Source organism: Microtus oregoni, unplaced genomic scaffold (genome assembly GCF_018167655.1).
Source record: "Microtus oregoni isolate MIOR12 unplaced genomic scaffold, Mior012 000029F_ref0000214, whole genome shotgun sequence".
Classification (NCBI taxonomy): domain Eukaryota; kingdom Metazoa; phylum Chordata; class Mammalia; order Rodentia; family Cricetidae; genus Microtus; species Microtus oregoni.
Genome location: NW_024543088.1, coordinates 29,196,308 through 29,268,396, shown reverse-complemented (window position 1 = coordinate 29,268,396; position 72,089 = coordinate 29,196,308). Strand labels below are relative to the sequence as shown.

General features: G+C 37.6%; 1 protein-coding gene across 1 annotated transcript; it reads left to right on the top strand.

Moving 5' to 3' along the window:
• Nucleotides 1–30,603: 30,603 nt before the first annotated feature.
• Nucleotides 30,604–63,189, top strand: Gmnc (geminin coiled-coil domain containing). Its single transcript, XM_041677921.1, has 5 exons — nucleotides 30,604–30,708; nucleotides 57,829–58,003; nucleotides 59,656–59,744; nucleotides 60,617–60,733; nucleotides 62,481–63,189. Exons 1-5 carry the CDS (start codon nucleotides 30,604–30,606, stop codon nucleotides 63,096–63,098), a joined length of 1,104 nt encoding a protein of 367 aa, XP_041533855.1. The 3' UTR covers nucleotides 63,099–63,189.
• Nucleotides 63,190–72,089: the final 8,900 nt, after the last annotated feature.

The window sequence follows — 72,089 nt, the reverse complement described above, 5'->3', positions numbered from 1 at the left end:
TTGTGAAATGCCATGTGGTTGCTGGGAATTGAACTCAGGACCTCCAGAAAAGCAGTCATTGCTCTTAACCTCTGAGCCATCTCTTTACTTCCAAATAAATCGAGTTTTATATATTACAAATATGAAAACAATTTAAGGATGGACTTTTGATGAACATTGGCACTATATGTGTATTTCGTATAAACCTCAGTGAAGCCAGATACTCCATGGCTTCATGATCTAAAAGTGTCTTCATGTTGTTATTAGGCACGGAGTTGACCTCAGTTTGTGGGCCCATATTTCGATATGGCACAAAAGCCATTAGCCCGGTCCGAGCTGACCACGTAGCTCTGCAGACAAGCTGTCTCTGCCCTTAACAAAAGGCCAGGATGCCTGCTCCTAGCTTCTTTTGTTAAGATGTGGATTACCTGAGAAGAGATGTTTGACTGAAGCTGATGACTTAAGAGTTCAGATATTTGGTGCTTCCTTTCTTTTGTAATTTGGAAGAATGTCTTATAGAGATGCTAATTCAGGGCCTACCTGACTGCTAGATGTGGATGTGACTTGTGCCCAGGCACCTGGTTGCCTAGGTGATGGCGTAATTGGTTTTCCCCCTCCCCGCTCAATTTGGTGTGGGTATATAAAATGTTTGGAGAATAAACGGCGAGCTGGCCATTTTCCCTGATGACAGTGTAAGCTGTGTCAGTTCTTTTCCTCGCGACTCCGTTCCAGCCGGTTTGAGGAATTAGGGAGTTTATGTTGGACCCTCATGGGCCACGACATCAGTTCAAACTCATCAAAACACTGATATTATTTTCCTTGCCATAGATTAGTTTTGCCTTCCAATATCTTAACATTATTGGAGTCATTGTGAAAGGATTCTTTTTACCTGGCTATTTTCTTTAGCATGTTTTGACAGCCATCTTTGTAATTCCATACATCACCACTTCACAATGTTTAACCATTTTTGTTATTAATTAGATTTATTCTTTTGTAATTTCAAATATGCATATAATACATTATGATTACTCCCACCTTCGGTATTCTTTTATCTCCCTCTCACCCCATCAACCTCTTTCTCTACAGGTCTTCTTCCTACAGTCATATCTTTTTTGTTTTGTGTCTGACTGATGCTAATCAGTGTATATACATGGCCAAGGGTATGGAATTATCTATGACAGTCTGGTGATTTTATCAATGGGTATGTTACTAAAGACAAATACTCCTCCTACTCCAGCATCACCACTAGAAAATAGGTTCCTAGAGGGACTGGTGGGGGTACCTAAGACCCTCCTTCATTCAAGACTGACTGGTCAAAGGTGCAGTCTAATACAGGCCCAGTGTAGGAAACCACAGTTGCTGTGAGTCCATGATTTTAATAGCTGTGTGGTGCCTCAAAGTTATAATTTCCCATCCCTTTTCTCTGTAGGACCCAGCCATGACAAGCTCAATAGAGGCCTGGGTTTCAATAGTTTTCCCTAAGGCAATACCTGGTTGCAGGAAAGACCATAAACTGAGACTATGCAGGCACCATCCAGGAACAGATCATCAAAAAAAAAAAAAAAAAAAAAAAGTAAATAAATAATCCTAACGTTCCAACCGTTATAGATAGGATCATCTGCCAGCACACATTCACCAAGATACCCCTAGACAAATGTCAGCCAATCAGGGGTACTGATTGGAAATCCCTCATCCCATAACTTTATTACTATAAAAACCCAGCTCTAACTGAGTTCGGAGCACTCCTATCATTCCAATAGAATGGGGTTATTTAAATTGTTGTCATATCTGTTGAGGTTTGCTTTGTTACTATGTGGTAAATTTTTGAGAAGGTTCTAAGAGGTGCTTAGAAGAAGGTATATTTTTTATGTTTGAATGGAATAAAGACATTACTAAGAAAGAGAATTACAAACCAATCTCACTCATGAACATTGATGCAAAACTACTCAATAAAACACAGGCAAATTGAATCCAAGAACACATCAGAAAAATCATTCACCATGATAAAGTCAGCTTCAGCCCAGAGATGCAGAGATGGTTCAATGTAATCCACCATAAAAAAAATACTGAAAAATGAAAACCACATAATCATCTCATTAGATTCTGAAAACCCTTCTATAATATACAACATAAAGGTCTTGGGGAGATCAAAAGGAACATACCTAAACATAATAAAGGCAATATACAGCAAGCCAACAGCCAACATCAAAGTAAATGGAGAGAAACTCATAGTGATCCCACTGAAATCAGGAATGAGACAAGGCTGTTCACTTAGTCAATATCTATTGAATATAGTACTTGAGGTTCTAGCTAGAGCAATAAGACAACAAAAGGTGATCAAGTGGATACAAATCAGAAAATTAGAAGTCAAACTCTCACTATTTGCTGATGATATGATAGTTTACATAAGCGACCCCAAAAGTTCTACCAAGGAACCTCTGCAACTCATAAACACTTTCAGTAATGTAGTGGGATAAAAGATTAACTAAAAAAAAATCAGTAGCCTTCCTGTACACAGATGATAAATGGGCAGAGAAAGAAATCAGAAAAACATCACCCTTCAAAATAGCCAAAAACAACATAAAATATCTCAGAGTAGTAACATGAAGGGGGCCTGCTTGTTGAGCGTTTCTGTCCTGCCCAGTTCTCAAAGCTGTTTAGCCCCAAAGAAAATCACACAGAGATCTCTATAAGTTATAAAGCTGATTGGTCCATTAGGAAAGGCTACTTATTAGCTCTTGTAGCTTATCTTAACTCATGATTCTGATCTATGTTAGCCATGTGGCTCAGTACCCTTTTCAGTGGGTCAGATCACATCCTGCTGCATTGGCGGTCTGGGTAGGAGTGGGAGGAATCAACTTCTTCCTTCCCAGAATTCTCCTGTTCTCCTTGCGTCATTTCTACTTCCTGTTTGGCTTTCCCACCTATATTTCCGGCCTGGCCAATTAGCATTTATTTAAAACATAACTGGATATCAACTTGTAGAAGAATGAAAGTAGATCCATATCTATCACCATGCATAAAACTCAACAAATGGATCAAAGTCCTCAAAGTAAAACCAACCATACTGAACCTCATAGAAGAGAAAGTAGGAAGTACACTTGAATGTATTGGCACAGAGATCACTTTCTTAATGTAACCTTAGTAGCACAGACACTGAGAGAAACAATTAACAAAGGGAACCTCCTGAAACTGCAAAGCTTCAATAAAGCAAAGGACATGGTCAACAAGACAAAAATTGCAGCCTACAGAATGAAAAAAAAAAATCTTTACTCACCCCACATCAGACATATGGCTGATCGCCAAAGTAAAAAAAAGAACACAAGAAATTGATCATCAAAAGAACAAATAATCCAATAAAAATGGGGTATAAACCTAAAGAGAGAACTCTCAACAGAGGAATCTAACATGGCTGAAAGACACTTAAGGAAATGCTCAACATCCTTAGACATCAGAGAAATAGAAATCAAAACAACACTGAGATTCCATCTTACACCTGTAAGAATGGCCAAGATCAAAAGCAATGATGACAAATTTATTCTGGACAGAATGTAGGATAAAGGGAACACTCCTCCATTGCTGCTGGGAATGCAAACTCGTACAGCTCCTTTGAATATCAGTATGTCAATGTCTCCGAAAATTAGGAAGCAACCTTCCTCAAGACCTTTTTGGGTAGATACCCAAAGGATACACAATCATACCACAAAGACATGTGCTCAACTATGTTCATAGCAGCATTGTTTGTCATAGCCAGAACCTGGAAACAACCCAAATGCTTCTTGACCAAAAAATGGATAAGGAAAATATGGTACATTTAACCAATGGAGTACAAAAGAGAAGAAAAAAATGACATCTTGAAATTGTAGGCAAATGGATGGATCTATAAAACATCATATTGAGTGAGGTAACCCATACCCAGAAAGACAAATATCATATGTACTCACTCATAAGAAGCTTTTAGGCATAAAGCAGAGAAAACCAGTCTAGAATCCACAACCCCAGAACCTAGACAAGAATTAGGGTCCTAAGAGAGACATATAGTCCTATCTACATGGGAAGTAGAAAAGACAAGATCTCCCAAGTCAATGAAGAGCTTGGGGACCATGGGAGAGGGGAGAAGGGGAGAAGAGAGAAAGGGAGGGGAGCAGAAAAAAAATGTATAGCTCAATATAATAAATATAAAAAATTTAGAAAAGAGAGAATGGAGTGGGGTTGAGGAGAGTATATATAATATACTGAACATGCTTTAATTATTTATATTAAAGTGACCTAAGTAACTTCATAATTAAACACTAAAATGTTTTTTAAAGTTGAATAAATAACCATTTGAAAAGTATAAATATTGAAATAATACCTTTCACATTCTACTTTTTGACCTTCGTTGTTTCTCTATTTACTCTGTATTCAAATATTCTTCCCAGATAGAATAGATTAGAGCAGAAGATTCAGGAACCTAATGAAACATTTATGGTGAAAGGAACTCATAAAATAGATTAGACAAGGGATGCTCAGTTACTAAAATCACAAAGGCATCTCTGATATTATATAAATGTTAAAAAATAATATGCTGAGGAAGAATCAACCCTTCGATGGAGTTGCCTACAATTTGGCCATAGAGGTTCAAGTTACAGAAATACATGTTCACTGTAAATCATTTACACATGTTACCATATCTACATCCTCTCTTTTTCTTTTCAGAGTAGATTCAATAATTTACCCTTTTATTCTATCATATATATAGGATAAAACAAGAACTTGAATCAAATTTCCTTTGTTTGTATTTGTTCCTGATCAGTATCTATAACAATTTGTAACCAACACACTAAACAAAGACAAACATCCATAATTTGTTTTTTGGGGGGAATGTGGTTTCTAGGCTTCTTTCTGCTGATTGGGGGAATTTATAATCTTAAGAGTACCCAAAGAAAATTTAGGATTATGACCAAGTCCTGATGGGAGTATTCTTTGGGGCTTGATCATCTCAGTCAGCAGCATTGAAGCTGTTCTGGATTCAGAACTCAGAAGAAACTGCAATAGAAGAGCTCTAAAACATTAGATCATCATGGCCAACCTCTCCTATCAGAGATTCTTCAGGGGGATATTTCTTAATCATATCTTATTTTTTTAACACTGAATGAATCCACAGCCTCTCACTTCCTTTAGAAACAAAAGCAAAACCTCTTCTCCAAACTAACGTATCTTTTGGCTTAAATTTTCAACATATATAGGTTGGTTGGATTAGAGCAGCAGCATTTATAATCAAATGTCTTTTAGCAGCTGTTGCTCCTTCCTCAGGAGTCAAACAATTCAAAGAAACACAATAGCAATATAATATCCAGATTCTCTGTGTATTTTCCATCTTTACATAGAAGCTAAGTCAGGAAAGATGAGAGCTGGAAGCAATAGTTTTTCTCCCAAACCCAGGTAGCTAGGTTTGGGTCTAGCTGTAGTCAGTGCCAGTGGCTAAAAAGCCTCAGGGAAATGGGCCTCATAGAGAGAGAGAGAGAGAGAGAGAGAGAGAGAGAGAGAGAGAGAGACTCAACAAATATCAGATAGTTATAATTATGAGTACTCAAGTTTGGGCCTTATAATTTATTTCATTGGTCTACATGTATATTTTGTGTTGGTACATACGATAGTACTTTTATTACAATAGTTCTAAAATATATATTGAAGTCTTGAATAGCAAACCTGCAAGTATTATTCTTTTTGTTCAGTATTGCTTTGGCTATCCAGTGTCTTTTCTCATTCCATGTGAATTATAGAATATATTTTCTTTTTCTGTATATATATTTTTTGGATTACACTGAATCTGTAGATTACTTATAGTAGGATGATCTTTTTCTATAGTATTATGTCTATGAATCTATGATCATGATATGTTTTTCTGTTTCCTCATATCTTTCCAAAGCTCTTTCTTCAAAGATTTGAAATTTTCATTGGAGAGGTTTTACACTTCCTCTGAAAGACCCCAGCTTAGCTGCTGTAACGCCCTTTTGCAAGGCTTTAAAACAAACAAGTAAAGTTCAGGGTAAGGCCAGTACTCCTAGGCTGCCAAACAGGATATCTGGGGTCAGATATCTGGCCTAGGAAGGGAACGAAGAGTTCTGGGGAAGACAGCACATGCCCTAGATAGAGCCTAGTCAGCTGTTATCAGACGTTTGTGTCCCCAGCCAAGAGCCAGGGGGTTTGTCCTCAAGTAAACCCCTCTCCGCATTTGAAAGGACCAATGGGATCCCTGTAACCATGCATCTGCTTCTGTATGCCTGCTTCTGCCTCCCGTTTCCACATAAAAGAACCCCTGCCTAGCCTGAGGGCCTGGAAGTCTCCTGAATAGACTCTGCTGCCCTCAGGTACCTGTGTACTCTCAATAAAGAAACCTCTTCCCCTTTGCAGCCAGTGGTCTGTCTCGGACTGTTCCTTGGGTCTAGGGGTCTCCTCCTGAGGGAAGGTCCTTCCCAGGGGGTCTTTCACCTCAATTAAGTTTACTCCAGGATATTATAGTGTTTAATGCTATTGTAGATGAAAATGTGCCTATGATCTCGTTCTCAATGTGTTTGTTGCTGATACATAAAAAGGCTACTGATTTCTATAGGTTTATTTGTACCTTACTACCTTGCAGGAATTGTTGTTTCTATAAGTTTTCTTATTGTATATTATGTATAATATCATATTTACAGATATAGGTAAGCTGACTTCTTCATTTACAATTTATTTTCCTTTAAGTTTCTTCTTTTGCCTTAGTGCTCCAACCATTGTTTCTAGCACTATATTGAAATGTGAGCACAGTGGGTTGTCCTGTCTCCTTCTTAATTTTAATGGAATTGCTTCAAGATTTTTTTTTCATTTGGGGTAATGTTTGCTGTGGCTTTGTCATAAATTATTATTATGCTAAGGTATGTTCCCTTCAGTCCTACTCTCTCTAAGAACTTTTACTATGAAAATATGTTTGCGTTGGTCAAAGGCTTTTTTTGCACACATTGAGATGACTGTGTAATTTTTATTTTTACCTATTTACATAATCTATTATGTCTATTGACTTATATATGTCGAACCAACTTTGCAGTTCCTGAGGAAACCCAGCTTGATTGTTCTTGTTTGAATTCTTGATATGTGTTCTTATTCAGTTTGATTCCTATTATTTTTAGATTGTTTTACCTGTGTTCATCGTAGTCTGTAGGGTTTTTCCTTTTTGTGCTCTCTCTCTCGTATGTTTGTATGCATGTGTGTGTATGTAAGTTTGCCTGGTTTTGGTAGGAGGGTAATAGCGGTATCATAGAATGAGTTCTGGATGATTCTTCTGTTTTTCTTTTTCAAAATAATTTATTTGACTTTATTTTATATGCATTGGTGTTTTACTTGCATGTATGTCTGTGTGAGGGTGTCAGGTACCTGGAACTAGAGTTAGAGACAGCTATGAACTGCTATGTGGGTGTGGGAATTGAACCCAGTTCCTCAGGTCAGTACTCTTAACTATATAGTCATAACTCCAGCCTTCTTGTTTGTTTCTGGAAGTGTGCAGTGATTTGAATAGGAATGTATAGACTCATGTGTTTGAATGCTTGCTTCATAGGGAATGGCACTTTCAGGAGGCCTTGTTGGAGTAGGTGTGGCCTTGTTAGAGGAAGTATGTCAATGTGAAGGTGGGCATTAAGGTCTTATATGCTCAAGGTATGCCTAGTTGGGCAGTCTCCTGCTGTCTGTGAATCAAGATGTAGAACTTTTAGCTACCTTTCCATGTGCATTCTTCCACATTTTATGTCATGATGATAATGGACTGAATCTCTAAAATTGTAAGCCAGTCCTAATTAAATGTTTCTTTTATAAGAGTTGTCATGGTTATGGTGTCTCTTCACAGCAATAAAACCCCAGCAGTAAAACATCACAGCAGCCACCAAAGAAATTCAAAAACTGTAAGTAAGTATTTTAAAATCCCATGCTCCACTAAATTAGAAAATTTAAAATAAATGGGTGGGTTTCTAGTTTCATCTAAACCTCCAAATTTGAATCAAGAATTGATAATATCTTGTACAGACTCATAACAAATAAAGAGAAAAGTCAGGGTAAAATGTCTTCTGATCAAAAGAAAAAAAAAATCACACTCCCAGAAGGATTCACAGCAGAATTTTGCTTTCAACCAATGGAAGAACAGTTCCCAAACTCCTACAAGGCTTGTGTCTCTCTAACACACAAACCAGTAATCACACCTCAAGGAAAGGAAACTACAGGCTAGTCTTTCTCATAAATATAGATACAAAAATCTTCAATAAAGTCCTTGCAGGCTGAATCCTGGCATTTATGAAAAAGATCACCCATCCTGGCCAAGTTGGCTCTGTCTTAGAGACTCAGTAACTTTAGAACTTCTGTCAGTAAGCGTAATAAATTGCATGAATGGACTGAAACCATTGTTGCTTTTAAATTTTAATGATAACCATGCTCTTTGTCTATTTATGTTGAGGCTCTGGCTCTTGGTTAGGTTTAGAAACTCCTGTAGCGCGCAAGGATAATGAGTTTCTTACCAGTCTGGGGCTATGGTCTTCCTACCTACCACATTCTTATAATTTTTCTTCAGTTGTTTTTTGCAACACTCAAAGATTTATAATTATTCGTATTGTGAAAGAACAAGGGAAATGCATACAGCCATAAACTGTAGATTATTTTTAGATGTGTAGAATAAATCAGTATTGAATCAAATAAATTTTAGCCACAGTCACTGTCTGTAAAATTGTCCATTATCACGTCTATTTGTACTAACCATACATGTGTTTTAATGATCTAAGCAAATGCAATAACTTGGGTGTGACCACAAAGATCTTGATCCACATTGTTCCCATTGAGCCCTCCAACAATTAAAGGTTCTTATTTTTATAAATAATACCAAATTCTAGCAGACAGGGGTATACAAAGCCAATTAAGATGTGCTCCATTACATTTTAATTGCAAATCTGCTAGTAATGACCAGAACTAACTGCAGAATACAGTCTCACAAACAAAAGGATAGCTAAATCTGATTACATATTAGTTTTTAAAAATTCCATATACCTGGGAAGAAATATTCTTTTAGAGATGCACATGCCACATATATATGCAAATAAGTATTTGTAATTGGAAATACACCACACCACACATAATCTGTGTGAAACAAATAAATTTATAGTGTTTGACATTAATGGTAATTCTACAAAGTGTTAACAGCTAGCTTAAATAAACTATGAAAAAATAATTTAAAATAGTTTTATAGGTCATAATTTGATGTAAAAGTCATTAAAGGTAATAAGCTATCTTTGTAATATTTCAAATCATGTGTTTATATTTTATAGTCCTCCAATCTTGGGGATTCTTAATCAAAAAGTAATCAGTGTTTGATGAAGCCAACATAACTATTAAGTAATTTAATCATTTATACCATTTCTAACCTTAACACGCACAACAAAAAGCTAAAATATTTATTATTTTAGTTTATAGAAAATTATATTATCAACAGATTGAGCAAGTCATACTTCTAGCCAAGGAAAGAAAATAGGTACAACATACTATGGTTGCTATTAAGTCTCAAGGCAGTTATTTTATTTCAATTATTCTATTCATAAGAACAAACTACAAGGTTATTATTAGGACAGAAGTCAAAGTGGGCTGAATATTCAGTTCAAGCTAAACACATGAGATGTTACCATTTTCATGAATGAAATAATCCATTTGGAGATTCAGAATAAAGAATCCCTATAGAACTTTTTTTTTATTTTGAAGATTGCTATCTAATACCAGTATTTTGAATCTTCTCAGTGATGTCATTTGGTTATGCTCTGCTACAGAATGAAGAAAAAAAGACTTTCTCAGAGTCACATTGCTTCAAATTATAAGAACCATATACGATGTTTCCAGGTCAGCACAGTTTCTTAGAACTTTTATTTCTTATAAAGAAGCAATCTGGGGAGATGGCTCAGCCATTAAAGGCTAGGCTCCCAATCAAAAGAAATAGAGACGCTTTAATACACATGGCAAACTATATCAAACTTTTTCTTTAATTCTGGAAGCATTTTGAGACGTGTTTAAGAATAAGTATGTTTAGAAATGATCATGAGTGGTAGAAACATGTGTTTGGCTCTCGAATACAGGCAAAGGGCTGTGGCTGACAACACAGGAGAAGCAAATACAATAATCCCCCCTCTTCACACAAACAGCTGCTGACAGGCAGATGGAAGGGGCAGTTGTGTGGGGTGCAGGTGATTACTTCCCGGCCTGCACGCCATCAGGTTGTTTTTCTCTCCACCAGAAAACTCTCCATTCACTTTCCTAAGAGCCAAAAGCAAAAGGAGAGGAATTTGTGAAGTTGCTTAGCCCATATGGCTGGTAGTGAGTTAATCTGTGTCTGAGCAGCAGGTAGCACCAGCCAGTCTGTCTGTTGGGGCTGTTAGTAACCCAGGGGCAGATCACAGAACAGCAGGGAAGGGGATCAACTCAGCCTGCAAATGCAGTCAGGAATGTGGCAGGAAATTATTTCTGAAAACACACTTTGCAGCATAAGGGCGGCCATCAGATGCTACATGATAATTTATCTACACCCCACCCTGGCAATTACCCAGAGCTATCCAGGAAGGTGTGAATTTAAGTTATAGTTATAGATGCATTGTGCGTGTGATTTTTTCATTCCACATGGCAGCTTGAATTAAGATAATTACTTCATGTGTGCCTTAAAATAAGATATATAGGCAGAAATATTTTTAAATTATGGAAAGAGGAGAAATTGAGCTAGGTGAGTTATTCAACTAAAGGGTGTGAGACTACTCAAAAGAACTGCAAAAGCAATTGAATTGATATGTAGCTAAGAGAAAGATGGATCTAGAAAGCAGTTCCTTAAATAAAATAGCAAACTAGAGAGAAAAATTAAAATGTAGTTTAAGATTAGTTGAAATAATTAAGAGAAGGCTGAGTTATGGGATCAGTTAAATATGAGACATTAAAGAATCAAGTCGGTCAATCAATCAATCTATCTGTTGATCTATCTATCTATCTATCTATCTATCTATCATTTACCTACCATTTATCTCTATCTCTTATTTCTCTATCACCTATATTTCTTTTCTTCTATTTATCATCTGTCAATATATAATCCATGTATCATCTATCATCTATCTATATCTATCATCTATCGATCTATGATCTATCTCTCTCTATGTATCATATATACCATCTATTACCTATCATCTCTCTATCTATCATCGATGAATTATCTACCTGTCTGTCTGTCTATCTGTCTGTCTGTCTGTCTACCTACCTACCTACCTAGCTAGCCACCTACCTATCTATCTACCTATCATCTCTTCCCTGTGTATCATAATGTGAGGGCTAATGTTAAGATTTGGCATTTTCTCATGTTTATAGGGATTAAAGCTAAGGTACTTACAAAAATGAACTAGACCAAGAAATGTGCTTACATGTAGTCTTTTTGTTACTTAACCATGAAAGTAAAGCAACTAATTTTCCTAGACTTACTCATATTAAAACAGTCAGAACATTGCTTTAATACTTTAATAATGAAGAGAAAGTTCAACGAGTAAAAAGAAAGTTGATTTAAGGGGATCACTCCCATTTTCAAAATCATACGCTTTAGATGATTTAAAATATTTTGTACAAAGTGCAACTTATTTGCACCAACATCCCTGTTCTCTGGATAATTACAATAAATAGAGCCAACCTGGGAACACTTACCTCAAGGCACATATGAGGAATGTTATTTTATAGAAAAAGAGTTGAGTGCTTAATATGTTCAATGTAATTCCCCCCTTCCAATTTAAAAGATAGAGAGATTCATAATCCAGATGGTACCAATGTGCTAGCTGCTAACTAGTTTGTAGATGAAGAAGACTATCTTCTGACATTCACTAGCAGAGTGCTAACAGTAGAAGCAAATGCTTGTAGGAAATGCCAACTGTTACCTATAAATTAACACACAACTCAGAAGCTATAGAGATAACATAAAGTTTATCAGAAAGAACTTTAGGATACACTCTGTAGTGAAGAACTAATCCAGAATGGCCAAGTCTGTGCCCAAGAGTGCAAGTAAGTCTGCCTTTCTATTCCTGAGGTCTGTGGCTTTGGGTCTCAGCATACATGGGTCATTTTCTGGGAGATAATTCCAATCACATTTCTGATTGTTGATTAAGGAAGACATTTTAAGCGAAATGAAGATATTGAGAAACAAAGAAATAGGTTTTCCAGGCAGATGACAAATTCCTGGATGTGACTGGAGGAACAATATAGAAGAATGAGAGTAGATCTTATTTATATTACTTCTGTAATTAATATGGAATTTTATTCAAAATGTGGTAACTCTACTAAAAATTTTATGACTAAACGGGCGATAAGCTCAGAGAAATTAAAATTTGTACTCACACTGAGGAGTTTGAAGGAAAAGAAAAGGACAATAGTAATCAAACTCCAGTTGGTTTTGTTCCTTAACCATGAAAGTAAATGAGACAATTTTGCCACAGATGATAAAAAATGTGATATTAAAGTGACAGCATTCAATTCTACTCATTTATGGCATCAATTTGGAGGACATCAATGTTCATTATCTCTAAGTTCCATCTTTTGACATTTATTTTTAATTACGTGTATATGTATGTATCTGTGTATGAGTTTATGAATATGTAAATACAGGTTTCTGAGGGATCCAGAAGAGGGTATAGGATCCCTTGAAGCTGGAGTCACAGATAGTTATGAAATTCCTGCTATGGGCTCTGGGAACCAAATTTGAGTCTTATGCAAAAGTCGCAAGTGCTCCTACCTGCTTAGCCATCTTTCTAGCTCTCTAAATTACATCTTTAAGCTAATATCTAGTTATTTAGAACTTTTCTTATGTGAGGAAACATACTTAAAGACACTCGGCATTGTGCATCATGATACATAAGATGCACGATATGGTGCATTATTCTGTTCAGGTGTTTTCAGTTAGTAAATTCATATTAGCTCAACTTTGGAAGACAGTTGATAGAGAATCAGAGAGGAAAAGCAGATTTTTAATCTTCTTAGATTTTGAAATCATGGGTGAGTAAATATGTATTACACTAAAGAGAGAGTTCCAATAAGCTATTACTCTATTTAGTCCTTGCTTTGGAAATACAGTTGGTCTCATTCCCTTCTACTCCCTGTGATGACTTCACTTTGAAAAGATGGTCTCAGCAATTTTATTCACATAGATCTAGGCTTTCTGGTTATATATTATGCTCCCTAGCATACTAAATATATCTGTTGGCTGACTCAATAAAGAGCATACCAATAATCTACTTACACCACTTGGCCTGTATAGCCAACTCACTTATAGGATAGCCACAGGGTTTACACTCATTTTGATGCTTTTCCTTTCCATTTCAAGACATACATTCAACTTCTTTCGATTTTTCTACCCAAACACATTTCTCTCAGCTCATTGTGAATACCAGAATCATCCCAGCTCTTGCCAGCAGTCCCTCTCTGTGTGAGGTCAACTCAGCCCATCACACACATTGTACGTTTCCCACAACATGTTTCATTGCACCTCCACGACTTTTGATCTTTCAAAATCTGTTGAAGTCTATCATTCACTAATGCCCCTTATCTCTCATATTGGGAATCTAAACATAAAACATAATTTTGTTGAAATCCAAACATATGAATATATCCTAGGAATGAGTATAAGTACATCTGTAGTTTAACATTTCATTGTATTAATTTTCAAATAAAATCCCCAAACAATAACTACTAAGTAATAACTACTAACATGCTATCTAGAAGCAAGATGCTAGGTGCAAGAAATAAACCATCACAATTTTAAAGTGTTTTTGCTTTCAATACTGAATGACGCATGAAAGAGCAACTCACATGCACCCTGGAAACATGAGCAAATGAAACAACCTCCTACACTCCAGTGAGGAAATCTAAATGGGAAACTGACTGCAGCTTTTTGCAACTGTGGCCATCTCATTTGACCACACAGTGAGAAAGCATGAATCAACACAGGGAACTCGGGCTGGTATGTAAAATGAAAGAAAAAAAAATAATGTTTTTCCTTTTTGTATTGATTTTTATTGAGCTCTGCTCCTCTCCCTGCTTATCCTCTCCCCTTTAACCCTCCCCCAAAGTCCCCATGTCCCCAATTTATGCAGGAGATCTTTAATTTTTCTACTTCCTATGTAGATTAGATCTATGTATGTCTCTCTTAGGGTCCCCATTGTTGTCTAGGTTCTCTGGCATTGTGGTTTGTAGGCTGGTTTACTTTGCTTTATGTTTACAAACTACCTGTGAGTGAGTATGTGTGATAATTGTCTTTCTGGGTCTGGGTTGCAAAGAAGCAAAAAAAAATATCAAATGGAAAAAAGAAAAGATATTTAACAAATGGTGCTGGCATAACTGGATGTCAACATGTAGTAGAAGAATGAAAATAGACCCATATCTATCACCATGCACAAAACTCAAGTTCAAACGGATCAAAGACCTCAACATAAAGCCAGCCACACTGAACCTTATAGAAGAGAAAGTGGGAAGTACACTTGAAAACATTGGCACAGAAGACAACTTCCTAACTATAACTCCAGCAGGACAGACACTGAGAGAAACAATTAATAAATGCGACCTCCTGAAACTGAAAAGCTTCTGTAAAGCAAAAGACATGGTCAGCAAGACAAAAACAACAGCCTACAGAATGAAAAAAGATTTTCACTAAACCCATATCATACAGAGGTCTGATCTCCAAAATATACAAAGAACTCAAAAAATTGGTCATCAAAAGAACAAACAATCCAATAAAAAATGGAGTACAGACATAAACAGTGAACTCTCAACAGAGGAATCTAGAATGGCTGAAAGATACTTAAGGAAATGTTCAACATCCTTAGTCATCAGAGAAATGCAAATCAAAACAACTATGATATTCCATCATACACCTGTAAGAATGACCAAAATCAAAAACACTGATGACAACTTATGCTGGAGAGGTTGTGGGGAAAAGGAAAACTTCTGCATTGCTGGTGGGAACGCAAGCTGGTACAGCCCCTTTGGATGTCAGTGTGGCAATTTCTCAGAAAATTAAGAAACAACCTTCCTCAAGACCCAGTAATACCACTTTTGGGTATATATCCAAAGGATTCTCAATCGTGTCACAAGGACATATGTTCAACTATGTTCATGGCAGCATTATTTGTCATAGCCAGAACCTGGAAACAACCTAAATGCCCCTCAACCGAAGAATGCATAAGGAGAATGCGACACATTTACACAATGGAGTACGTACACGTGAGCAGAAAAAAATAACAACAGTTTGAATTTTGCAGGCAAATGGATGGAGCTAGAAAACATCATTGTGAGAAAAAATACTTTTAAATTAAAAAGGCAAAAAAGTATGAATAAATCACATGAAACTGTAAGATATATTTCCACTGCATTAGCCATCTCTGCATATATGTGTCTTATCACACTTGCTATATAACTTAAAGACGCAATGTACTTTATGTACCTTTCAAGCCATAGTTGAAAACCAATATAATCTATCAAAACTAACTATTCTTAAATGTTTCCACTTATGATTTAAAGTGACTCCCAGATTTCCTAGTCTCCCACTATGTGGCTAAGTTCACTTCAATGGGTGAACTATTGTAGGTTATTTGGGAAATTTTATTTAAGGAATTAAATAAATTTCATTAAAGTAGTACAGAGAAAGAGAGAGAGAGAGAAAGAGAGAGAGGAGACAAAGACAGAGACAATGAGAGACAGATAAATTATTTCTTTATTTATTCATCTGTTGATGGACATATGGTTGCAGTTTCTTCCATGAAGTAGAAGTAAGTGAGTTTATATTTCCTTCTAAGATCCCAATATCAAATCAATGATCAGTTCCATCAAAGATCACCAGGGTGGATCAGTTAGTTTATCAGAATTACTTACAGAGCAATGGGTGAGGGCTTATGGGAGGAGTATAAGTAACCGTAAAGTAACTCCAAATGGATGGTTTGCACCCAGCAACGATGACAGGCTCCTTATTGCTGTTCAAAGGGAGTTCTCTTCCCTCCATTCTTCTCTGTTTATGCAATCAAACCTCTTCCAGAAACCCCAAAGTCACATGCAAGGCAGAATTGTATTTAACTGATTAGGAGAAGTATATGGACACTAAGCGTGGGTCCCCTGGCCCTCCCCATACTTTGCTTCCAAGAAGGAGTATCAACAGTCATTAAGTTCAGCTGTGGTGATCTTTAACTCAGCAGTTTGACTGTCAGTCCTGTACAACAGACATGCAGGCTGATTCCATAACATGGCTGTGATGAAGAGCAGTGGAGTAAACATGTATGTGCAGTATTTCAGCAGTTTGGGAGCGTAGATTCCTTTAGGTCTATTCAGTTTTAATGAAGGCAAAATGACAAAAAAACAAGTATCAGGGAACTAATTACCAATCAGGTCAGGAGTATCAACAGTCATTAAGTTCAGCTGTGGTGATCTTTAACTCAGCAGTTTGACTGTCAGTCCTGTACAACAGACATGCAGGCTGATTCCATAACATGGCTGTGATGAAGAGCAGTGGAGTAAACATGTATGTGCAGTATTTCAGCAGTTTGGGAGCGTAGATTCCTTTAGGTCTATTCAGTTTTAATGAAGGCAAAATGACAAAAAAACAAGTATCAGGGAACTAATTACCAATCAGGTCTTAGTAAGAATTCATGTGTGAATAGGTCCCTGGGTGGAGCCACTAATGGCTTCAGCCTGTCAGGAAATTCATCCCTGTGGGAAAACACAGTCCCAGTATATGAAGAAGCCATTAGATCACTTTTCTTTGTAATTAAAAAAATCCACCATTGTTTCTGGCTATTGTAATATCTCTGTAATTATTTTTTTTTCAGTATTACTCCCAAGGATCTACTTAGTCTGCTAAGATGTTAACTTGTAAAATATAAATAGAAGATCTGATAGTTGTTATTCCAAGGTCCTCCTTGCTCCTCCCACATCCTGCCCTTTTATATTATGTACTTCGCAAATGTATTTGTGTTTCTGATAGTTAAAGTTAAGAGAATTTGTTATGACAAGATGGTTCAGTGGGCAAAGGTGCTTGCTCCTCAGCCTGACTACCAGCATGCTATCCCTGGGACCCACATGGTAGAAGGATACACCCAAGTCCTACAGTTTTTCTCGACTCTACATACACAGCACCCAACACACACACACACACACACACACACACACACACACACACACACACACACACGCTTACTTTAAAAAATTATAAAAGAAAAACAACTAGGGGCAAATGAAAAGAAGACACTATACTATCATTATTTTGAACATGGTTTGCTGGCTGCATCATTAAACAAAGTAAATTTTAAAGTTAAAATATATTTCCAGAGATGAAGGCCATCATTCTCTATTTAAAATCATCTCAAACAGCTTAGAATTTTGTTGATAACAGAGCAAAAAAGATATCAGACAATTGTCTCCATACAATAAAGTTTAAATAATAATAAAATTGTAGCATGTAACCACTTAAGACTTTGGGAGAATTATAAGATGTATTCAAATATGTATATTGGACATTAGAGAGAGAGCTCAGCAGTTAAAAGCATGTAGTGCTCTCTCAGAGGACTTGATCAGTTCCTGGCACCCTCATCAGACAACACTGCAACTCAAATTCTGGGTTAGCCAAGACCTCAACAGGCACCTGGGAGCACATGCACATGGATAAATTCTCTCTCTCTCTCTCTCTCTCTCTCTTTCTCTCTCTCTCTCTCTCTCTCTCTCACACACACACACACAATTAAAGTTTAATTTAAAAGTTCAAAGGCCACGAATTACTAATTTATTAGCAGAGTTTGATTGCTTCTGTAGAAAATACCAAGATGTCCATAATTAAGATGAGAAATGGACCAATCCTGTAAATCATTATATAAAAATCAATTGCACTGGATGTCAATCTGTAGAAGAATGAAAATAGATCCATATCTATCACCATGCACAAAACTCAAGTCCGAATGGATTAAAGACCTCAATATCAGTCCGAACACACTGAACCTGATAGAAGAGAAAGTGGGAAGTACTCTACAGCACATGGGCACAGGAGACCACTTCCTATGTATAACCCCAGCAGCACAGACATTAAGGGCATCATTGAATTAATGGGACCTCCTGAGACTGAGAAGCTTCTGTAAAGCAAAGGACACTGTCACTAAAACAAAAAGGCAACCCACTGACTGGGAGAAGATCTTCACCAACCCCGAAACTGACAAAGGTCTGATCTCCAAAAAACATAAAGAACTCAAGAAACTAGACTGTAAAAGGCTAATCAACCCAACTATAAATTGGGACACTGAGCTGAACAGAGAATTCTCAACAGAAGAAGTTCAAATGGCCAAAAGACACTTAAGGTCATGCTCAACTTCCTTAGCAATCAGGGAAATGCAAATCAAGACAACTTTAAGATACCATCTTATACCTGTCAGAATGGCTAAAATAAAAAAAAAACACCAATGATAGCCTTTGCTGGAGAGGTTGTGGAGAAAGGGGTACACTCATCCATTGCTGGCGGGAATGCAAACTTGTGCAACCACTTTGGAAAGCAGTGTGGAGGTTTCTCAGGAAATTCGGGATCAACCTACCCCTGGACCCAGCAATAACACTATTGGGAATATACCCAAGAGAGGCCCTATCATACAACAAAAGTATATGCTCAACTATGTTCATAGCAGCATTGTTTGTAATAGTCAGAACCTGGAAACAACCTAGATGCCCTTTAATGGAAGAATGGATGAAGAAAGTATGGAATATATACACATTAGAGTACTACTCAGCAGTGAAAAACAAGGACTTCTTGAATTTTGCATACAAATGGATGGAAATAGAAAACACTATCCTGAGTGAGGTAAGCCAGACCCAAAAAGAGGAACATGGGATGTACACACTCATAAATAAAGGACATTGAGCCTATAATTAGTGATCCTAGAGAAGCTAAATAAGGAGAACCCAAAGAAAACATATAGGCATCCTCCTGAATATTAACCTTCATCAGGCGATGAAAGGAGACAGAGACAGGGACCCACATTGGAGCACCGGACAGAAATCTCAAGGTCCAAATCAGGAGCAGAAGAAGAAAGAGCACGAGCAAGGAACTCAGGACCGCGAGGGGTGCACCCACACACTGAGACAATGGGGATGTTCTATCGGAAACTCACCAAGGCCAGCTGGCCTGGGTCTGAAAAAGCCTGGGATAAAACTGGACTCGCTGAACATAGCAGACAATGAAGACTACTGAGAACTCAAGAACAATGACAATGGGTTTTTGATCCTACTGCACGTACTGGCTTTGTGGGAGCCTAGGCAGTTTGGATGCTCACCTTACTTAGACCTGGATGGAGGTGGGTGGTCCTTGGACTTCCCACAGGGCAGGGAACCCTGATTGCTCTTTGGGCTGACGAGGGAGGGGGACATAATTCGGGGAGAGGGAGGGAAATGGTAGGCGGTGGCGGGGAAGAGACAGAAATCTTAAATAAATAAATAAATAAATAAATAAATAAATAAATAAATAGAAATCAATTACACTTTCAATATTAGCAGCATAGTACTTCATTTTAAATAATGCTGCTCACATTAACTAAACAATGTAGGAACCAAGAAGGTTCTTGAGGAAAATGAAATAGTTAAGTTTCCTGAAGAAGAAATAGGCAAGCTAAATGGAATTTTATTGATTACAATAATGAATGTTGCAGTTTAAAGCTTTTCAATAGCATTTTTCAAGACCCATGTTGGTCTTACAAATACAAAAGTTCTTACGAATTCTTTAGATAATGTTAAATATGGGTGATCAAGTGAGATTTATTCCAGTGATTCAAGGTTAATTGAACAATCAATGCAACTTATTCCTTTACTAGGAAACTTACTATTAACAAATGTTCATCTCAACATTTTACAAAAGATGTTTTAATCCAACATCTATCATTATTAATAAAAGTAAAATATTTGGTGTTCAATAGATAAGATTCTCTCAAACCAAATGAAACAATTCGTGAAAAACTTATAATGAGCATGTCCCTTGAGAAAAAATTAAATAATTTTAACATAAAAATGAGGAACTGGGAATAGCGACTGCTCATACTATAACACAGCTTATAGAAACACCTTACCAAATACGAGAAAGACCTACTCACTGAAACGAAAAATGTGTTCCTGCGTCATTAAAGGAGATGTGTAAATAAAGAAAGACCTAACATTATGGACTGGAGACTCACTTTTTTTTTTTAAAGACACAAGTATTACTCACAGACATTGCTCTGTGATCTGCAATTTATGTGGGAATGAAAAGAATCAGGCCATCCAGAGTAACTTCACTATCAAAAGTAAAGACAAAGAGGTGAACCTTCTAACCCAGAACAATACTCATCAAAACAATAAACAATCAAAAAAACATTATATTGAACATCATTCACAGATGGCAAGAAAACATTCGGAAGCTGCAAGCTGCTTATGTAACAAGACTCTGGGTCAGGAAAATGGCTTAGGGGTGAAAGTGTTTGTTATGTAAGCCTGGCAACCCACAATTCATCCTCAGAACCCACCACAGAAGGACACAGCAGACACTTGAACATCATCTGTTAATCTGTACACATGTGCTGTAGTGAGCATACCTGAGACTGCACACACACACACACACACACACACACACACACACACACACACATGTATGCATGCACACATGCGAATACATTCTAATAAAAAAAATTAAAGGAACAAATATATGATTAAAACTGGACTTGTCAAGTCTGGAGCAAATGATTAAGGGTAAAGTTTGCTGCCCTTGCAGAAGAGCTAAGTTTGGTTCCTAATGTGAGTGTTGTTTAGATCATAACTTCCTCTAACTCCAGTGCCAGGGGATCTCTTCTGGCTTCCTTAGGTGCTTTACTCATATATACAAACACACACCCACACACGCACACACGCACACACACAGAGACATAGAAACTTTCCAAACCTTTTAAGAATGGACAATAATTTGAGTAGACACTCCATCATGAGGCTGGGAGATATGTTATATTATCATTAGTCATTCAGAAAACAAAAATAAAAACCACGATGGATTGATTATCATCTCATATTTATAAGAATACCTAAAATTATAAACATTGACTGTATTAATTGGTGGCAAAGGTATACATAGAACTTTAAAATATTTCTAGTGAGAACATGAAATGCTATAATAATTTTGTAAAATGGTGTGATAATTTCTTAAAGCACTGAAATGTATTTACCTTGTTATAAATTCCATTTGTATCATATTTTCTTACACAAAAATAAATATGTAACCACATTATAGACATTTATATATTATACATTTATAGTGTTAGTGGGTTACTACTTTTGAATGATAAAAGTTTGATACAGAAATAATGAAGAAAAGAAGCCAACAAAGAATACATAAAATATTTCATTAATAAAATATTCTAGAAGCCGGGCGGTGGTGGCGCACGCCTTTAATCCCAGCACTCGGGAGGCAGAGGCAGGCGGATCTCTGTGAGTTCGAGGCCAGCCTGGTCTACAAGAGCTAGTTCCAGGACAGGAACCAAATGCCAAATGCTACGGAGAAACCCTGTCTCAAAAAATCAAAAAAAGAAAAAAAAAAAGAAAAGAAAAAGAAAAATATTCTAGAAAATCCAAACTTATTATGACAAAATAGTTTCTTATTAAAACATGTGCATGGGGGCAGAGGTTGTATGGTTATAAAGGAACATGAGAAAGACATTGTGGAGACAGGTACAATTATTCTTTTAAGTACACGGTGAACCACTGAACCATCTCTCCAGCCTCTTAGAATACATTTTTCTTCATGTAATGTGTGACTACAATGCTGGGAATAAAGTCAAAGTACAGATAGATAGGAAAACAGCATAAGCTAGCAGGCTTAGTGTTAAAACTTTATAAATTGATAAGATGAATGACCATGTAGAAGAATTTACTGTTGTAATTATGAACTGATATTTGATGAAAGCCTGGAACACATAAAACCCTGGAAAGTCTTTCTGTGTTACAGTCTTGAGATAGATTTGAGTAAGAAACTAAAGAGAAGCTTTATTTTTCAGATTAAAGGTTGCTGTTTTGCTACTTTGAAATTATCCAATGACTCTCTCTAACATACACGAAGTCAAATGAGGCACCTTTTCATACTGGCTACATTGAGCACTAGGGGCATATTCGTTTTTCTATGCAAATATTTGAACATTTTCACATAAGATTTCATGTAGAAAAGCAGGTGTATGTATATTTGGAAGAAACAAGAAAAACTTCCTAAATCTATATCCAATGTGCTTTGAATAATTGCAGTTTATTCTATTTCTAATAACTTGACTACGCAGACTGGTAATTGATGCACTTAAAAACTCATAAACTCAGATTTCCTCTATGAATAGCAGAATACAGAGGAAACCATCAGTCCCCAAATGCTGCTCTCTCTTTATCCCAACAGGTGGGCCAGGAGCTTTTCTATCCTCATAGTTATTGCTGGACTGGTCTCCCCCTTCCCCTAAGCCATCGCCTCCCCTGAGCCAGGGTTCTTTATGAGGAGATGACTCATTAAGCTTTCTTCCCAGTGGGGAGCTGACACGCGATTAATGAGGTGACACTATTCTGTGGCTCTCTCACTAGCGCAATAAGGCACTGTTTACAAACACAGGCTGTTGTGCCTGTTAGGGAGGGCATGCTAAAATCTCCCTGCTGGGCCAGTTTGTTCAAACGCATAGACTTCTTAAAACAATGTCTTTGTGCCTCACACACCAGATATACTGCTTTCAGCAGGGACAAGTCACCCTACTGACAACACCCTGTCGTCTGTCGGGAGAGGGACCAATGGGCTGGCTCAGCTTTGGGATTATAAATAACGTGAGCTGCAGGATGCCATCACTGAGTTTATTTACCATAGATGGCATCGTTGAACATGGTTTACCCTAGATGGACAATTTTAGATTTGTAAGACATTTTTTCAGGTTGAAATGTGTGGTTGAATCTCGAGCTGTTATATTTCCGCCTCTAAGGTTTCATATGCCCCTTCTCAAATTGTCAGACTCTTAGCTAACTGTTTCCTCAGTGATATCTTCCTTAAAGTTTGCAGAAAAGGGTCTGGCTACATAGTGCTCTGTTTGGAGTTTTATGATTGCCTCTACTACTTCATTGCATTAGACTCTGTTAATTCTTCTCCTACACTGAAAATATGGTTAATCATTTGCACATTTCATGTTGCTTATGCTTCCATCTCTGTGAGCAGAGGCTTCCAATGGTTGTGTTCACTTGGAACATGCTACTATTTCATCTGACATTTAAGGAATCTGCTGTTTACTAACAGCATACACCTTTATATACTGCTTCGGTTTCCTGTGTTTCTCTTCAGTAGGTTAGTTATCCAGATAAATGAGGTCAGAGCCCAAGAGAAGACAGCTGGAGACTATAGCAGCAACTTTCCAATGAGGTTTAATAAGAAAGCAGCACACCACACGTTCTCTAGGCTGCAGAGAATAGCTGATCAGGGACTGCCTGTGTGTTGTGTCTGACATTAGTATGGCTGTATTGAGAGTCAGAATGGGACAATAGAGGTCAAGAGCTAGAAGAAAGCTAGGCAAGGTTAAATATAAATTTTTCTTAAATTGTTTGGAGCGTATGATGAGAAAAAAATAGAAAAATATTAAATAGATTTAAATGGGGATAAATAATGAGATTAAATATACATAACAAAAAGATTGATGGTCATCTGGAATCCAGATTGGAAGTAGATCTTAAAAGATGCCGGAGGAGCAGTTTGAAATCTATGGCAGCATCTGAGTGACAGATCATGACAGTCTGAGTAAGGTTAGCAATGGAATGTGACAGTTATAAAGGCAAAATGATTTGATGGATTTTTATAAGTGTCTAGAATATTATATTATATGTAGAATTATTTCTATACACACATACACCCTCACATCATGATAAGTGCTGTAACACAGCATGAAAGTGAAACAAGATGTCAAGAATTCTGACTTTCTCACCTGCTGAATGCGTAGACACTAAGAACTGACGAGATTAGGTCTATGTTCAGAGAATGGGGAAAAAACACACTTTTAGTGATAGAGTGTGGTTATATGATTCTTGAGTATATTTGTCTTTTCTCAGATCAAGGACTTCGAAAACATCTATGTGAGGATGCATTGAGGCTGCAGACTTTTGTGTGAGGTACTCAGAGAAAAAATACTGCACAGAATATTTATATTCATTTGCCTACACCTGTTTAATGAATCCATAGAGATTGAGGGATTTATGCGTGTTATAATAATTATTAAAGAAGAGATTACGGATTTGAGAGACAAAAAGGGATGATGAGGAGAGGGTGGAATAGAATCTATTTAAAAACAGAATCCATGTATAAAATTCTAAAATTATTTAAAAATTAAATTAAGAAAAGAAAATGCGGGTTCTGAGAGGTGATTAAGCAAAAACAGCTGACATCCCCTTCTGTCCTCTAGGTGGTAAGCACAGGCTACTGTACATACCCACATACACACACACACACACACACACACACACATCTCACACATGCATGTGTATGTACACATACATACACACAAATGCATACACAAAACCACTCATACACACACACACTCACACACAAAAGTACACTCACACAATCACTCATGCACACATACAATCACTTATATGCATATACACACACATGTGCATGCACACACTCATACACAGGATTAAATAAAAGAAAGCATTGAAGCTTGACTTGGTGTGTTCATGACTTATCGAGCATTCAGGAGGCCCTGACTTCAATTCTTAGTACTGTCAACTCCAAAACAAACAAGAAAAAGAATATAAGGAAAGCCCTAACCTTGTTTCTTTCACACATATTATGGTATGTTCTCCACATATTATGTTACCATTATGAAAAATCCTTAGATATATGCAGCAGGGCTGGGACACTTTTGTAGGGTAATTTTCAGAAAGATCTGAAAAGCATGCCTTGGCTCTCAGGCTCCTCACCGTGTATCCAGTATGAAGAAGTGCCTGAAAAATGCAAAGAAGTGCCCTGTGTCCCCAAGTCCAGATGCCCAGGCGGAAATCTGGTGTTATCACTCACCATCTACAAATATCTACCTGTGTATTTCTTAGTTTTACTTGGTGTTAATCTGTCAAATGGGGAGAAGAGCATTTCAGTCACAGGTTTGCTCTTAGAATTGAGATGAATAAAACTAAGAATTTAGCTCAGTGGTAAACGGTTTGCCTCAAATACGCCATGTCTTGCATGAGGTCCTTTGTAACACACACACATACACACACACACTCATGCATGCACACAGAGGTATTTATTGACAGGAGTCACCTACTTTACTTCTTAGCTCACAGCATGTACTTTAGTATATAAGATCATTTTAATTTGAATTTCTAGCTATTTCATTGCCTAAGGAATTTTTATTGTAATTTTTAAAATCAGTTATGTTGTTCTCTCGGGTGCCAGGGAAGGCAATGGAGTTAAAGGACCGATAATTTGAGTGTTGAGTGTGTGTGTGTGTGTGCATGTTCATATAAGTGCACACAGACACACACACGTGTTTCTCTCCTTCATTATTTACCTTACTCTAGTCTACTCTGCTGAGAAAAATCTAGAGGATCTCTGCCATGGTCAAAGGGCTGCTACACAACAGATAAACAACAGATATTCTTATCTGAGCTTATTTCAACCTAGTGGAAGGAGCTCCATCCTGTCGATCTTCTGATTGTTCTTAACTACTACCCTGTCTGGTATCCATGGGATATTGAATTTCCTCTGCATCAGTGAAGTCTACTATCTGTGTTTATATATGTGCCTAACACGGGAGAGGGCCTCGTAATGGCTATGCCTTTGACTTGACTCATTGCCTTGACTCAATGTCTTCTTTATTCAAGTAAACTCCTTCTATTGTCTGAAATGGTTTTATTAAAACACCTCTACTTCCTGCAGAATTCCAAGGAATCTCCCTGACTGCACACTTTATTTACTATTATCATCTCAAAGTCTGTGAAAATATAAGTCTAAGAAAGTCAAAGCTCCAGCACTCGGGAGGCAGAGGCAGGCGGATCTCTGTGAGTTCAAGACCAGCCTGGTCTATAGAGCTAGTTCCAGGACAGGCTCCAAAGCCACAGAGAAACCCTGTCTTGAAAAAACAAACAAACAAACAAAAAAAAAAAACAAAAAAAAGTCAAAGCTTTCTAAATATCTTAACCTTTTTCCTCTTTGTACTGGGAAGATGTTTCTTAGTTGTGTCTGGTGATAAAGGCCTATTATTTCTGTCACTTGGTAAACTGGGGCAGAAAAATTACAAGTTCAATGCTGAAGCAGCAGGGAATGGGAACTAATATAGAGACATAATACCAGACAATGTGCAGAAAGTGAGAGACCCTGTAACACTCAATCCTAAATGGAATGTCTCCATCAAATCCTTCCCTTCAGGGCTCAGTGAACTCTACAGAAGAGGGGAGTAAAAGATTGTAAGAGCTAGTGGGGAATGGGAGACTCCAAGGAAACAGTGTCTTCCAGACACAATAAGACCAAAGCATACATGAACTCACAGAGACTGAGGCAGTGTGCACATGTCCCAGATGGGGGCCCAGCTCTGAAAGGGGAAGTAGACACAAGCCCCCATCCTTAGCCAAGAAGCTGTCTCCAACTGATACCACTTGCAAATGAAAAATTAATATTTTGAATGGAGTCTCAGAGAGTAAACAAATTACATTGAAGGTATGTCCAGCCATTGGTGGCCAGCACAAAATGAACTCATGTCTTTTGCGTATATATTATTGTTTCTAGTTTTGTGGTTTTATAGATTTCTGTATATGAAAAATGTGTGTATGTGTGTGTGTGTGTGTCTATGTCTATGTGTTTCTTGTGCTTTTTCTTTGGCTCTTTTTTTCTGTTTGTTTGGTTTGTTATTTTCTGATTTCTTTTTATTTTATTTTAAATGTCTGTGTTCTAATGAGAAAGAGTAGCAAGCAAGCAAGAAAAAAGGAAGGAAGGAAGGAAGGAAGGGAAAGAAAGAAAGAAAGAAAGGAAAGAAAGAAAGAAAGAAAGAAGAAAAGAAAGAAAGGCTGTGGATTTTTATGTGTGGACTTGGGTTAGGGGAAGGGGAATGATAGAATATATTATATGAAAAAATTCTATTTTTAATTTTAATTTAATTTTATTTATTTATTAAAGATTTCTGTCTCTTCCCCGCCACCGCCTACCATTTCCCTCCCCAAACCCCAATCAGGTCCCCCTCCCTCGTCAGCCCAAAGAGCAATCAGGGTTCCCTGCCCTGTGGGAAGTCCAAGGATCACCCACCTCCATCCAGGTCTAGTAAGGTGAGCATCCAAACTGCCTAGGCTCCCACAAAGCCAGTACATGCAGTAGGATCAAAAACCCATTGCCATTGTTCTTGAGTTCTCAGTAGTCCTAATTGTCTGCTATGTTCAGCTAGTCTGGTTTTATCCCAGGCTTTTCCAGACCCAGGCCAGCTGGCCTTGGTGAGTTCCCGATAGAACATCCCCATTGTCTCAGTGTGTGGGTGCACCCCTCGTGGTCCTGAGTTCCTTGCTCATGCTCTCTCTCATTCTGCTCCTGATTTGGACCTTGAGATTTCTGTCCGGTACTCCAATGTGGGTCTCTGTCTCTGTCTCCTTTCATCACCTGATGAAGGTTAATATTCAGGAGGATGCCTATATGTTTTTCTTTGGGGTCTCCTTCTTATTTAAAAGAAAGAAAGAAATATGGCTGAGGAAACAGAAATGAAAAGCCAGTAATCATAAGTTCTGACATTCAATGTGGAAAGAGGTAAAACTTTTTAGACAGTTGTAATTATTGCATATCAAGGTAAAGATACAGTTAAAACAATGACTTCGTCCTTTAAATGATTAAAATATTGGGTGTATGCTCTCTATTTTTTTTTTTTTGCCAAAATAAAGGGAGGAAAACCTTACCTGTGTTCAAAGACTCTTCTAAGCTCCCTATTGTCTGGGTTTTGCCTCTACACCTATAACACACTGGGATAGCCCTTGCTCATAAATCAAATGAGCTCTCTGTTGCTCAATGTGATAACAATGTGAATATTTATCTTAGTTGATTTATTCAAGACCATTAGTTTGATAATGTTCATTGCTTCCCTCCTCATCCCTGATACTTTAAAACCATGTAAAACTATGTGGTAATCTTTTCCTTGACTCAGTCCCAAGTTTTTGACGTTGGTATTTTCTTTGATAGGCACACATGCATCTCTTGCTAACCCATCCCTTTATAGCCACTCTTATTACCTTGTTTCCTCAAAAGTCAGTCTTTTTAGGCTTCTTATTCTTTCATTACACTGCCTGTACCTAAAGTGTCTGCACCTTTCTTGTTTTTATAATCCTCCGAAGTTTTAAAGTCTATTTAACTTTGCTCATACGTACATGTGATTAGGACATATCACTTGGAATTGTACAACCATCAGAGGCCACATGGAAGGGAGAAATTTTATAAGCCAATGCCCTAGATGAAAAGCTACAAGACGTCAGTGTTCTTACTCTTCAGTCAGGATAATCATTGAATCTGGAGTCAAGTTTGTCAGGTCCAGCAGTTTTTCTGTCCGTGCTTCCCATGGTATGGGGATTCCAGGCCCTAGGTTGAGCCACATCTACCTTTTTACATGAGAGGTTTTTCCTTTGTCCTTGTTTTCGTTTGTTTATTTCTCTTCAGACTCTCGTGTTTCCTCAGCAACAGTTCTTTTCTGCTGAGCCATCCACCACAGACCCTGCCAATATCCTAGTATCTAATGAAGCATTCTCAGTATGTAGTCTTCTCAAGTCTTAGTGGTACAAAGCACAGCCGCAGTTTTGCTGATATTCTGCACTTCCATCTTACTGAGTGCTTTGATAGCTAGATACTCTATGTACAAGATCAGAAAATCCAGGCATGGACAATGGTAGACACAAGAATGTCTGTCTATTGCTTGAGTCTTCCATAACTGAATTATTTTTATTATATTGATTATATTCCTCAATTTCCTGAACAAGAGCCTCTTATTGCCAAGATTGTTCATTTTAATTCAATTTTGTGAGGATACATTGGAATTTTATCGTGGATATTACCTCTGTATGATGGAAACACAAATGTAGAGGCATGTGGATTTTGAAGTGGTCCTCCTTTAAAAATTTTGTTTTTCATGTACAAGACTTCAGATACAGAATTAATAATTGAGATGCAAAAATCTACCCGATACAGTTTCCATCATACTTTGAAATTCAAGATGCTTGCACAAGATTGGGAGTCTGTATATTTCATTATAACATCCTTGAAGAACTCAGTGAGGCCAATCATGTTTTTATTCTATGGAGACTGGAATTAAGACTTTGAATAGCTAAGCATCATGGCCAAGGTCCTATAGTTAATTAGTATCAGAGTAGTTTAGGAATTAGACTCATTCAATCTTTTAACCTGAAGCCCTTGTCCTTAGAGTATTCTCTACCCCTTAACTAAGTGATACAATTTGCATGAAGTCATGTACAAGGGCACTTATAGTTAGAGTCAAAGTTCACTTTGAGTTGTCAAATAGACGCAGGAGAAGAAATAATAATTGCTTTTTAGCTAAGCGGAGAATAATGGACCAGAGTTTTAAAGAACATATAGGTTTCAGGCAGAGAGAGAAAAAACAAAGCAATGAATTTGCAGAAGGACAAGAGTGTACAGTGTCATGAAGCTTTGAAAAGACAGAACATTGTAAGGTTTATGGGGGATGGAAATAAAAGTGGTGGCACTGAAGATAAATCAGAGTGATGTCAGAAAGATCATGAACACTTCACAGATTGTCATGTCCACCCTCGACCAGCAAGGAAAAACGCAACACCCGGAGCTCTTCTTGCAGCAGTTTTCAGGACTTTATTCACAGCAATCTAGCTCCTTCTCCTGCTCTTTCTCTCTCTGGGCCAGCCCTCTCCCAGCCCTTAAGTAGGCATGGGCTGCCAACCCCGAACTGCCAGATGGGCACTGCCCATAGATTCACGCATATGCAGGCAGCTGATAATCATTGCGTGATCATAGCATAGGTCAGGCCTTAGCCATCTCAGGAGTTGATTATACATCTCCATCAGGTGTGACACCATGCAGCTCGCTACACAAATCAGAAACACTAAAAGTCAAGCAAAGTCTTACTCATTACAAGCGTACCCTACTCTATCAGAGGAACAGAGTTTTGTTCCCAGCACTGGCATCCAACTGTACAGCAAGTTCACAGCCATTGTAGCTCCAAGTCCAGGGAGATCTGAGGACTCTGGCCTCCTAGAGCATTTGAACCACGTATACACATCCAGTCTCTCTCTTTCTCTCTCTCTCTCTCTCTCTCTCTCTCTCTCTCTCTCTCTCTCTCACACACACACACACACACACACACACAATTTATAAAACAAGAGTAATAAAACCATCCAAAGTTCACATACAAATTCACTACTGGGTTTTTATTTCATTTTTCCATTCTATAAATTGCAAACACTCATTTTTTTTTAATTGGATAACCCACAAACAATGTACTAAGACTTCTCTCAATCCTGTATACACCTCTGCTTTCCTGGAGGTAATATGCACATGCAGACTGCACTTGCTGCTCTTACTACATGCTTGCCTGCAGCCCATTCCCCAAGGCGTCTCTTGTCCCTCTGCTGAGGATCACATCAATAAAGGGTGACATCTGTGCAGCCGATCACGGCGAGCCATTTCAGGTAGGCCATGTGTTGTACCTTGACCTAACATCTCATTTCTGTTCGCACCACTGTGGCCAATTAAAGGAAGGCCTTTTAAGCAGCCAGTTGACTGGTCTGGTCGTGTGCCGGCTATCACCACAAGAGCTTAAGGGCCACAAATCTCTGTTATTACCAAGCTGTTGCTGCCAGAAGCACGCTGGCTCCTGACAAAAAGGATAGATTAGGATCAATCAAATCTCCCCCAGGCTTATCAGTGGGACTTTCAACCACACCTTCTACCTCCAAGTTTCCCCCTTCTCCTGCCTCCAAACACCTCCACAGCAGCACGCTAACAAGGTGTCTGCCAAACCATATGTTCATAATTAGCCAACTTCTTGCCTGTCGCTAGAAGCACCAGTCAGCAACAGCCGTCAAGGGTGTTGGGCATCCAATAGGACACACCAAAGCAGCTCAACCCCTCAGCTCAGCAGTGGAAGAGGCATACTCAATTCCAGCTGTGGCATTGTTAAGTGAATTAACTTTATCCTCAATTTAAAAAGCCAGCATGAAATCAAAGGAGACCTTAGAAAAGAAAAAAAAATAGGGAAAATGAGAAAAAGAATATGCTCGTAGGTTAACTCAAGAGTCCAGTGTGCTGAATGAAACTCAACTGGTTGGCCCATTTAGCCAATCACTGCTAAGCAGGTTTCTGGCATCGTGGCTGCTCCTGGCATAATTCTTCCTTTTATTTCCCAGTTCTGTGGTTAAGGTCTCTTGTTACACACAGAGGGGACTGATGATATAATTGCACGTGAGCCAGTGGAACACATTTTCAGGTAGTCGTGAGGTTTCCAGAGAGTAAAGAGAAGTTAAATGTCAGGAACAGCGGTGTATGATTCTGGCTAAGAAATCTCATCCCAAGGTAAGAGATGTCACATTATAAAATTAAATGTACATATTTGCAGGTTTGAGTTTTCTCTGTGGGAAATAGTCCTTGAGCAATGTTTGGGGAAAAAGTTATGAGGAAATGAGAACTTTCTGAAATTGTTTTAGTTATCTCAGACCTACACAAGAAATGCCTAATACTTTGAGTCAGTATACGTTACTTTAAATGTGCTTGTTCTATGTAAATGAGGAGCACTGCTGACTGCTTTGAACAAATTTACACCCACACAGGCTGCACTTTGCTCGTTAGCACGGCTTTGCTGGAATGAATCACACTAATTCCAGCAGCATAGAATGATGCTCAATTTTACTTCCAGAACTTAGTGATGCTGTTTGTTTTAAACCTTAGCAAGGTGTGGGTAATAAATGGGTAAATCACAATTTAGACAAGAATGTATTTCTTTGGGGCTGGAGAGATGGCTCAGAGGTTAAGAGCATTGCCTGCTCTTCCAAAGGTCCTGAGTTCAATTCCCAGCAACCACATGGTGGCTCACAACCATCTGTAATGGGGTCTTCTGGCCTGCAGGCATACACACTGACAGAATATTGTATACATAATAAATAAATAAATAAATAAAAAAAAAAAAAAAAAAAAAAAAGAATGTATTTCTTTTAAGTGTTTAAAGATACAGATGTCAATTTAAATGTTAAGTTACTTTATTTTAATTAGTATAATGCCTATATTACTAAAGTTACATAGAAAAGTATTATATAAGCAAATATGCAAATTCTTCATTTATATGTCTAAAATAAACGTGTCATAAAATTATGAATCATGATTGAATTTGTGTAGAAAATTCACATTTTCATTGATAACATTTGTGGGACCAAAAAAGTGGATATAAATACAAAAGTAAACAGAAAATACAAAAGTTAAAAGATAAAATTAAAGAATCCATAAAAGAATAAATATAAATAGAAAATTAACTAAATAATGCTAATTTTAAAACTTATGATTTTGTTGCTATTATTGTAAATTCTCTCATGAAACAATCTGAGAATTTTGGACTATGTGAAGATTAGGGCAGAGCAGCTCAAAGGTTGAATATTCACCAAACATAGGCCACTGCTCCCCCAAATTAAGCCTCAGTTGTGATCCAGTTTCATTATCAATTACATAATCTCTGCTATTATATTAAATAACCACTGAAGGTGGCAAGGGACTTGGACCCCTGAGTAACAGACACTGTCATAATGACATGTGACCTAAAGTGACTTAGGAAACAACTGATAGGACGTCAAGACCAGGGATTCAGAGGATATAAGTCAGTGGGCAATTGCAGAAACCACAGATCAGTACAAGTTACAGGCTGTTTTCTTAATGACCCTTTATGATAATGTTAGACAAGCTGTACCCAGCGTCTTCACTTACCCCCAGGGGAGAAAACCAGTTAACAATCAGAACCAAGGGGTTGCTTTTAAACACCAGTTGCCTTCTTTAAAATATATGTTTTTATTACTTGTCATTAAGCAAGCAATAACTCATTTTAAATAAGAATGAAAGTACCCATATATTCATAAACTTGCCTTTTCAGTTTAGCCTCTTCAAAAACTCTGCTTTGGTGTGATTTAATAAATGAAAGCCATGCTGACACAAACTATAATCTCATTTCCATAGGCAGAGGCTCATTTACAAGGTCGTTGTGGGAGGTCTTTACTTTCACTTTCAGTGTGATTAACGTACAATGAGATTTCATGTTATATCTGGACCATAAAGAGGTGCAATTAAATATGAGATGCTGTTGACTAGTCACTAGCAACTAATTTGGGGAGTTCTTAAAATCTTGTAGCATTTTTGCTGTAAGAGAAAGTGACTCTCTGAGGAAGGCGATCGAGCGAGCTAAGAAAGGAGCAGGACGCTCGACAAAAACTGAGCAGTGATGAGCTGCGCAGACTGGGAAAACAAGAGGCTATGGAAGATGCCATGTTCCAGGTTAGTGATGGGCACTGGGCCAAGGTGGTTCTGGTGAGACTGGTTAGAGGGAGGGAAAGGCAAGAAATGCTAAGGATTGACTCCAAAGGTTCTTTCTGGCAGCCCGGGGGAGAGAAGAGTTAATAATGCCAAGCCAGCATGTGCTAATAAAACATGAGTGTCAGGAAAAAAAAAGTGTGAATACAAGTCTATTAGAAGTCAGTTGTTTTGACATGGAGCATGCTGAGTGTGCTGTCTGTCTAATTGGAGCGGAGGAGTGAGAATGCACACCAAAGCAGAATAGCCGATGGGACCAGATGCCTGGTGACCAGGTGGGGCAGATGACCACCGGGAGCCCTCAGTGCAGAGCAGGGAGCACTCAAGGCAATGGCTCTGGGCACTGATGTTTAGCTTCCGGTTGTGTTGGGGACGGTGGCTGGAGAAAGGAAGTGAAGCCTAAAGGCAGGGATATTGCAGGTCATGTAGCAGTTCTGCGCGTCAATCCTTCACAGTAAGATTAGGAAACTTAGAGACCAAGCATGAAGGAAAACACTGGAAGCCAAAGAGTAGCCATACCCACTAAATCCTTCTCTAAACCGTGGATGCTAATAATGCAGTGATGTCACACAGACAAAGGCAGCCTTTTCTTGTGCTTTCAGAACTTTGATAGGGAAGCTTGAACTACGGATCTTCTTAATGACTCTCAATCAGTTTTCGCTGAACGCTACATTAGCTTCATAAAATGCTTTATACCTTAAGTGTTCTCTCTCTACTATTGATGCCAAAATAAGATTGGTCAACCCTGAATGTAACCAAACACTTGTTAGTGAAAACACATGAGGAAAACAGATTATTATTTTCAATTGATTTTTCATATTTTGAGATATGCATGCCAATGTGTGAGTTTGAACACTGCATAGAGTGCCCATGGAGGCCAAAAGAACTTCATATCCCCTGACAATGGAGTCATAGGCAACTCTGAGGCGCCAGGCATCAGTTCTCGGAATTGAATTTTAGTGCTATCTATACAAGGGCAAGAAGTCCTCCTAAGAGCTGAGCCACCTCTCCAGCTCTGTAATTAACATTTTAAACATCCGTATTTCTAAAACATTAATAAGAAAATGACCAAAATGATTTGCATTAATAAATTCACGGTGCCTTCTGATTTTTATTAAAATAACTCATTTTATAGCTCTCTCTGTATCTTAGACATTTTATATTATTTCTTCTCATTGCCAGGTAAATTACATATATGCCTAGTGGATAGGGTTATTAAAAACTAATTAAAGACATTTTCTGATGAGCTCAATACTTTTTCAGTTCTTTATTACAATTATTCTCATTATTTCACTTTTTTTCTTTAATTCCTACTTTGAACATTTTTCTGCTCGTTTTGTAGATTAGACAGTAAGTTCAATTTTTTGTTTCTCCAGGTTTGTGGGGATTTTGCTTGTTTGTTTGCTTGGCAGTAAGAGGATGATTGCATGCTAGGCAAGTGCTATGCCACTGAGCAACAGCCACAGCTCATTTCTTTATTTTTTAAATTTATAAGGCACTTTATATGTTTATTTCTAACCAATTTTGGTGAAAAAACTCACTGCTTTATATAGTTTTAAATATTTTATAATATCAATTGTCACTTTTCTTTTTCAATGAATTTATTATTTAATCAGTTTAAACATGGAGAGTAAATATTTTAGTTCATAATTTTAATTTCTAAATTTGTTTAAAAGTCCAGTAATTACAAATTTAATTTAATACAGATTAAATGTGAGTCATTGAATCCAGTAATGTTTTAACATGTTTATTCTAATAGCCAAACAAGATGTTATAGCACCTTATGCCAACGATCAGGTGACCATGGAAACTGGAGGGTAGGGAGTAGGATAGCAATGCTGTACTCTAGCTATTAACAGTTGATGGCTTCTGGTGAGGGTGTAATGGGAAAGGACTCCTTTATCTTTAAGGGCCTGGCTGCTGGGAGTTTGACCATGAGCCAATGAGTCTATGGACAACACAAATTGAAGTTGGTGTACTCTTTTCCTTTGGGGGGAGCACAAAGGTAGGAGGGTAGACATGGGAGGAATGTGATTGGAGTGCATTATATAAAATTCCCAAATAATCAATATAAATACCACATAGGGGAAAAAAAGATGTCTTTTCTGATGGACTGTGGCAGGTGAAGATGAGAGAGGTGTGTAACCTCTAGAGTTGACTCTGGCACAGCATGGATGATAGCCTCATTTGCTGAATGGAAGATTGAAATGATCTTGGAGTATGTATCTATTTTGGATACAGTGTGCCTGTGCTTCCTGCAGTGTGTCCAGAAGGAGTCAAGGCTGCATTAAGACAGTGACTCTCTTTTGAGATCAAAAAGACAAACTAACCACATGCATTTAGAATTTATCAAGGTACAGAAAGACAGTGGAATCTTGGCAAGGTATAAGAGGAGGACTAGGATTAATCTAGAACAATTCCAACCATCAGTTTGGGGAAAGGAGGTTGACAACAGGAATCTCTGAAGTTTGAAAGAATAAGAAAAAAAAGAGAGAGAAGTGCAGCATTGTGACAAGAGAACAGAGTATTTGGTCAGATTGACCAACTGACCAAAATGACATTAACAATGAAGTGGAATGGTTGAACAACCTGTCGATAGTATATTACATATATCAAATTCTAAGTCCATGGAGTCCCCATTAGAATTATGACTAACAATTTCCATTGATAAGACTGAGATGCATAGGGTTCTTTTCTTTTCTTTTTTTTAATTCTGTTTCTTTTTTTTTCTTTTGCTCCCAAGTACTTCTTTTTGGGGAAAGCACACTAGCCACGCAGCCATCAGGGCCCAGCCTAATGGTGTGGATCACCTTCACCTTCATTGTCTTTGCTTCTTCTGTGCTGCACTAGAAGAATCACTGAAATAGCATATGACCTAGTTGAACAAATGGCCTTGACACTTGCCCTATAAGTCTAGCAGTTCAATATACAGTAGACTTTAATCCTCTTAGACAGTTCTTTGACTGGTCTGTGCCTCCATTATGTGTTTTCAGAGAATCCCTATATTAAAAAGACACCCAACTTCACACACACACACACACACACACACACACACACACACACATGCGCGCGCACACACACACACACACACACACACGTTGCTTGTTTGCATATTCTTTTATGTATATATTGCATGAACAGATAAATTCAAAGAAAAATTGATTTTTTATTTATTTATGAAATCTAGAGATATTGTTGGTCAAGGGTCCCTAAAGTGACCATGTTATAAGTTAAGTTGGACAATACTGGATTACATGGTTGTTCTAGCTTACGATTTTTTAAAGATTTCCATACTAAATTGCATAGTAGGTATATTATCTATGTGTTCCCTTCCTACTCCATACCCATCCTGTCCAGATTTTTAAAATGTTTTTCCTTCATGATAGAGATACTTACATATCTGTCTTTATTACAACACTATTTGAAACAGTCAAGTTAAGAACCAGGGAAGCTGTTCATCAATGAGCAAACAGATGAACATAAATATGGATTTCAAGCCATCAGCATAGTAAAGTTTCAACACCTAACTATGTACTAAATCTTACTCTCATATTTGCACATATTCTACATTTGTTTTCTAAACAGACTTTTCATTAACAAATTTAAAGGTGGAAGGTAGAATGTTCTAGAATTGATCACTATTTAGAACAAATTGATTTAGTGGGCTCTCCCTTTTAGTGTTTTGTTTGTTTGTTTGCTGGTTTCATGTCAGGGTCTTGTTTAGATAAGGCTGACCTTACCCTTACATTGTAGCTGAGGCTGTCGTTGAATTTACAATACCCTCTTCCTTATTTCTCCAGTACTGGGATCCCACGTGTGTGCCTAGCTTTAAAGCAAATTAACTGAACGCCACACTGCAAGGTCACACATAATAAAAATGGTACTACTACAGTGGTTGCAACATTCCCTTTATTTATATGCTCTTTACAGTGGAAAATGGAGCTGCATTTCTTTATCAGGAAGTTTATCTCTGTTAATGGACTTGCCCTTTGCTTCAGTCTGGGGGATATTAGAACTGTCTCCAGGACCCCCTCTAGTGTCTGAAGGATGCAACAGCTCAAGAAGGTCAGATTTGTGAGAGAATTTTGAAAAGGAAAGTTTCAGAGTTCCTAGATCAAAAAGAGCAGAGAGAATTCCACTCCGAGACTTGTTCTCTCAACAAGTGGAAAAATCAGCCCTCTGGAGAGAACTTCAGTGACTTACCCTGTATGGTAGGTCGGGGTAGGTCAAGTCATACAACTTAGGTCTCTCTATTCCTCATTTAGAACATACTTCATTGTACTTGTCTTGGATTTGGGGCAAGCAAAGTCAGAGTAGAATAAAAACACGGGGCTTGAAAGATATGTGCTGGGTTTAAAGGGAAGGGCTATGGCCATGTGTGTGTGGAAGAACAAAGAAGTTTAGGGAAAAGGGCCCAGGAGCAGGATTTAACAAGGACACAGAAACAGACTGATAAGGGGGAAGAGTTCATCTGTGATACTTAAACTTCTGATAATAGTAACCAACAGTCTAACTATGATCATTGTGAACTACGGACTTTTCATCCTTAAGATAAAAATCAGTGATGAAAGTTATCCAGTAATCTCCTATTTATTAAAATCTGGTTCTTTGGGCTGGAGAGATGGCTCAGAGGTTAAGAGCATTGCCTGCTCTTCCAAAGGTCCTGAGTTCAATTCCCAGCAACCACATGGTGGCTCACAACCATCTATAATGGGGTCTGTTGCCTTCTTTTGGTCTGCAGGCATACACACAGAATATTGTATACATAATAAATAAATATTAAAAAAAATCTGGTTCTTTACTAGGGTCTTGTCTATGCTACCTGTATCAACACCCATCATTCACATATCACACTGTTCATATCTTATAGCGAGACAATAAACCTTGGTTTCCCATCCTGGCCTTGCCTGCTATCAAGGACTAGCAATGGTGACATGTGCAGTATGAATTCCCATTTGTCTTAATAATAAAAACTCAGAGTCAGATATACGGGTTAATGCTGAATAATAAGAAAAGTGGAGCAGCCAAACACTAGTTCTTATCTCTACAAAACACTCAGACCAAAGAGGTGACCTTGTCCCTATGAATCCTGAGACTGAATGCCCTGAGCTCCTGTCTTTTCCCACCTTATATTCTTCTTTCCACCCAGCCATGTCCCTTCCTATTTCCACCTCCCTAGTGCTGGGATTACAGGAATGTGCCACCATTGCCTGGCAGCTATAGTTAACTGGTATGACTAGCTCTGCACTCTGATCTTCAGGCAAGTTTTTTTTTGTTAAAGAGCAAACAGAATATCACCACTGATAACCAGAAAACAAGTCACTACAAAATGCCCTTATGCAGAGTGTGTAGCTCCCAGGCTTCCTTCCTTTTTACAGAATGCACAAAGCGCACATCTACTCTAGAAAAGATTCATGATTCTGTCTCCATTCAAAGAGAAGAATTAGAGCTGACCTCATTAGTCATTTTTTTCAGTAACTGAACTTTACTGGGTACTATTCCTGAGAACTGGTTTGTGAAAAGTACTCAGCTCCCTTTTTCATGAATATTAAATATTATAATATAAAGCAAAGTGGCCCTAGTCTGATGGGAAGCACAAAAGAATAGGAAAAAGAGAAGTAGGACATTCTTAAGACCCTTTAAGTCTCAATCACTTTTACATCATAACATTGGTGAAATACTGTACTGAAGGGCTCTAACCCTAACCCAAACCCTAAACCTAACCCTAACCTTAATATAACTAGCAAAAACCACATCTTTAGGGATGACATGTATCTCAGTCCTGAGCTAGTTTTTACCCATAAGACCAGTGGGGGTGAGGGAAATAGGGAGGATATGTTTTGCATGAGATCTCAGAAGGCAAAAGGTGTTAGATAAGATGATTTCACATGAAATAAAATATGTGAATCAAATTGAGAAAGTACTGGGAAAGCTTGGGAATTACAAACAAGTAGTTGAGGATTCCTAACTCTCTTAGACACAGTACAGGGAGTTCCTGGGATGAAAAAGAACCCTTTTCAATAGAGAATTGTTTAGTTGATAGTTGAGCAGCATATGAGATGGCAACTGGTAGAGTCATGGAGATTAATTTCTATGAAGTCATTTTTGAAAATAAAAAGATGTAAAATTTTAATTTTACTTCTTGTTTTCAATGTTCAAGATTTTCAAAAATGAAAGTAATAAGAAATGTGCAATTTGCTGTTATTTATATGTTCATATTCTTTACCTCATTTTAGTTTTAAGACATATGTATATTATATTGGCAATACCACTGGACTATCAGTTGAAGGAAAACTATAAGGTATTAACAAATTCTTAAAAAAATCATTTTAACTCACCCTTTAAGAAGATTCTATATTTTAAGTTACATATATATATTAGCTATAACATATGTTAAAGATAGTGTGTGGTTTTTTTTTAAAATACTTGTTATCCAATAGAGGACCACAAGCCTCCTAGGCAAATTACCACTAGCATTCAAGTCCTCAAACATATCACTAAACTTCATAAGTTTATACACTTAAGAAATTTTATGAATGTAATGGAGAAATTGTTAAATTTGAAATAATGGAGGCAATTTAATTATAGAAACATTTCAATCACAAACCTGAAATTCATTGGCTCTAGGACTGGATGCTTAGTAGTGAATCTATGGTAGTAAGATGGGTGGCCAAAGAAGAATATACATAATGGAGATCTAAATTCTGAGTGCATTAAGGTAGAACTGATACTGTTGCTGATAGTGTACATATTCCCAGGAGTGCTGGTCATTCATGAGAGGCTCTCAAGTCAGTAAAATTATCTTACCAATGAGTACTCTTGAAGGCTGGTTAAGTGAGTTCTGGACTGTACCAAAGAGGATGTGTGTGTGTGTGTGTGTGTGTGTGCATGTGTGCATGTATGTGTGTTTGTGTAACAAAAGCGAGCCTTTTACAATCTTATTTCCTTATCTGGTGACAATCTAGTCTTCCTAACCCTTGGCTAATTTCTTGATTTGCCCATTTTCACTTTTGCAGTGTTGTGTTTTGTTTTGTTTTGTTGGATTGGGGCTTTTATGGTTTTTCGAGAAAAGTTTCTCTGTGTAGCCCTGACTGTCCTGGAACTCGATTTGTAGACCAAGCTAGCCTCGAACTCACCTCTGCTCCTGACTTTTAGGATAAAAGGGAAGACCACCACTTCCTGGCATGTTCTGTTTTATTTTTCCAAATATTAGCCCAGGTTGGCCTCAAACTCATGATCCTTCAGCCTCTGCCTCTTTCAGCAAATACTACCGGCATGTGCCACCACAACTGTCCACCTTTGTGTTTTCGAGTTGGGAGCTTCCTCTTCTGAGAGAAGTCCTCTTCCTGCATCTGTCTGCCCCAGCCTCATAACCTTTATTTCCATACATCTGTGGCTTTTCTTTTGCCTTGACTCTGATGTTCTTTTCCTTCCTTTCCTTCCTTTTGTCACAACTTTTGACCTTTCTAGCTGTCTACAAGCCAATACACTTATCAATGAATTTATTATCTTCTATTTTATAGAAAAAAATGAACTTCACAAGTAAACACTCCAGCTTTCTCCCATAATATGTGTCACTTCAAACCTCCTCCTATACCTTGTCCTAAGTCATGTAACTGCATTGCTTGTCTAGGTTCACCCTTGATGCACTTGATTTCTGCATTGGTTTGAATATGAACCATCTCTTAGAATTCCTTTGTTAAAGCTTATGCCAAGCTGTTGGTAATATTGTGGGGAGTTCTGGAGACTTTAGAGTTTGGAAAAAACAAGGTCACTGAGGTCACATCTTCTTGGGCATTGTGTCTCTGGCTCTTCCTTGACTCACTCTTATCGTTCTTTCTATCATTGAGTTGAACCATCTTTTTCTGTCATAATTTCCTTAGCCAATGATGTTCTGCCCAGGCCCAGGGCACTTTTAAAAGACTCAGGCTGAATTCTCCAAAATTGTGATGCGAAATCAATTTTTCCTCTAGGACAGATTATATCAGGTATTTGGGTCCTAGTGGTGAGAAAATACTAAATCAGTTTCCATGGTGACCTACTTCATTAATAATTCTTCACTTGGCTACACTATGCTCATGATTATGTGACCTTGTTTTCAAGACACCAATTTTGACAAAATATAATACATCAATTTGATTTTTTCCCCACCATGTCTCAGAATGTTTTGGTAAAACATTGACAGTGAAATGAATGAATTGTGAATAAAACTGGCTGAGAAAAGTAGTTAGACTTCATAGTTTTAACAATGTAGTGACCACAACATACATTGTGATACTATAGTATGTAAGCACAGAGAGAACAGAATAAAACATTCAGGGAAGATTTATTTCAGAATATGAATCACCTTGCTGATTTGAATAGTGCACTGCAGTGGAGTACAGATTATTTTCAAGCAATGTACTGATCAATTTGGATCTATTTATTGGTAGAGATGAGTCTTAACCACTGTTTCAGGCAACATAAAATTGATATGCACATACTAAAGACACGGGTCATTTGTAAGCAATATAAGAGAAGTCATTGAGATAAAATCCACTTCCAAGAAAGGAAGTGGACCAGAGCAGGGAGAGAAATTAGCAGCTCCATCAAGCTGCTATGTGAAGGGTAGAGCTCTTGTGTCTGCCTCATTCACATCATAACTGTTCCACACAGACTCTTCCTGTTTTGTGTTCTTTTACATATGATTTCATGCAACATGAGTTTCATTAGTTTCTTCAGTCTTCATCTAGGCATGCATTTCAGTATTATAGTGAGCCATGGCTTCAACGAAGATGCTCTGGAGCACTGGTACACTTTCCTCTCTGACAAATTTTGTTATATTTTTATTAGGGTACATTAATTATACATAAATACACAATGCTATATTTTGCTGTTATACTCACCATACATTTCATTCTTGTGTCCTACCTTCTTGTGTATTCATTCCCCTTATTGTTCCTTGCTATTTTTTTGCTTCTACTTTCATTTTTTTAAGGGAAGGGGTGACTTTGTGAGCTCCTTTAGGTTCCTTACAGAAAGGTGTTTTTTTATTTGGAAAGGCAAGGGTATTTTGCCAGTGCTTACACCACTGAAGAACATGTTTCTCCCTCTTCCATCAGCCAACAGCTGCTTATACACCAGTGCTATACACAGCACTCCCTGCTCCATGGCAAAGTAAAGATGGATCTAATCTAGTGCAGGCAAGCACTGTCACAATAAGTTCGAGAGTACAACAGCCATGTCATGCCCAGATAACAAAACCCTACTATTTTCCGTTCCTAACATTCTTCCATCCCTTTTTACTGAGAAGTTCCCTGAGCCTTTAAGGGTGATATATATGTCTATTGACAGCTGAGCACTTCACAGTGTTTATTCTCTCATTCACCAGCTATAAATCTCTGCAGTAAATGCTGTCCACTCACCAGCTATGAGTATCTGCAGTAAATGCTGCCCATTGCAAAGGGAAGCATCTCTGATTAAAGCTAACAACAGCACTCATCTGTGAATGGAAACATTATTTTAGTAGGCTATTTTTTATAGATCTATCATCTTTAATTATTCAAAGAATTAGCTTCCTCAGTAGGACTTATGTCCTCATCAATTGGAAGCTTTGGACAAAGATTTTAGCAGCAGACATTAACTGCTTATGTGGAACAAACCTTAAGACTAATCAGAAAATGGTTAGTTACCATGATCACTGAATTGCCACTGCTGCTGTAGTGGCTCTCTGGCCTGTTGGAAGTATGGCATACAGGGGTGAGTGAGACTGTTGATGTTTGTTTTCTCCCATCAGCCTGAATAGCACCTACCAGTGCCATGAAGCCTCCCAATAGCCTTAATAGCACTACTAGCACCAGAAAGTATGCCACAAGTAAGGAAGCTTTCTCCTGAGTTCAAGCTTAACTTCTCTGTTTTTCAGACAGAACATGTGTGTTCAGCAAGAGAGTCTCACCATCTATCTCAGATTAGCAGCCAAGGACAATGATAGTCACCTATGCTGTTTTATTTATTTATTTATTTATTTATTTATTAAAGATTTCTGTCTCTTCCCCGCCACCGCCTCCCATTTCCCTCCCCCTCCCCCAATTAAGTCCCCCCCCCAGCCCGAAAAGCAATCAGGGTTCCCTGTCCTGTGGGAAGTCCAAGGAACCCCCACCTCCATCCAGGTCTAGTAAGTTGAGCATCCAAGAGGCCTTAGTAGACCAACAGCTCATAGGAAGAAAGCCCAACAGTAAGACCTTCAGAAAGAAAAGCAAATTTTGATTTGGAAGCTGCTAAACAGTTTAAGTATAGGACTGTAAATAATTATGTATGAAGAAAATATTCATTAAATCACTTTAAAATAATATCAGCTGATAACAAAACATCCTAATAAGATTACAAAGGAAATACAGAGAGTAAGAGAAATATTATTTGCTCATTACAAAATAATCAATAAGTTGTTAATAGGTTTAGTGTAAGATAAATTTGGTTTTTCATTAAACATCTAATAACTTTTCAAACTATGCATTAAGGCCTAGTAAATGTGCATGGGACTCTTTGGCATAATATTTCTTGAATTCTTCACCAAAAACTTGAAAGACATTTGGAAATACAGTTTGTTTAGAGATAAAGAAATCAAGGCACAGGACTTAGTAGCCTACATGCTTGCTTTTAACAGAAGAGAGTTCCAGTTTAAGACAAAGCCTTTTGGACTGGAGAGATGGCTCAGTGGTTAAGGGTATTGCTTGCTCTTCCAAAGGTCCTGAGTTCAATTCCCAGCACCCACATGGCAGCTCAAAACTATCTGAAGATCCAGTTGCAGGGCATCTGACACCTTCACACCAATGCATATAAAATAAAGTTAAATAGACCATAAAAAATATTTTTTAAAGAAAGACAAAGCCTTGTTCAAACTCTTAGTTCTCTCTTCACTCTGACTCCATCAAAATAACACTTAGATGAAAAGTATATTTTATGTGATATACTCAGTGTATAGAAAAAGTCTTAGCTATAAATAATAAGTGAAATGCTATGTTTGGTGCAAAGAACTATTAGGAAAAGTAATAAGTTAGTTATGGACTTGAAACTCTCAAAGGAAAATTAGAGGAGGAAGAGGAGGAGGAGGGGGAGGAGGGGGTGAAGAAGAAGAAGAAGGAGAAGAAAAAGGAGGAGGAGGAGGAGGAGGAGGAGGAGGAGGAGGAGGAGGAGGAGGAGGAGAAGGAGAAGGAGGAGACCAAAGACACCTAGGAAGACAAAGCAATAATTGAGTAGAAATGATATAAACTGAAGCCAAACAGAGTCTATTGGTGAAGGGAGAGATATCATTGGCCCAGAAATTCTGAGAACTTTTAAAAAAGAGTTCTAGACCAGAACTGAGCAAGGATAATATAAACAGACATGATAATATTGAAGGGAGCAATTTCACAGGGTTCCAATCCTAGACAAAGAACTACAGACCACTAAGGAATTCTGAGACAAAAAAAATTATTCTTCCATAGGAAATAGATGCTCAAATAGTAATTCATTGCTAAGGATTCTGTCTGAACTTGTATAGTACAACAACATTGTAATGATTAAGTAATTTGTCTCTCTATATTTTATCAAATATTTATGAAACAACAATTAAATAAAAGGAGGAGGCCAGAGGTCATGTATTTGACAAGGAGGATACATGGAATGGGCTGAAGGAATGGGGAAATTCTCTAATCATATTTAAATTTTAAAAATTAAACCATGCCTTTAATCCCAGCACTCAGGAGGCAGAGATATGCAGATCTCTGTGAGTTCAAGGTTATCCTGGTCTATGGATCTAGTTCCAGGACAGTAAGGACTGTTACTCAGGGAAACCCTGTCTCGAAAAAACAAAACAAAAAACAAACAAAGAAAGAAAGAAAGAAAGGAAGGAGAGAGAGAGAGAGAAAGAAAGAAAGAAAGAAAGAAAGATCCATGAGAGAGAAAGAGCTTTGCCCAGAAGACCTCTGCAACTAAGAGAAAAAACACGGTGATCTCAAATACTCCTTGCATCTCTGTCATTAAATTATCTTTCCATGAATTTCCCAGAGGGAAGGCCACATAGGGACACAAAAACACACAGCCTTTGCAAGTTGATTATCAAATCACCTATCATTACTACCTTTTTCTTGATTATTTTATCAAAGTTTGATGATTTACATTTCAATATATGATTTAGAGAACTGATTTTATCCAAATCAGTGTCTGTGTGCATATGTGTGAGCTTAAAGCTGTGCTTTGCCCTGGTATTTGTACTGTATATTAAATTCTACTGAATAAAGTATTATTAGTCCAGCACCTGTTGGGCACCTTGTATGGGTATGTTGCCCATTTTAGCAAATACTCCTTTTACATACAAACCTTACACCTAAGTTTTAATTGTGTAACTTCATTCTGCAATCCGTGATTGTGTCTTTAAGCACAAACTCAGGGAGGAGGGGACTGAATGCAAGAAGAGAAGTAGGGAAAGGAAGAGAGAGGAAAGAGAAAAAAAGTTGTAAATTAGCCAAAATCCCATAGAGGGCAGTATGGTTCAAGTTGTGTTAGTATGAACACCTACTTTCCTGTAAGATCATAATGCTCTCAGTATTCCCTGGTTACCTGTAATCAGTTGCCCAATACCAAATGGTCAGTCCTGAAAACATGATTACGATAACATTTTAGGGTCTCTTTATGCATTTAGGGATATGGGTGTGTGTATGCATGCATGTATGTATGTAATAACACTTAAAGAGATAAAGGAAGGGCATATGAGGTTTGGAGGGAGACAAGGGAAGGGAGAAATGATGTAATTATGTCATAACCTCAATAAATAAATAAATATTTTAAAGAAGAATATAATGTTTGTCAAATATACAGAAGTATAAAATAAAATCGTGCTTATGGGAAGTGGTAATGGATAAATACACCTTAAAATGTTAAAATGCCAGGGTAAGTTTTAATCATTAATAAACAATCACTGTGAAATCTGTAGAGATTTATAAAATGCATGCTCAATTATTCATTGCTCCTAAGTTCAAGTGGCTCTTTTGATGTTGTCAGCAACTCACACTTGTTGAGTCTATAAGGGGAAATACATAAAAACATCCAAGTTTTCTAAAACTGAATCTACTTGATTTCAAAATATAGTTGCTCCATTCATGACATCTGCACAGTTTGGGCAAATACTTTTATTCCTCTGTGTTTAGTTATGATTATTTTGTCTACCTTGTAGGGTTGATGTGAAGACTGGATTAGATAGTATAAATTAGTCTATATTATTAGCTATAATTCATGGATAGCATTAGTTATTAATAATTGGAAAGCACATAAGAACATAAGTTTTACTAAATAATATTAAGATAGTTTTAATCAAATATCAGTTGGACTATATCTTTAGTTTGAACACTGGAGAGTAAAAATAAAATTAAGTAACAGACTATACCCTACATAGCAAGTTAACAAGATGATAATATCAGTGAATATTAACTTTGTTAAATGGGCAAAAATGCAATCAAAAGGGAAACACAATATCTAAAAGTATAGATAAAATAGAAAATGAGGTGACAGCGAAAAATGAACAGATTTATGTTTTTATTCTTTATAAATTTAACATCTTCTGTGAGATCTCAATGACGGTTGAGAAAGTGAAAACAATAGGTTAAAGAAACAAATTCACATTAATGTGGAAAAGAATTTCACTTCTTCCTGCTGCTGACATGATTCTGGCTATCTGAAGAGGTTCTTTGAAAAAAAAAGTTCAGTTAATTTTGGAGTTTTATTTAGCCAAGATAGGAGACAAAATTTTAAGAAATAAATTTAAGAAATCCTGGTTTATGTGTCACTCCAGGCTTTCACCTGGGGATTCCTGCATCCTAGGAAGCACTCTTCCCCCTTAATTACAACCCCAACCCTGCAGCAATCATAAATGAAACAATATTAAACCTCATTAATAATAATGCATTTACAAAACATGTGGAAATTAAGGAGGGAAAAGGCATACACCTACATAATATATCATAGCTTTGAAATGTTCTGAAAAATTAAAGTAATTGTGTGTTGCTACCTAAAATTTCAGCCAATTTAATAGGAAGAAACCTGGCAACGTGAGTTAAAATTTAAGACTTTTTATTCCATCACTATTCTCCTAAAATTAGGATATACATCCCTAGTAAGTAAACAAATTATATGACTATATATTGTTTATAAAAACAAAGACATGGATAGAGGTGGGCAGTCCTTGGGCTTCCCACAGGTCAGGGAACCCTGATTGCTCTTCGAGCAGATGAGGGAGGGGGACTTGATAGGGGGGAGGGGGAGGGAAATGGGAAGCGGTTGTGGGGACGAGGCAGAAATCCTTAATAAATAAATAAATTAAAAAAAAAAAACAAAAAAAACAAAGACATGAATGTAATCTGAACATATCCACTAAGAGAGGTAGCAGTGGGTAGATTGCATCTGCCCCCACTGTAATGGTTTAGATAATTTATTGGGTTACAAGAGTGCATTAAAATTATTACAGTTTACGTGATTCCTGTAAGATAATATTGAAAAAGAATGTATAAATAAATCCACACAATACCCCTATTTTTTTATAAAGTACTGTTAAAATAGTCTTATCTGTTGTGTGTACATTTATTATAAACACATTTGTTTGTGGACATCAAATGATGTGGAGACGGATGAATTATTTTAGGCAAGGGTGTGTTGAGGGTTAAATGTAGGCGGTAGTCGGAAACCTGAAGCAGTCAACTAGAGTAGCTACCTCTATGTAACCTTGCATGCAACCTGGATTTCTTTCTCAAGAGGTAAGGTTAACATTTTTGCATAATGGCTGCCACTTATTTTCCTTTGTGATTGCTCATGTCCACTGTGTAATTATAAAATTTCCTTATTTACTTTTACATGTCAATTTATTATTGTTTCCCCTCTTCTGAGAATATGGTGCTTTCTATATTGTGTATATTGTGCCAAATGAAGCAGTATGGGAATTGCAACTGTAATTTAATTCAAAATATTAATGTTCCTTATGATGCTCAGAATTATCAAAGACATTAAAGTAACATTTTAATAGTTCTAAATTATTGCAAAATAAAGAATAAGTTGGTCTCAGTCTTCAGATTTTAAACAGGCACCCAATAAACACTGCAGAACTCTTTTGTGGTTTCCATGTATATATAACATACCAGCATTGACAGTAAGCCTGACCAGGAGCTTGTAATAAACAATTAAAATATTATTGTATTAACACCTTGATGTTTATGAGAATGTACTTGAATGCATCTTAACATAAGGAACGCAATGTTGTTTTCTACGAATACCAATCTACACTGTGGGCAATCTAATGAACTGAAACCATCCCTTATTATCCCAGCTTTTTAAATGTTGCAGATTGGGGAGGTGACTCTGTAATTAATACATTTGCTGTGTGAGCATGTGGATCAAATTTGGATCCCTGTAATCCCAATGAAAGGCAGGCAGAGATTATGGAAGATTAAAGCAAACACAGTAGACTGACTAGGTAACAAACTTGGGCACAGCAAAAGACTGTGCCTCAGTTTATGAGAGTGATAGGTGAAGCTACCCGATGTCAACCTTGGGCCTCCACAGGCATGTGCACACATGTGCACCTGCATAAACTTGCATATCCAAATATGTGATGTACAAATACATGCATGCAGCATACCCTACCAAAATAAAACAACGAAATGCTGTCTTTTTTATATTGATGTGTGAACTTTAAGTACTGGTCTCTGGTCTCCATCTTTGGAGGCCCTGTCCCTGTGACCGCCAAACCTTTACCCCTCCCTGGAGGAGGGTCAAGACAGCCCACCAAAAAACTTGACCCCTCCCCCAGTCTATTTAAACTGCTCCCCTGGAAAGTCTCCTCATGGTCTCTTTCCGTTTCTTCTTGGTGGTCGCATTTACAGCTTCCCCGTTTCCCCTCGGGGTCACCCAAGAGCTCAGAAATCCCATTAAACCTGGATATTTTAAATTTGGTTTGTTGTGATATGGCTTGATTGGGATTTTTGTATTGGCAGAGAGCTTGCATTAGAAAAATTCCTAACATGAACAAAGTTTAATCTCGTGTGTTCAAGTTCTTCATTGTGTGATTTTCTTTGTGCTTCCCAACTTGAAGAATGTGGATGTTGCAAGTTCTTGAAATATATTGTATATGCCCAAATGTCAAATTGACATATTTTTTTCTCTTGGGACCTTGATATCTGAGCTTGAGTTAGATTGTTTCTTTGCACAGAATAGTGTTCACAACACTCCTTCCCTTCTCTCTTGAGTTGAAACACCAACTATAAGACAGATTCTCAAGACAGATAAATAAAAAAAAGTGCCTTTGGTATCCCTTAAGTAGTAAGTGTTTCAGCTCAAGAGAGAATGAGTGTTGAGAGTAAATGGCATGAAGTAAATGTACATGTATAGGTTAAATAAGTTCCCTAGAATGCCTGTCTGAATAATGTATATATATTCACATCACCGTGAGAAACATGGAGCCCACAACACACTCCTTGAGAACAGGTTGTTCTCTAAGTTCTCCTCAGAAGAGTAGGGATGCTCTACTGTTGATGTCAGCAAAGGGAAGGAATACTTTTTCTCTTTTTCCAGATTTACCCATCAATGATTCTAGATAGAGTATTGTCCTTTATTGGAAATCTGGAAGGGAAGAATATAGGCTCATTTCTAACATCTGAATGTTTCTATCTCTATCTTGAGGTGAGGGCTTTACTGATTGTTCCAGATACATGCATGGGAATGAATGAATACAAATATGTAAAAATATGTAAATATATACATCCAACTCTATATTGATGAGGACTAGAGAATTCATAGCATAACAGTTTTTACATGATGTGATTTCCACAGTTTGCAGTTGGAAAATTTTCCCAACTGTGTTCTATGGAAAAAGAAAAAATGGCATTCTAAAGGCTATTACCTGCTTGGCTCTTGTTGCTCTCTTACCCGGATATGAAGCCACTGCATGCGTGTGTTTGCTAGAAGTGAATAAAGCTAGATCGAGAGGAATAAACTCTCTCTCTCTCTCTCTCTCCTCTCTATCTCTCTCTCTCTCTCTCTCTCTCCTCTCTCTCTCTCTCTCTCTCTCTCTCCCTCTTCTCTCCCTCTCCCTCCCTCCCTTTATCCCTCCCTTTTCAGAGAGAGAGAGAGACTACATAACATCTGCACTGTTCTCATGCCCCCTCCATTCAAAGCCCCAGGGAGTTTGGATTCCAATTTGCTGGCAGTGGGACTGGAGTTTGATGTTCTTACTGTGGTATTTTCCAGAGTCCACTGATGTTAGTTTCACAGCAGTAACCACTATAAATATTTTCTTAGACTGTTTAAAGTATTTAAGTGTTTCCATTGGTGCACATTGATGTGATATTTTTATTTTTTAAAAAAGAAATATGAAAAGCAAAAATTGACTGCAAACATAAATTTGATTAACTTAAATTTCTTTGATGTGGTTATGACTAAAGTGAATTAACCAGAAATTAATTTGTTACTAGGAAACTGTAATTTGTATGTAAAATAAATGAAAAAATTAATAAAAAATAAATTACAAAGAAAAGAAAGGAGGGAATGCTTTTCTGGGTTTTTCTACACATTTTGTGAAATAATTAACATTTTTAATTTCTTAGGTAATTTCAAGGGTAGAATGGAATGAGTCTAATTGTCTTGTAAGAAATAGAAACCACTTCCTTATTTCTATATTTTCTATAAATTTAAGTGCTGCAGTCACTGTCCATTCGCCTTCCAAGCTGCTAATGTTGCATCAACTATCTGTCATCTAGCTTGCCAAGCCTCTCTGACAGGGAGTCTTGAACAATGGAGCCTAGTTGATAAAAATATAGATTTTCATGAAGCAGAGCTTTATTTTATACCAAAATTAGATGGACATATCCCTGTCATATATTAATCATCATAACTATTTGAGTCATTTCTTACTGAGTTGGAATAAAATGTGTAAAATAAACTTGTATAGATTTATTGACTTGTTTGTTTATATTGTTACTGTTGCTGGGGATGGATTCTAGGGCCTGGCATAATAGGCAAGCACCGAATTACAGAGCTACCTCCTCAGCCCTGAATCCTCTTTGCTTTAGTTGAGATGCTTCCTCTCTAATGTTTGTGTCAATCTGAGGTAGACTTCAGTGATATTTTTAAATGCTATTTCATAGTCCTATTGACATTTTTTTATTTCAATTCAGATACATACCCTTCCATGGAGCAGAACTCCCCACCAGTGCTAACATAGTTAATGGCAGAGAGGGAAGGTATTGATTGCCTCAGTTCCCAAGTGGAACCTGAAGGAAATGGGAACTCATATCTATCCACAGCAAGGCAAAGCCTCGTCATTCTTGCTTGACTCAAATCCTATGCTGAAGTGTTAAATTATGGTGAAAAGCAGAAAGCAAGGCAACTAAGTATTTTTCCTTAATAAATAAAGAACACAGGTCTGTATCCATTTGCAAGCAATTTCGCATATGTAAAGTACATAGTTGATATTATGCTCTTACAATGATAATTTTCTGATTGTCTCCTATGATTGTCTGACTTAATAAAATGCATCAAGCATAACTTAATTATCAGCAATCATTTCATGAGTCAATGAATGATGGTCAATATAAAGTTGTTAAAGAAATCCTGGCTGATACAATTGACACACACGCACACAAAACACTTTTTATATAGAGGCACTTTTTTGATTTGATTTTAAATAAAACATTTCATTTCTTACCTCATCCAAGCCATTTCTCTTTTCTTGCAAGGGACCACTATGTTTTTCTCCATTTTTTTAATTTTTCTTCTCAGAATTATATGTTGACTCTTTTTCACATATTCAGTTTATGTAGAAATAGTTTTTATCACTGAAAATCTTATGTCATATATCATAACCATTAAAAAGTTCCAAGAGCAACCAGGTGATGGGTAGTAGACAAGTTTCTGTCCATACTAAAACCAATGATACTCACACATATCTTCGAATGACTAAAGTTAAAATTGTATCCAGTGCACTGACTGTCGCCTGGCTACATAGATGCACTAAAGAATGGCAATTGTAAGTCTTATAATACAAAACTGCTGCATTGAAATTTTCCACATGTAACACTCTACCTGTAGGAGAAAGGAGAAATGTGAGCCTCTTCTTGCTTGGAGACTCATCTGTCTATGCAATGGGAAGGAGCTGTGTTTACAAAGAAAAATGATTCTTCTCTATTATATATGCTACTGAATCCACTAATGGGCAAATTGAAGAAAGGATTCTCCAGGGATGAAATAAAAGACCATTCCATATGCCCATCTATTTATAACCTCACCCCACCTGTGATCATACTCTACCTTTTGTTATGCAGGTTAAATTACCTCCTGTGTGTGTGTGTATGTGTGTGTGTATATATATATATATAACATATCCATAAATACACATATACATATATATATATATACCTGATCCAATAGCTGAACTGTTATTAGACTCTCCTTTAACTCCATTTCCTCCAACACAGCACAAAGGCAACTTTCAAATGATCCCATTACTTACATAAGAAACAAGTTTGCATAGGTTGGTGTGCATTGTGAAGAAACATGCACCTTTATTTCATATACATGGCTCTACATACCAAATAATTTCATATTATTGCTTACTTGGTTCGGTGGTATTTTTTAAAAATAATAATAGTAATTAGGTTCCTGCTTAAGCAGTAAATCTTAAGAAAATGATGGGCATAGAGTTCAGGGGTGTGAAACTTTTTCATTGTGTTTTAATTTTAGCCTGACTTTACGGTTGATTCACATTTGATTGCCCATAGCTCCCTGATGTTCAGTACTTCTGTCTCCACATACCATACCACATCTATTTAGCTAAAGTAGTTGATGGTTTGCAAATTATTTATGTGTTAAAAATACATCAGAGAACTTGAAAAACTTACATCTAGCCCTCAACATCTCCCATTTTGCAAATCCAAAATTCATTTCAATGACTCCAACAGACTCAGCAGAACAGTAGACATTTATGCATCCTCAAAGGCAGAACCTTCCCTATGAATAACAATAAAAAGTTACTGCTATCTAATCAGCAAACTGGGAAATTATTGAACATTAACAAATATGGTTCATATTTGTCCTGTTTTCTATGCTGTTTTCTTCTAACTTATCAAACAGGCCACCAGGATTTAGAGATGTTGATAATGCAACCCATATAATCCCATCTCAGGAAAGACCAGAAATTGGAATCCATCTCTATTTTATTGCAAAGCTGATATTCCATTCTGTTATTTTTATCCTATTATATTTGCTCATTTACCTGCTTTGTATCAGTTTTGGAGAGAAGAAGAAAATGTGTCTTGCAAAGGCTTGCACATCTTATCTGTGGAAGCTTCCTAAAGCAAGTCCATCCAGCAACCCCCCCACCCACACACACACACACACATTTCTACCTCTGTGCTCACCCACACCTAACCAGGTTTTTGTCTCTTTTTTTCTTTAAGAGATTAGCTGTTTTCAGGACGAAAGCATCAACAACTCTTTTCCTTAAAAAAGATTGTAGATTTGCAAGATCTAAGTGAATTTGGTCTGTTACCCCCCCTCCCCCCTGCTCTGGGGCTTTGTCCTCTGTACTGAAAGGAACAAAGAAGGGACTACTTTCTCTTACAACACACTGGGAAGGGCTAGCATCGAGTGATCCAGTTCGTCTACTTTTGATGCAGCAATCTTCACATGTAGTGGTATTCATTTACATTTTTTTTCAAATAAATATTGTCAGAGCAAGGAACCTTTCAGGCACATTCTTCCACTTTCTTCTCTATACCCTTTTTGATCATGTTTTTTCTCACTTCTATGCATTACCAATAGAGGAAGAGGACACTCAGGGAAAGGTCAAATTCTCTCTAAAGAACGACACGTAAGCCGGACTCGAACTTTGCTTCTCGGTTTCCGTGCCATGTACCCACTGGTCTTCCAAGGCTCCCCACCAATTGTGCCACAGGAGGACTGGCCTTGGTTTCAGAGGTTGGAAGCCTACTAACAAGGTTCATTTTCCTAACCTCAGGGCTTTCTTTTTAAATCGAGAGAATACTAGTACCTGGCTCCCATACTGACTGTCATCCTCTTTATTTTTTAATTATTAATCACATTACTCATTGTACAAAATAACAGACTGCCTCACAGTATTTTTGTTCATGTGCATGATGCACTTTTCTCATATTTACATGCATTACTCTCTCTTGTCCCCGCCAACTGCTGGTCCTTTTCCTCTTACCAAATAGTATAAAATTGTACCTTTTTCTATTTTACACACATACACACACATTTTAAATAGAGACTCTACATACAAATGAATGTATATTTGTCCTTCTGAGTGGTTTATTTCACTTAGTATAATTTTCTCTGTGGCTATCATTTATTTTTCTACCAATGACATAATGTCATTCTTTATAACTTAATACGACTCCCTGGTTTATACATTTTCTGTGTGTGTTTATCCACTGGTAGTCAGATTCCACAGCTTGCCTACTGTGCCTCATTCAGTAGCAGACAGGGTGTGCAGGTATCTCTGGCTGGTGTCTTGGAGACCTCTGCGAATATTCCCAGGCCTGATGGAACTGGATCCCGTTTGTTAAGGCTTTATTTCCATTCAGATGATGAGAACAGGTGAGAAGAGGCACTAAAGTCTGTCTCAAGGAGACTTCTCTTTCATCCCTAAGTTGAACAATAAGGAGATAGGTGTGAGAATAAAATTAAAGATAGGGAAATATAGTATTTTACGAAGTATAGACAGAAAACTTTTCTTAATAGTGATTTTTTAAAAAAAATTATGTAACACTGGTATGCACCAGTCCAATTCAGAGAAAAAGTACTGTAGATTCTTAAATGCAAACATTAAATCATTCTTTGAACAAATTTTTATTGAGTACTTGTGGGCAGCCCATTGTCCACGATGATGTGGAATTAGGCACGGCATGCATGTCTTAGAAAATGTATATTCTAGGTCTGATAGCATTTTGAGCCCTCATTTGAACATACAACAACTGGGTGAAATAAGACCTATTAACAAAATAAAAGAAAATAAAGTTGCCTTTATTATCAAGTTGCTATCATTTGTTGTTATCCTGTGACTAGGGTATGCACAGGACGTCACTCAAACCAGGGTCCCTTGGATGGGTTTCCTTAGCGCTGCACAGAGACCAAGGCTTGGGCTTTGGATGCCACCAGGGGTTGGCTAGTCGCCCTGCCCAGCCCCGCCCTACCGGCTGCTGGGCGCGTGGCACAGAGAGAGCGGGCAGCTGAGTTCCCATCGCCAGGCCAGTCACCACCGCGCCAGGTGAACTGTTTAGACTCAGCTCGCACAGGCACAGACTTTGACCGGACGCTGCCCCAGTGACCTGAAGCCTCGGGTCCTTCCTTGGCCCCTCGCAAGACGTCCCGCAGGTCTCACGTCCCAGCGAGGGTGCCTCCGGAGCTCCAGTGGCTGTGGCTTAGGTTGGGCGGCTCCCGAGGCACATCACCTGTTTGACAGCCTCTCCCTAAACCAGAGAGCAGCACCCGCGCTGGGAGCCTTGCGGGTCACTTGCAGCTCCAGCGGATTAGAACTCGCTTCCCTGCTCCTTCCTCTCTGCAGTCCCATTTAAAGCTAACTCTGGCATTAAGAAAAAGCTGAGTGGGCCCAGTTTCTGCAGCGCTTTCTTCTGCAAGATGGTAAGTGAGGAGCTGGCTTTAGCTAGTCACACTGCCAGAACCCCAGGGGTCCTGGAAGACAATAAACAGCATTTAGAATGTATTCTACCCTGCGAGATGCCTTTGTACTTTCCAGTTAATATAGTCCATTTCTGTTCCCCCGCACCCCTTATTATTCTCCGCTCCCTCTCCTGCATATTTGCTTCCTCGTCCCACCCCTTTCCCCTCACCCTGTGCGGACCTTCTTCCACCTGTTCCTCTAGATTATGCTCATATTTGCAAACACTTAGATTTGAAATCCTCACGAGTGTTTGGGGTTTGTTTTCCTCTCAGGTGTCAGTTGCTTAATAGCTTAGCTCTGATTCCAAGAATAACCTCGGGGAAAAAAAAAAAAGAATCCACCAACATACTTTTAGAATAAAAGAAAATAGCACTTGATAAACTTTTGGCTGAATTTCTTCAGGCAGCACTGGCCAAGTTGTATTTGCCTCAAAAGTGTACCTTTTCAAGTCTTCACTCACTGGCAGTGGGGGCCTACGGTGAGTCTAGTGACTCAACAATAATAACTTTCGTTCTTTTATTCTTTTTTTATTCCTCCTCTTCTCCTTCTTCTTCTCCACCCTCTTCCTTTTCCATACCCTTTGCCTTCTCTAAATCATGTCCAATAAAGTCCTCAGAGCAACACCAACCTTCGAGTAGCCAGAGTTTGTCCAAACTTGGGCTCTGCTGCAAGGAATGTTTTTGACTTGATTAAACATTGACACATAATTAAGAACGGGCCGATGGACAGCTTAAGCTAGGAAGGAGGTAGACTGCTTGCCCCTGCATGGACGTTTGGAAAGACCACATTTGAGGTTGGAGGACTGAGTGGGGTGGAGCTGGAAGGTGCTCACTGAATCAGAACACAGTGGAGAAAGGCATGCCAGGCAGCTACTGGTGGCACAGTAACCTGGAAAGGGTACCTAATGATGATGATGGAGGGGTCAGAACCCACTGCCTATATTCTCATGTTTGATGGTGTACTTGAATTGATGTCACACTCCTGTGACTGGAGTTGGGGCTAAAATGTATGTGATCATCTCTGTAAACTTATATGCATATACATGTTTATTCATTCACATGTAAGAAATGCACCTGATTCAGACTCCTCCATTAGGAGGTTCCTTGAAATGATGCCATGGAGAACTGTTCACTTAACCCTTTGTAGTCTGTGATCTTTGCATTTCAAGATTTGTAGAAATACAAGTCAAGATATCTGCTACAGAGCAACAAGTGGTCCTTATAATCTGAATAGTGAGATCTAATTCTTTTTACTTAATTCTGGGTAGCACTGCAATAGGAAATGCTTCTCTGCTGTTTACAAATCTGGACCTATCTGATACTAGTTATTTGGTGAACAACCTTAGGAAAGTAGTGGGGAATTCAAAGAACCCCTTCCTTTTTAGTAATTATAATCTCACCATTCAAATATGTATCTGGACCTGTACTTACCATTTTTATTGTTTATTTTCTTCACCCATGTAATTTCTCTCTATTTCTCCCACTCTCTCCCCCTCCCAACTGCCATCATGCCATCTCCCCTACCCCCATCAAACTGAAAACCAAAGAACACCATTCTGCCTTGCCAAGATCAGTATTTTGTAGGAGGCCAGAGTTATAATTGCCCGTATTCCACTACAACGTCAGAATCTAGTGTTGATGTTTCCAAGGAGACTTGGGTCTCTTTCTGGGCTGCTGGTCTCCTGGACAACGCTGAGCCCCAACAAGCACCACAGACACAGGGTAAGTTTTACCCTTCTCCTTCACTTGTAGAATGGGTCTTTTGACAGCCAGGTAACTGTAGGCATTGAGGTCTGGTACTCAACAGAAAAAATAGAAAATTTAAGTAAGCCCTAAGACTCCTGGATTTTTTTTAGCAGTAAAACTGGTTGTTCTGTACTCATCAATTAACAAAAATGAAACCCTTCCTCTTGTGTGCTAGACAACTTGTGTTGTTTTCTAGATTCTGGAATTCTTGGAGATTGCCAAGTCAGGAGTAACTTTGGGTCAATAGTACAGTTTTATAAACAGCACCTAATAGAACATTTTTTGAATCAAAATATCAGGTATAATTTGGAGAGATTCTTATGACTTTGAGAGAAAAATCAAGAGTGAGTAACAAAGTTCATTTCATCATACAAAAATTTTGTGAACAGTACTTCATACACCAAAAAAATCAGTTCCCCTTCACATGTGCAGTCAGCTTTAGAGAAATGTCCAAGGTTGGTGGAAATCAAACACAACACTAACATTGACCTGAAGCTTAATGAGTACTCTTAAACACATTACAGGGATTTCCATATTAATGCTTCATTTCCATAAAATTTTCAGGCACCTCAGAATTAAATAACTGTACATTCATTCTGCCCCCCACTTATTTTAGAGACTGTGGGAAGGGATATGAAAAGATGCTGAGGCAAAACCCAAAATGAAGGAACCATATGTCAAGGAGGAAGTTGTTCAGTTTTTGATTTTTCACTATAAGCAAAAGCAGGCATGGAATGTTTCAGAATGTGAACCCAAGTTTTATTTTGTTTTCTTACCCATTCCAACTTAATTCTAAATGGTTCAACAAAGACATTTGAATTCCCGCAGGTTAAATGGGATTGAGGGTTGTGGGGTGAAAACAAAATTACTTGAGATGGAGAATCAATTTTTACTTGATGGGCATTACTCTGAAAAACAAAAACAAAAACTTCTATGTAAAAACATTAATGCAGTTATGGATGCTAGAAATAAACAAAGTATAGTTTAGCAGTGAAATTTCCATAAAATTCTTTAGAGTAACAAGAAGCCAATCACTAAGGACAATGGGGAGAAGACTTGGGGATTTGACTCAGCCATGGGGTGTTTCTCCAGCATGTCATGTAACAGGTCCTAGTTTTAGTGTCTAGCTTTAATAAACACTGAAAAATGTTATCATACCATGACATAAAATCGTGAACAAATTTTGCCCTTCAGATTTCAAAAATAGAATGGGTGAGAGGAAAACGTGGCTCCGCAACACAGGGTTTGATTATGGAGTCAAACATAATGCTATCAAATGCTAGAGAAACAGAAATTAGGATGAATGCTGGAAGGGAGTAGTGGAGTTGCAATATTATGCCTAGTGGGAAGGCAGGGTCAGTGTCTCTGTAAAGGAAGGGACAGCCTTTATTAACTTAACCAGCAAGAATGTACATATACATTTCAAGAGCTGCCAGTTCCTAAAATAAATCTCTTTAGCCACTTTTGTAGGTAGCACATAAATAATTCCTTACATTCTTCTTGAAATCTTTAAAACTTTTTTCTGTGGGAAATAAAAGTAATTAAATCTATTAAACTTTTGAAGTTGTCTGCGAGTTTTCATCATAATTGTAAACACGTCCATTCATTTCTTCTGTATTTTCACACAGAGGCATCTTGCGATCTCAGTGTCCCTGGTCTGGATTCATGTTCATGGGAAGAGGCTCAGCTTTCCTCTCAGCTCTATAAAAATAAACAGGTATGGATAGAGAGTGAGAGAGAACATTGAGACTAACATAGTTCCACAAAGTCTACTCTTCCCTGAGTCTCTCTTTATTTCATGTTGATTTTTAGTTTTAAATTGTTTCTTTTTTTAATGCATAGTAGCTCAGTGGGTTTTTTTTTTTGTGGCACACAACAGTAATTGTGTGTCTGAATAGATTAAAGTTAAATGCATAAGTTCACAGAAACAAAAGCTCCAAGAAAACCTATGGGTGACCTCTCAATTAACCAAATTGCTTTTCCTTATCTGTGGAATACTGCTACAATCCTTCTCTGAGGATCACCAGAGGACTGATACAGCCGTGTTTTAAACGATAAACATAGCTCATCTTTGAGAGAAGGGCCGATGATAAATGTTTCCCCCAAATTACTTCCTCTTCCAGGTCTCATCTGTGGTTGTTCCAAATGAGCAGTTTCAGTTATTGAACACACAGGCTGAGTGATCTGAAGCTGGGTAAAGCCAGGTCACAACTTCTGTTTTTATTTTCTGAAGTGTGAAAGGAAGGAGTGCAACCAAGTCTTCTAACCATGCTTGCTATATTTAAACAGTTCCATGCAGCTCACTTTCCCTCACACCACCTGACTCCCTGTGGTTACAGTTTTTTGAGAGTCATTTGATCTCCTCAAATACTTTGCAATGAATGGAATATGCAGTGCACAAAACTGAACAATCAGGTGGTAGGGAGTGTAGATTTAATTTAAGACCTGGAGGACCAGGGCTCTTTGAAATTATGTTCATAAAATAAACAAGAATGAATCAGGTTTAAGAAGGTTGGGGAGCAGTGCAGAATTATTAGGTTACAAAGCCAATAGAGGGGAGCACCCTTCACTATTGTATGCATCTTGCAGCTCCAGGATACTCTCCTACAGAAGGAGGAAGAACTTGCTAGGCTACATGAAGAGAATAATAACCTCAGACAATACCTGAATTCTACTTTGGTTAAATGTCTGGAAGAAAGGGCAAAGGTATGTATGTAATTATCTGTTTTCCAAACGCAAGGCAGTGACTTGACAGAGGAAATCCCTACGTGACACCTCATGATGAAACAGATGAAGTTTACCTAATAAAATGTCTGCACAGGAGTCAGTAAGATGGTTAATTATCCTTAAAGAAATACATAACTTCAACAGGATTTTTAGATAGCATTTTCCAGAAGTTTCTAGTTTCAGATTTTTAGCTCGACATCACAAAGGAAATTAATGATGAAAGTTAAACAGAGCAATTGCTAACACTGCTGAGGTTAATAAAGGGTAGAATATTGGAGTAGAAATAAAATGTAAAAAAAATATTAGCAGTTCTAAATATGTGTTAGATGTCAACTAAAAGGCTAGCATCCTTGGGGCCTTTGTTATTGTAATTGGCAAATGGATGGGCCCGGAGCCTTGGTAAGAATCTCTCTGGGAGTTTTGAAAATGGCTAACTAAGTACAGTACTTTATATGCATCTAGGAAGAACTGAGTTTGGATCCTGAAAGGCTCACATTAAGCCAAACACCGTAGATTGCAGGGATGCAGAGACAAGTAGTTCCTTGCATCCCACTGGCCAGAAGCCTAGGAAGATCAAAAAAGACATTGACTGAAATATAGAGGAAAACACTCAACTCAGCCTCTAACCTACACACACACATGAGAGAGAGAGAGAGACAGAGAGAGAGAGAGAGAGAGAGAGAGAGAGAGAGAGAGAGACCTACACACAGGAAAAAAGAGAAAGAGACAGAGAGGATCAGAAATGTTATGAATATACTTGGGCTCAAGGCTTCTCCACTGGTGATTAGACATATGCAAACACTCTATCATTTTATCTACACTTTTAGATGAACTACTTTAACTCACAGATAACTAGCTCAACTGTAACCCATTTATTCTTCCTTTCTTCATTTTTTCACATTTCAGCTTGCATTTGCCATCATTCTCATTACTATGTCTATCATCAGTATTACCTGCTTTCTAGACAAACTATGGCATTGTTTGATCTAACTTTGATGTCATCTCCTGCATTGGAGTACAGAGAGAATCATCAAATTGGACTCCTTGCAATCCAGTTAGCCTTGACTAAAACAAACACATCTGTACAGTTATTAGTCTGGGATCCTAACATCAGATATCAATCCATAAAATATAACTAAGTCATCTTAATATGTCATTTCTAACTCTCTCAATATCAGTTTTTCTAAACTTAGAAAAATATAACACACAACATGGGAGTGCTTTGAAAATTAATATGATAAAATTAGGAGACGGTGAGTGTTGAACTCAGAGGATCTGTCTAGATTCAGAGGCATAAGATTTACATCTAGGCTAAGGAGTAGTGAGATAATCACTAATATGCCTGTGTCTTTATTTATTAATTATTTAAGAGCATTTGCATCTTATGAGAAAAAAAACATACCAGCAATGGTCTATAAATTATGATCTTACTTCATTTACTTATTAACAAGTTTAATAAGTGGCAGCTGCTATTAGTATCAGCCTTTATTTCTCTTAGTTGAAATCTTACAGATGGCACTTGCTTCCTTCAATATTTAAAAAACTGAATAAAGAGAATTAATTAAAGCAACAGCTTATTAAGGATGTTTACTCAATAAACAGTAGCAAATTGACTACTTTGACTTGTGTGGGAACACAGAAGACATTTAGCCATTTTTTCTCCTAAGCAAATGGGCAAATAATAAATATCCAATGGAAGAAAAATTTTCAAATATTGCTTTTCCAGAAATTGCTCTCATCAGATGACTTCTCCAAAGTGTGTGGAAAACTCAGAAAAGAGAAGAGGAAACCCAAAGAACACAGGCATCCCCCTGCTGAGATACCCCAGTCAAAAACTGCCAAGAGAAACCTCTCCACAGAGTTTTCTAACTGTGAAGGACAACCCGGGCCCTGTGTGGACCCCTGGGTTCTTCAAACCCTTGGGTTGAAAGACCTCAACACCATTGACGACACCCTTCCAGCTAACTACAGTGCCATTGCCTTCCATCCCAGAACAGTCCCCAGTACATCCCCCCAATTTCTACATGACACAGTTGGCTTTGAAACTATTCCTAGAGATTTGCACCTTGACCGTGGAGAGAACAGACTACATGCCTCCCATGGCAACACCATCTATCAGCAAGACTGTCACTGCTTTCCTAGGCTTTCCAATCCTCCGGTAGGGGTGCAAACTCTTGCTTTCCACAGTGGAGATGTGTCACCCAACAAGACAGAAGTGGCCTTTTCCACATCGCTGAGCCCTCACTGCAACGTGAAAACACACTCTTTCCACCAGGGACAAGCCTTTGTGCGCAGAGATGAGGAGGGAGGCTGGAAGTTTACCTGGGTCCCTAAGCAACCTTAGCGACCCCTCTTCTATCACAGAGTACTGCCAGGACCTCTGTTTACAAAGATCTCTTTCACATGGACTTGACCATTCAGAACACAACAGCGTTTGCCTGCCTTCTGCCACTGCCAGTGTTCCTTTAGGTTACTTACTTAAATCTGCAGAATATGGTTATCAGGAAACCATACTACTAGGTATCTGCTCTTCTTTTACTTGTATTTTACTTGTTTACATGTCCATACCTGCAGTTAACTTTCTCTTTTTGTCTGACACCTGGAAATTTATTTTCTAATCACATATATTTTCAAGACCAAAATGTACTATCTCAACTATGGCCAGTTTAACAACATATCATTTTTGGTCAAATGGTCTACATGATGCTTTTATTACTTCTCTGTTTGTCTTTATTTCTGAAAAATACTTTTAGAATGAGCCCTATTTCTGCTTCACACCCTTACTACTGAGTGTTCACAAATTGAGGGATCTTCCCATTGGCACTACTAAAGACCCAATGTTGATGTAAGTAACATTATGTCCTGGGAAGAGCAAATCATCAGTGTCCCATAGGGATATAGTCCAAGTTCCAACAATGCTAACCTCACTGATAAGCAACACAAATTATAGCAGTTGAATGGATTACTGTAACTTTAAAGTGCTGTGTGCTATAGCTACCTCTATTGGCACTTGGCATGATTTCTTTGAGCAGTATGGCTCAAACTTTTTTTGAAGGACTTTAATTTTAAAAGAGGTGGAGAAATTTCCTAAACTACACAGACCCTGACGTCTCTGTCACTGGAAGGGTAGTGTAGCTTGCCTTTGTCATTGTCTTATCCTTTTGTATTCTTCATTCAACCATCCCCTCATAATATGTATAGGGTACTTAGTATCCATGTTCGACAAGGCACTGTGACATGTCCCGAGTTCTGGACTCCTGCACAGGTTAACCTTGGGAAAGATATTTCATAAAAGTGAAGATTTAGTTTAACTGACTCTTGAATCTAGAAGTTGGACTAGGTAATAACTAATATTCTGAGTGGAGTGTGTGTTCCATCAGCTTTATCCCAGCCTTTTCTTCCTCTTAATTTTAATAAGTGATGCAGAAATTATGTAGGGTGAACCTTACATACAATCAGAACAAGGAAAAGGACTATGAGCAATACATACTTGGCATCACCAGTTCTGTTCTGATTATGATGTTCTTCAGCACGCGTTGGTTTTGCATGGGAGAGTCATTTGCACCTACCAATAAAGACATGTTAATTTTCAAACTATGCATAGCTTAAATGCAAATACTAGCATCAAGAATTTTTTGCTTTCTAGATTAAAGAAGTGTTCACAAAAGTTTGTTTCCTTTCTACCCTGTTCTTCCCAGGATTAAGCATGTATGATAACATATACCTGTATTGTCTGCACACATGCTATTGCTGTTTTCTTTTTCTTTCTCTATCCATTCCATCTCAGTTACTCAGTTCACAGAATCTGTGTCTGAAATGTTCACTGTGTGTAATTCCTTGTAACGAAGGTGTTCCTTTGTTTTTTGTTTTTTTTTTTTGTTCTCTGATTTAGTTTGATCATCAATTCAAAGGATCGATGATATAATCTTTATTGCTAGTCAATTTTCCTTATTATCTATGAAGGAGCTAGTTTTATTTGCTGGACTATTTTTTTATAACTTATGGAGCAATAGAACTTTTAACAGTTTTCTTTCCAAAGGTTTGCCTTTTACTTTCTATTATCCATGTCTCTAGTGGGTGACATCAATCTAATTTTAGAATACCAAACTGAACATTAGAATTGATTGTGTGTTACTCTAATGCAATTATTTTGAACGTCGAGAAAAAAAACACCAAAATTAGCTCTCAGATATTTACACTGCATTGTTTAAGTGCTGTGTCATGTGATGCATGCCATGAGGAAATACTCACGGTCAGTGCAGTGCATTTGGCACAAAAGGAACAGTCACACATGTATCACAACTTTTGAGCTTGTTTCAAAGCAACTTGGTCTAAGCCTAGTGTATAGAAATTACATTCCACTTATAACTTATTTGGACTTATATTGTGAAGGATAACATCTGAGGAATTACCATGTATTTTTGTAATTACATCTTGAAATTGTTGATCAATTTTGAGCAATATAGAGAATATCATTTTGTTGATGTTTAAGAAATTTGAAATTCATTATTTGATTGCATATTCTGACTTTCATGATTTGATCTTTTCTCTTCAGGGAACAAATTAATCTTCTACAACATAAAATCACAAACAAAAGCTCTGTCCCTTTCTGAATGAGATGGGCACTTTCGTATGGTTCAAATGATTTGCAATAATAGGCTTTTCTCTCCCCCTGGGTTGTGACCACATTCCTCTTTAGTTGCACTAATTCTGTGATATGCTTGGATTAGTATAATTAGCATTTAGGGTTACGGTCTGTTTCCTTTTTCTAGGTAAATAAATGAAGCTTTTGAATAATCTGCAGCCTAAAGGATCATATGCTTTATGGATACAACTTTCTTGTACCTAACCTTATATGAGAATTTCAATCTGATGTTGATTGTTAATTATATTTTACACTTATCTCTCTTTAATAATAATAATAATATATTAACTAATTGAAAATTTTATATGATGTATTTTGATCATATTTGTCAACACCCACAACTTCTTCTAGACCTACTCTGCCTATTCTCAACTCCCTTCCCACCCAACTTCTTTGGTTTTGCTTCTTTATGGATAAATCTAATAGGCATAGTTCTTAAACCACAAATATATGGCAAAGTTATGTTTTTAAATACGTTTTTGTCTACATTTTATTCGATGAACATAAGCATTTAGTTTTAATTCTCACACAGAATTATCTACAAATGTCAAGCACAATTTACCACTTGCATTTTACATGCTGTGATTTATTTGTGATTAGGACTCCTAATTATATAAGTCAATTTCTTAATGAATCTTTGAATAATAAATGACATAATTTATTTTATTGTCTCTTGACTCTTATTTTAGAAATGGTTCGCGGTTAATGCATTAATACACTAAGAAAAAGGGTTTTGTAACTACTTCTGGTATAAATTTTGCCGCATAAAATATTTTTTTTATTTCCATTTAGTTTTTAAAAAGTACAATTATTAGGAATGGAGGACTGTTCAATAGATAAAACTTTTGACAGGTACTAGTGAGAGTATGAAGATGCAGCATATCTTCAAACTAAAGTATCTATAATTGGGAGGCACAACCTGAGCATCATTGATCAAAGCAAGGAGACTGGCTCTGCACAGGAAAAGAACTGTCTTTTCCAGTGTGGGGTAATTTGAGTTTGAGGCATGATGACAGAAATCTGATTTGGGATCTCAGAGGCTTTGTTTGGGAACAGTTTCTTAAATGGTGATAAAGAGGTACTTACACAATCAAGAGAAAGCAAAGGGCAACAAGTTCGTGAACTTAAGAGGCATCTTTTGTCTCCTAACACTTTCTGATCTCCCTCTTCTCGTGTATAATTGCTCGAAATGAGGACTCAAGTTAATCTGGGTGCTGCCAAGGGAGAAGATCAGAAGAGCAGACTAACTGCATTGGAAGCTGAGCAGTTTTCCCAAGCCTGGGATCTATTGCAGATTATAATCCACAAGGAAGATAGTATTATCTAGAGAGAATGTGTAGAGATTCTTTCTCAACTTCAGAATTTTGGTTCTGTGCAGTTCCAATTGATATCTTGTCTTGGAGAAAATTGTGACTGAATCTTTCTCTGAATGATACTTGAATATGGATATAGTCAATGCAGCTACTGTAGGTATATAAAGAAACAAGAAATTTGCAGCTAAATAGGTGCAACTAGAAAATATTATACTGAATGTAGTCATCTATACCCCAAAGTACAAATAATGCATGATTTTTCTCATCATTTAATTCCTAGCTTCAAATCTTTAAATTTCAGTATATAACCTAGAGTAACTGCAGAAACCAGGAAAAAAATTAGTGTGAGATTAGGCAGTATTTGATATAGATATAGCAGGACACAAATGATATGAAGAGGAAAATGGGAAAAAACAATGGGGACGTAGCAGCACTAAGCTGAATGAGCAGGCCATGTATTTATACATATATGTAGTAATAACCAAGAAAGCATCAATTGAAGAGAGATCTGAGGTCAAGGGCACATGGAAAAGTTTGGGGGTGAAGAAATGAGAGGGGAAAACTGATGTAAATATGGATATATGAAATATGGGAAAATTTAGGCCAAGCTTTCTGGGCACAGCGTGAGGCCCACGAAAAATGTTCTGTGTGCTCTAATATACAATGCTCTTTGTGTGGACGTCAAGTGGCACCACAGTTGAAGCAGAATGCACCAAGCCTTTGATGCAGAGGCACTGGAGGTAGAGAGGGTTCTTTATCCCTCATTTTACTGATACCACTGGTCTCTTCAGAGACTCAACAATTTCACATGTATGATAGAGACCTAATTCATCCTCTAGCATTTTTAAAGAGAACTGTAAAAACTAACACATTTCACAGATTTAAGATGAGCAGGGAGTGGTGGAAATATACCAGGAAGTAAATTATGATTGATTGTATTATTTACAGGCCGCTTCAATGAAAAGGCAGATAAATTAAAAGGAAAATTAACTTACTCCCCAATTACTTCTGCTCATATTAAAACCTAAAGTAGAAATGAAAAATATTTCATGTGAAAGTCTGTTGGGTGATGGGGAAAAGCATCCACTAAGTGGATAAAGTGCTTGCACAACAATCATAGGAACTAAAGTTCAAATCCCCAAGTATCCATTTGAAACAGAGTGGGTGGACCAGCTAGAGACTATGGAATCTGAGCTGGCTGGGTTCAGCAAGGGTTAATTCCCCAATAAATACAGCGAGCAACTGACACAGACACTTGGTATCATCTGGGCTTCTACGTTTACATACATATACATGTCTGCCCACATACATGTAAATGCATATGTGGTATAACAGAGAGAGAGAGAGAGAGAGAGAGAGAGAGAGAGAGAGAGAGAGACAGAGAGAGAGAGACATAGACATGGAAGACTTTCAGGAAATAGAGTTTGTATTTGTTGAGATATTGGCACTATTCTCTTTTGTGAATCATTTTGATAATCTTGGAGAGCTAGTAAAATAATGGGTGAGGACACACACAATACAGAATCCATACATTCTAACACCATGGGAGCCTTCTGCTTGCTCTCTTTTGAGATGGAGGAGTAAATGCTTCTTCAGGGACACAATAGATGCAGTTGTCTTTGTCTTCAACTTTATACCAGATTGGTGATTTGAAGAAAAAAAGTCACAGAAAGGGTGTTTCAAGGTAATTTCCCATTTCAATAGAATCCTTAAACTGATGTCCCACTGGGTTGAGGCCTCAGTATATCAGGAGCCTCTGGAGGGAACGGTCCCTCAGGATCCTTCTTTGCAGGGACTCTGACAGCAGGAGCATCTCTTTAATGGGGATTCTGCAGAAGTCAAAAAACCCTTCTTACAATCAGGCAAAAGGCCAAACCGCACCCTCCTTTCATGTTGACCTCTTGGGATTAGCAACTTTACAGAGACTGCAGAAACACCTTTCTTCCAACCCTGGTTAGCAGGGTGTGATTCCAGGTGAAATCTGGAAGTGGCACCTGGACAGGTACTCCCCTGAGCCCACCTGCCTGGAGAGCTGTGTGAACACCAACACCACAGCTTCCACTGGGATTTAGAACACCATATTGCCAGAGACTGCCTTTTCTCCTCTTGTGTCTTAAGACCATGACTAGCCCTGCTTGGCCCCATTGCTGTGCTTACTAAACATCTGTGTCATCATTTAGCCAATAGACTTTTGAAATGATAGAGGCTGAATCAGGTTTGTTGTGAGTCATCTTGTTAGAACAATGAAGACAAATTGTTCTAAACTATCCCAGTGACAAATTGAAAAGCATTCATTTCTTTTTCAGGGCCTTTGTTCACAGACTTCTGAAAATCAGCTTTATATCTGCAAACAATTCTTAAGACATGTTTATGTCAGCATATCAAAACACAACATGCTTGAATATCCCTACCTTTTACAGCCTTGATATTTTGAACAGAGAAAGGATATTGCAGTTAATAATGTGTGGCCCCTCTGCTCAAAGTACGGCTTTGCAAATGAACTCCATTCTCAATGTCAGGGTTTCAGCCTGAAAGTGGTGTCACATGTTTTTTTTTTTTAATTTATTTATTTATTAAGGATTTCTGCCTCGTCCCCACAACCGCTTCCCATTTCCCTCCCCCTCCCCCGATCAAGTCCCCCTCCCTCATCTGCTCGAAGAGCAATCAGGGTTCCCTGACCTGTGGGAAGCCCAAGGACTGCCCACCTCTATCCAGGTCTCGTAAGGTGTGCATTCAAACATGTTTTATAAGGATGATTTACACTTTCAGATTCTATTATTTATTCTTAAGCATCACACAGAGTTATAAATATTCCTTTTTAAATTCTCAAAGGAAAAGTCTTCAGACATTTGAAAACACATAATTTTAAATATGCAACACATATTTATATTCATTAGCTGATTCTAAATATGCTAATTTCCAAATCGAACTTTGTCTTCTAGGGACTACTGTACATGTCCTATAAGGTATTGACTAGAGAAAAACCAGGGAAGGATTTGATGAAATCGTGCTATTATGGACATTCAGGGGATGTAAAGTTTTGATGTCAAAGAGTGCATGCACAGGTCAGAAAAGATAAAAAGTAAGACAACAGGACAAGGTGTAAAACCTCTAGGGGATGAGAACAAGCATAGTTGGTCACACAATTTCTTGTTATATAAAGATGCATATATCCCTAGAATGCCGTGGAAGTTTCTCTGTAAATGAAATTTCTGTTTATAATGGAAAGCTAATTTTGTGCATTGAATCCCAAAGAGCCAGGTGACCATTTAAGTGTGTTGTTTGTACAAACAGAGCATTGCTCTTCATGTCCGTGTACACAGCTTGAGAACAATGACTAGTGACTCTAACTTTCCTCTATTTTCTTCCAATATACTCTGAATTTCTTCAGATTAAATCAAACTTCCCTTAAGGAAAAGCTTAGTTTTCAAAACTCCTCAGTTTAGTGCTTTGTTATTAATATTTTAACATTTCTTTGAAAAATACATGGACAGAGCATGTAGCATGAACCGTAAGAAGAGTATAGGATAGTTAGAATCATCTGTCTGTGAAGAAAGTACTATAAACCAAGATATATATCTACACCATATAAGAACACCTACCACTTGGATTTTAGCCACATAAAGGACTTCTACAGTCAGTGATGCTATCCTGAGGAAAGCAGCTGCAGACTGTAACATTGGAGTAATTTTTGTTCCATTGTGTTTACTGTGTTCTTATGTATGGAAATAGTACTCAGGAAATTTCTATGGAAAATCTCACCTTCTGATTTGAGAGTTTACATTAATAAAATTACTGCAATAGGCAGAAGTAGTATTTTTTATGTCCAGTGTTTTTATTTCCTGCATGCATGTCTGTGTGAGGGTGTTGGATCCCCTGGAACTGGAGTTACAGACAATGGTGAGTTGCCATGTGGGTTCTGGGAACCAAACTCTGGTTATCTGGAAGAGCAGCCAGGACTCTTAACCAATGAGCCATCTCTCAGTGACCCAAGAACTAATATTTTAATTGTCTTACTAAAAATTCCTGGAGCTTGGGTGTTTTTATTCTGTCAGTTGATAACTATTGTGAATTTTGAGTTATGAGTGGCTAACTTTTATAAATGATTCCTATCAATTTCTCATTATAAGTATAATATAAGTCCACTTTATTCATGAATCATATTTTATGAAAACTTATGTAATTGGAATCATAATAGGCAGTGACTTCTCTTATTAACTCTATTCAGATTTATATGGCATGTATGAATGCTAGAGAGTGGTTTCTGCACTTTCACCCTTGGTTACTGATGTTTTTCCATTGTCACACAAATTATCTTTTGTTTCTCTTCTAGCAAAAGACTCAGGCTGACATAAAAATTGTCCTCTACAAAATTTTGATCATTATTTTTAGCTTTATTAAATCATCTTCTAATCACAGTCTCAGAACAGGTTATATAATGTTTCTTTTACTGTATGTATATGTTTATGAACTTTGTATATTGAATTTTACATAAAATAAATGAATATGAAAGCATGAGTTAAATTAAAACAATTAAAAACTAATAGATGCATCACATATGGAAGTGATAATTTATATATGAGCAAATCATAAAAAGTTAACTGGACAAACAATAAAGTGGGGGTGGAGAGCAGTAGAAAAGAGAGCAACATCTCCCCTCTCACATATATTTTTGCTAATATTGAAACCAAAATAGCATCTGAAAACATAAAAACATTTTTTAAACAGTAATGATCTCATGTCTGGGTGATGAGCAGAAGGTGGATTTCCATCATTCCAAATCAACAAAAGGGCAAGAGGGGCCCTGGGAAAAGATGAAGGCAGTGTGATGGAGTTAGATGTTTGAGTAACAAATACATCATTTTACTTCTTGATGGGATATTGATATTTAAACCTTGGAAGTCAGGAGAACCTAATCCCTATTTTCTTAGCTCATATCTCTTCACATGTCCTTTTAATTCTTAAACGACTTTTGATTGAAATAATTTATCACATAATTTCAAGACTTTTCTAGTTTTAATTGAAAGATTGCTTTCCATGGAGGCAAATATTAAGAATGATGATATATGAAACTGACTTACAAGAACTATGGAGAGAAGCCTACTTTATGAACTAGTGTACAAAAGATAGTAATGCACTATAAATTATGTGAACCAGATGAGATCAGGCACATTCAGGGTGGAATCCCCAAAGGATGCTCAATCATACCACAAGGGCATGTGCTCAACTATGTTCATAGCAGCATTATTTGGTATATTCAAAGCCTGGAAACAACCTAAATGCCCCGCGACCAAAGAATGGATAAGGAGAATATGGTACATTTACACAATGGAGTACTACATAGCAGAAAAAAAAATAATGACATCTTGAAATTTGC

Bases quoted from the DNA above. Each gene is read 5' to 3' on its own strand.
- Gmnc (XM_041677921.1), top strand. From the start codon at position 30,604: ATGCTTGCCTGCAGCCCATTCCCCAAGGCGTCTCTTGTCCCTCTGCTG. The intron at 30,709-57,828 runs GTAGGCCATGTG...TGAAAACCAAAG, and splicing joins ATCACGGCGAGCCATTTCAG to AACACCATTCTGCCTTGCCA. The intron at 60,734-62,480 runs GTATGTATGTAA...TTGCTTTTCCAG, and splicing joins GTCTGGAAGAAAGGGCAAAG to AAATTGCTCTCATCAGATGA.